The sequence below is a fragment of the Cannabis sativa genome, chromosome 8 (genome assembly GCF_029168945.1).
Source record: "Cannabis sativa cultivar Pink pepper isolate KNU-18-1 chromosome 8, ASM2916894v1, whole genome shotgun sequence".
In the NCBI taxonomy this organism is placed as follows: domain Eukaryota; kingdom Viridiplantae; phylum Streptophyta; class Magnoliopsida; order Rosales; family Cannabaceae; genus Cannabis; species Cannabis sativa.
The window spans coordinates 24290523-24362611 of NC_083608.1; the positions used below are offsets into that span (position 1 = coordinate 24290523).

The 72089-nt window shown below is 32.1% G+C and overlaps 1 protein-coding gene and 1 long non-coding RNA gene across 3 annotated transcripts; one reads left to right on the top strand and one right to left on the bottom strand.

The window, feature by feature from the left end:
• Positions 1-27841: 27841 nt before the first annotated feature.
• LOC133030211 (uncharacterized) lies at positions 27842-30877 on the top strand. 2 transcript variants are annotated; one of them, XR_009684079.1, is made up of 4 exons: positions 27842-28429; positions 28798-29176; positions 29276-29378; positions 29491-30877. It is a non-coding gene; the product is annotated as an uncharacterized LOC133030211 (long non-coding RNA). The 2 variants fall into 2 exon arrangements; XR_009684080.1 differs by having other exon boundaries at positions 27843-28429; positions 29276-30877.
• Positions 30878-67841: 36964 nt separating this feature from the next.
• LOC115723746 (uncharacterized) lies at positions 67842-68804 on the bottom strand. The gene has a single exon (XM_030653222.2). It carries the CDS (start codon positions 68802-68804, stop codon positions 67842-67844), a length of 963 nt encoding a protein of 320 aa, XP_030509082.2.
• Between the last annotated feature and the right edge of the window lie 3285 nt (positions 68805-72089).

Sequence of the window (72089 nt, forward strand, 5' to 3'; positions counted from 1 at the left end):
AAAATCAATAAATATTTAAGTATCATGATGAAAATCAACTTAGATATTTAGATTCTTCAAGTTAATTAAATGTATTAAATTCAAGAAATAAATAATTAAGTGTAGAGAAGGCTTAATTATTAATTTCTATTTAATACTAGGAAAAATATACTTAATAAAATTGTACCAAAATTAATTATTTAAATAATTAATTTCACAAAGTATAATTTTCCTATTTAAATATTAAAAATAATAAGTAGTCTAGAAATTACTATCTAGAAAATATCTTATTTGACTAAGTATCTTTTCAAAAAATTTGAAAAATATCTAATTTAAGTTATATAGAAAAAAATCTAAAACTTAAATAATTTCAAATTTAGATTTAATTAAATATCAAAATTAAGTTGTAACCACTTAATTTGAAGATATCTTTTTAAAGTTAATATTTGAAAAGATATTAACCAAAAAATATCTAAAATATTCCATTTTAAGTTAATATTTGAAAAGATATTAACCAAAAAATATCTAAAATATTCCATTTTAAGTTAATATTTGAAAAGATATTAACTTAAAAAATATCTTAAGAATCTTTAATAACTAATGCTTAGGATTCCTCAACTTGATTTAAAATTCAAATCAAATATTCAAATTTAAGTTAGATAAGAAAAATCAGTTGATACAACTAATTTATAACTTAAATAGGAATATTTAATTAAATAAGCTCCAGAAAGAATCTTAGTTAGTTAAAATTCTATATTTAATTAATTATAAGAAAAATACAAATAGTTTGTCTAGAAATAATATCTAAACTAAAAGTGTTTTTCTTAAAATTAACTTTAAAATATTAAAATGAAAAATAAATTTTCATATATTTTAAAAGTTAATTATGTTGCTAATTCAATTTTATTAGGTCAAACTAATATAATTAACCTAGTACAGTTATTCAAATCAGGCAAATGGGCCTTCACAATTGGGGTAGTTCATGTGAGGGGGTGCTGGGTTCAGTATGTCGTACCCACTTCTATGGCTCCCAACTCTCACACAAGGCCCAAAAGAGAGGAATTTAACCTTAAAATAAATAACTGTTATTAATTGAATAGGTCCAATAACTAAATGGACCTAAATAAAATCTATCATGGTGTGACATTTTATTTAGCAACAACCTATATGTATCTATATTAAAACAAAATAAACATATAGGCTCACACAGGCACACTTTGGATGGATCCTATCATGTTGCTAGGTCATACACAGATGAAAGAAGATTGTAAAATTTACCTGTTACAAATTATTAACTTGACCAAGGGAGCCATCAGATCATTAGATCTGGCAAAAAGTAACCATGGCTATTTGCAATCAAGTAATAATAGGTTTTGAAAAACTTACATACAAGCTAAAACCACATACTCCTGCAACAAGGTTAGCTGGATAGTTGGAAGTAGGATTTATTTAATTTTAAATAAATAATTTCGAAAAATAAATAATTAAATAAAAAAATATTTTAATTTTCGAAAAAATAAAATTTAAAAAAAAATATTTAATTAGTTTCGAAAATAAAATAAAAAATAAATTTAAATTTCGAAATTATTTAAAAAATAAATATTTAAAATTAAACCTACTATTTTGAAAAATTAGGTTTCAACCAACCTAAATATCATTTCAAAATTTGTTAACTACTTTTAAAAATTAAATGTTATTTTAAAAATAAAAATTAAATAAAAATTAGAAAAGATAAATAAAATATCTTTTCAGATTTTAAATTTAATTTAAATAAATAAAATAACAAAATTTAAAAGTTAGCAAAATATTTTATATCTATTTAAAATTACATGATTATAAATATCTTATTTTAAATTTAAATAAGGTCAAAATATCTAAAAAGATTTAATTTTTTTTAAAAAAATATATATAAAATCTGACCTTAAATTTAAAAATAAGATAAGATATAATCAAATTTAAAAATAAGATAGATTTTTAAGCAAGAATATAGATACTAATTCTATTCAAATTCAAATTACACTAATATCTTGAATTAAATTTAAAAAAAAATATTAAATTAATTCAAAATTATAATTAGAATTGAATTAGGAATAGTAATAGTATATATACAAAACTATACAAAAAATCGGAAGTTAATTCCATGAAAAAGCATGAAAAATCGAAGAAAAACGAAAAAATTGTGAACTGTACGGACAGTTCTGCGATCGCAGGAAAATTTCAGCACAGCCCCGATTTTTTCAAATCTTCAAAAATTTATAACTAATTCAAATAAAACCGAAATTGAGTTCTGTAAAAGGCTAACTTGCTTAATTTTTTCCATACTATCCAATAAAAATAATTCCAGAAACAAAATCACAATTATTTTTCACAAAAATTTACAAACATCAATCAATCATCAAATAACACTCAATACAACATGATACCATCCAAAAACAAACAAACAATCGTTTTAAAGTCCAAATTTCATGTAACTAAATCAATTACCATGGCTCTGAGGCCAGTTGTTAGAAATTATTTTACCAGGATCTTAGATCTACTTACAAGTATGTTGTTTAAACACCCTAAATATGAACTTTCTAAAACGATAAATTAAACACATATAAAGTTAAGAAAACCTTACATTGATGCAGCGGAATTAATGTCTCCTTCCACTCAAATCTCTAACCCTTGAATCCTTTCTGTAGCAGAGTATAATCAAGATCTGAGCCCGAATGTCATTCTTCTTCAAGTTTGATCCTTCACAGTCCTCCAATCTATGATTGAGTTACTGCTTGCTGTGTGTGGGCACTTACTCTTTCACTAGGGTCGAAATTGATCAAGGAGAAAAGAAGAGAGAGGGTTTCGGCCAGGTATAGAAAGTGGGAAGGCTCAGTTTTTCTGAAGAGAGAAATTTCTGTCAGATTACTAATGAAAAGCATTGTGTGAGACTGAGCCATCACTTTCTATTTATAGGCAACTACTAGGTTTAGGTTAGGATTTATTTGACATTAAAATAATGAAAATATTAATTTGAAAAAGCTATTTAAGTGGCCGACCATGGTGTGTTAATGGGCCTCACTTAATTTTGTAATTTTATCAAATTTTATCTCTATTTTCTCAAAAACGCCAATTTTCCAATTCTAACCTTTTAAATGCCAAAACTAATTATTTAATAACTAAAATAGTTTATTAAATAATATTGTCATTTAATTTAATTATTAATTAGACATATAAAGTCCATTAATAAATAAATAAACCTAGAAAACTCTTTTCTTTACAATTTCACCCCTGCTTAGTGAAAATTCATAAAATTAGACATAGTCTAACTTTAGAATTATAATTGATCAATCACGAATCCATTAATGAGTCTTACAAGCAGAATGTTCTCAACTAGAATGGGGACCATGGATCTATATGCTGAGCTTCCAATAAGTGAACCAAATTTACCAAGTAAATTTCTACTTATTAATTCTTCGTTGAATCCACTCTTAGAACTTAGAATTGCACTCTCAGACTTATATAGAGCATATTGTATGTTCCACGATATCAATATACTATCTCATTTAACCATTGTTATAATCTTATTGTGATTTAAAGATCCTTTATATAGATGATCTACATCGAGATGAGATTTCTTTACCGTTCTCACCCCTCAAAGTATTTTGCCCCTTAAAACACTTAGCTACCTGTAAATGGTGTTTAGTGATCTAATAATTAGTCAGTTAAACAAGAGCTCATCCATTTACTTCTATTTGCTAAGCTCGAAGGGAATCATCACTTGACTTCTATACACCAGTAGAAGCTATAGATTCCATATTTATGTTCAACACTCCCACTCAATCATACTATCATGTTCCAAAATATACGTATCACCCTGACCCAAAAGTAGGCTTAACTAATAAATCTAAGAACATGAATAGCACTCCTGAGTTGAGCCTAAGCATATCAGGATTTAGATTCTTTTAATCTTAAGATCAACTACTGATATTGACTTGGAAAAATATGTATAACGGTAAGTTTGTAATATCTTAACTTAGTTGCAATATTGGTCCAGTCCAATGTATACTCCATACATTTTAAACTAGTATACTTTACTAATGTCCTGAAAAGAACATAACACTTACTCCAAGTGTAAGTACACATCATCGCTGATTATCACATTAGTGTAAATCCAATAACACTGATGAAGGTACGTGTGAGTGTGGACATCAAAAAGCTATTGGCTTGTATGGACAAGCGACGGTTGGCCCCGAATAAACGACTAATCATTATGCCAATACGTTACCAATGACTCTTAGACTTTTGTAATTTTTGTAAGATTTTGGGACATCTGACCAAGGAATGTCTGTTGAAGCCTAAGCATATTGGGGGAAGAAAAAATTAAAATATGGGGATTGGATAAGGGTTCCCCTTGCTGATTGCATTACTAGTCCTGTTGAGAAGCGATCTCGAGGACATGATCATGGTGGCGGGGTGGCGATTCCTAGAGTTTTTTTAGTGCCAAGGTGGTCTCGGTGGTGAAGGGTGGTGTGATTTTAGGTGGTTTGGCTAAATCTGGTGGGGTAGTGGCGGTAATTGATCAAACGATGTGGGGGATGCTTCTCTTAAATGACATTCATTTTTTAGAGCTTTTAATGGTGATATATCTAATTCTTTTGAAGCTTTGGAAAGTACCGAGCAACACTTTCTTATAATGGGGTGAGTGATGGTTCCCTTTCTAAGGGAACTTCTTTGTCTCGTGATTTGAGTCATGAAATTCTCTTTTGGATTGGATCATGTGGAGCTGGCTGCTATATGGGGTTGCATGGGAGTCTTGTAATGGAGGTTGAGACGGGTCCTGTGGTCGCTGGTTGTTTGGGTGGTGATGCTGTGTCATTGACGTCTCATGTGAATCCCATGAAATCCATGCATGGGGGCATGTCTGGATCGACTCACAAACAAAAAAGAAAAATAAAATGAGATTAAATTTTCAAGATAAGATTGGGGCACTCAAGGTTAAATCCAAGAGTCCTAATTTTTTTTTTATAAAAAAGGTCTAAAAGATTTACGGGGTCCTCTCCTTTTGGATTCCAAAAACTTGCATGAGGTTTATATTGCTGAGGTGGATAGTGATTGTGTTTCAGTGATTGTGGTAATGTCATCTCTTTTACCTATTGTGGTTAGGAATGATGTTGTGGGTAGTCTTGTTACGGTGGCTCCTGATGATCAGGGCCATCAAGAATTATAAATTGCTTAGCTTGGAACGTCTAAGGTCTTAGGAATGATCGAAAGTTCTAAATCCTTAATTCCTACATTAAAGAGTTTTCTCCTGATATTATGTTCTTGTTTGAGACGCTAGTCTCTCATTCAGTCCTTGAGCTTATACGGGTTCGTTTGGGTTTTGTGGGGAAGCTTGTGGTGGAGAAGGTGGGGCATAGTGGGGGGTTATGTTTGTTTTGGACGAGAAATGCGGAAATGGTGTTTGAAAGGCTACTTGCATAGTCACATTGATGTTATGGTTCAGTTTCATGGGAACCTTTGGTGGTGGTATACGGGATTGTATGGGCAGCCTGATGCTAGTTTGCGGTCTTAGTTTTGGTATTTGTTGAAGCAGTTGGTTTTAGGAGTGTATCCTAAAAGTATGTAAAGAAATTTATTATTTTAATTTGAACAAATAAATACAATAGTTTATTATTATTATTAGTATCATTATTATTATTGAATTATTAAATTATTGATTGAATAATTTATGTAAAAATTGAAAAATTCCATATTCATTATTGAGAATGTGATCTTATAGTAGTTCGAGAGAATTAAGATCACATGAATGAATAAAATAGTTAACTACTAATTAAAGTTTTGAAAATCTTTAATTGGGGTTGTAAGTACGGTTTACTAAGTATCATGTGTTGGGTTTTGTGCTATAAATAAAATTCTATTTCCATGTGATCTTCTATATTCATTTATCAATAAAAAAACATATTTATTTTATTACTTGTTTAATGTGTTATTTGATTCACATATTTATTTCATGATTATTTATTTTATTTATAAATTCATCCAAATTCTTATCACATTGATATTCTTGTTTATTGTGATGTCAACACAGTGGAAGTAACCAATATTATCTGATTAAATGAATTCTTATGATTTATCTATACATAGGATTTAATTGATATGATAATCTACAATGTAGTTTGCTTGTACCTTGGATAAGTGCTATGTCCTTTCTAGGGTATTGGTTAAAGTAAGCTTAGATTGGATGTATGGAGTATGCATGGGAAGAGACCGATTTTAAACTTGGATAAGATATAATAAACTTATCGCAATATCTATCTAATTCAATATCACCTAGTTGATCTTAGATCAAATGATCTCAATCCTGAGATGGTTAGGTTCTAGTTTGGTTGTATTATTTATGTTCTTCAATTTGTTCGTTAAAGTCCACCAATAGATCTTCTCGTGACATATAAATTAAGGACATGGTAGTTTAATTGAGTGGGAGCGCTAATCATAGATATTAAATCTATAGCTTCTCTCTAGACATAGAAGTGAAATGATGATTTCCTTCGAGCTTGGCTTTGTAGAGATAAATAGATGATTACTTATTTTAGTAATTATATTAGTTTACTGAAATATTATTTATAGGTAGCTAAGTTTTTTAAGGATAAAATACATTGAAAGGTGTAACGGTTATTCCTACTTGATGTAGATCATCTATAGAGGATCATTGATTATTAGGATTATAACAATAGATAATTCATAGCGTATCTATATCGTAGAATATATAGAGCGTTTTATATAATTAAGAGTGCAATTCTAACTCTATAATGGCGAAGGAGGAATTAATAAGTTAGAGAATTTACTTGGTAAATTCTAGAGCTACTTATTAGAAGCTTCATTATATAGGTCCATGGTCCCCATACTAGTTGAGACAATACTGCTTGTAAGACTCAGTTAATTGGTTTTAATTAATCAATTATAATTCTAAAATTAGACTATGTCTTGTTTATGAATTTTCACTAAGCAATGACTTAATTGTGAAGAAAAAAAGTTTTAGGGTTTATTTGTTAATTAAGAGACTTTGTAAAGTCTAATTAATAAATAAGATAAATGACAATTTTATTTGATAATTAATTATAATTATTAAATAAATAGTTTTGACATTTATAGAATTGAAATTAGAAAATATGACATTTGTGAAATAAAAGATAAATAGTTAAAAATATGGCAAAATTATAACTAGTGGGGCCCATCTATATGGCCGGCCACTTATTGCTTATTTTTGCTATTATTTTATCATTTTTTATTCCATAAAATTTAAATCCTAACCCTAGGTGAAATAGTATAAAAGGAATAGGATGGTCTCATTCTCATCCAACTCTTATAACCTAGTTTACATTCTGTTAGACAACTAGTGTTTCTGAGAGCCCCTATTCCTTCTCCTATTCGAAATCCTCTCTCTCCCTCTTCATAAATTTCAAGCCTATAGTGAAAGAGTGCATGCCCACCCATAGCAAGTCAAGTACTCAATCATAGTGTGTAAGACTATGAAGAATCTAACACCTGAAGGAGAATTTGGCTCATATTTTGATAATACTCTGCGACAAAAATGAACAAGGGTTAGAGATCTGAGTGGGAGGACACATGTTATTCCACTGCAATCAATGTAATATTACTTAAACTTTGTATGTGTTTATTTACATTATTATAGAGAATTCATATTTAGGATGTTAATAAACATACTAGTTAGTAAATCTAGATCCTAGTAAAATATATTCCAACATCATGTTGGTATAAATATCTAGATTTAGATTATTGATGTAGTTAGATATCTCAGTAAAGACATTTTATATAATATGATTATATATAGCAAGGGTCGATACGAATAAAAGTCTTTATACAAAAGCAATTTAATAATAAAGACTAGTGTTCATATCATAACAGATGATTGTTTATAGATTAATCCAAATCTTGAGTGTTCGTGAACCCCAGTTCATGTTAAATGAAATTTTAATTCATTTATTAAGGTCTTTCCATAGAGTGAGACTAGTGACTTTTGTTTTGGAAATTTAATTACATGGATGACTAGGAACATGAATTAACAAAAAAGAATCCAATCCTTCTTAACAGATTGTATATTGGTTCCCTTAAGAGATAATTCTGGTATTGAATGATTTTGAGCTCAAATCTATAATCAGATTATAGATTAATTATACACTAGTGAATTAATGATACTTAAAGAATAAGAATTAAATTAAAAGGGTAAAATAATAATTATTCTATTCTAATTTAGGAACCAATTTATTGGAGGGTTGACTATTGTAAGATGATTATATTGATAGACAACTTAAGAAAATATTTCTATAAAAATATATCTATAACATAAAGAGTTCAATTTTGAATTCAAAGTGGAGAAATATCAGAAATAATAAATTAACCGATATAATGAAATAATTTAATTCTTTAGTTTTGATTTATTGAAGCTTAATGTTATAAGTCCATGGTTCCCGAGACAGCTCAATTAAAAACTGACAAATGTAAATACAAACAATGAACAAAAGGACTTATATGATATTATTTTACTATGTGATAAATATAATTATTAGATAATTATGAGTATCTAATTTAATTTAGAATTAATTGAAATACATAAATATAATTAATTATGCGTAATTTATTTTGAGATATTTCTTATTTAATTAATTAAAAAATTAGAGAATCTAAAGATACATAAGCCCTCCTTAGCATATAACATATGTGTGTAACACATCGCCCTGTCACTATGTGTTACACACATACAACATGTTCCCAAAAAAAGGAATTTTAATTATTAAATATCAAATTAAATAATTAATTATTTTTATATATCATTAAAATTATTATTATTTTATAAATAAATTAAAAAATCAGAATATTTTAGTTAGCTGATAAAAATGAGTGAATTAACCAACTAATTAGTTTTTAAATTATTTTTAAATTAATTATATTTAAGTATTGGTTAATTAAAATAATATTCATTTTTAAATTAAATAAATTTTCTCATTAATTAAAATACGTTGACCGAGATTTCGACAACAATTAATTCACAAAGTAATGCAAATTAAAGAAGAAAATTTTTAGGTGGTTGGGCCATTAATGAGTCTTAGTCCATGAACTATTTATATTTATGAATTGTGTTACAGAGAGTCAATGCTTCTATCCTTTTTTCCTACATCTTTGGGATATTTGTAGGTTCATAGTGGTGGGGAAAAGGTCACCATTGTCATGTTCGCATGAACCATGCTTTGTACAATTTTTCAAACTTGATTATAGGGCATGATTGCTTAATATATAGTATGTTCCTGGGCTTGATATAGGTATTTGGTGAAACTAGACTTGTCTCTTACTGATGACTTGACAGTTCATGATGTAGCCGTCAAATGAGGCATAGGATATCGTGAAGTCAAACAATTATGGGTTTGAACCCTCTAGCACGCCTTTTGTGGTAAGGGGTAAGTTGTTCTTCCCCATGCTGCATAAAATTTATGCACAGTAACTTAACCTTAGGCTACACGCCATATTTTGTACAATCCTAATATCTCTTCTCTAGGTGGAGCTCCCTTCTAGAGAGAAAAAGACAAACTAACTATCCTCCCAAAGGATCCTTCTGGAGATGACTACTCTTTTGTAGCTCTTCTTGATTATCAAGCTCTTAATGTGGTTTAACATAGCTTGTCCTATACCAAGGGTCCCATTGCCACATGGTTCTTTCCTGAAGTATCACGTATTTTGGGAAAAATCATAGGCAACATTTACCCCAAGTTCAAATTCTTAATTTTTGTGAAATGTTACTTTCCAACTCATCTCTCACTATTGATGTCATGCTTCCACGCGTGATAGGCTTTTTAATGTCATTCAATATTTTTCCCTTGCATCTGGTAGAACCGACTCATTTTTCCTACTTATTTGATTTTGATACTCCTATTAATTGTAGGGTGTCAGACTGAGGCTTGAGTAGTGTAATAGTTTGTTTATTCTCATGCTTCTGACAACTTGCCCTAGCTATCAAATCATGGGGGGTTTAAGTGAGTTCAATTTAGAATTGTTGGATGGGCAACGATGCAAATCGCTTTATGGGTGTATAAATGTCTTTCATCTCCCCTTTTTTCAAATCTTTACTTTCACGCCATCTCTTAGAATCCTAAACTAGCAAAAATTTTAGGCACCGTGTACTAGTTCCTTTGACCGTTTAAACTTCTCCCATTTGTAATTATTTTTCATTTTTATTTTTTCAATTGGTGATTTTTTTGTATAAATACAATATTTTTACTACATGACCTTCGTTTGAGAGTTTTTATCGACCATCTTCTGTTTATTTCTTGGGCTATGGCTACCATACCTAAGGTTTAGAGAACATGCCTTTTTTCCTTTTCTTTGCCTCTTGTACCATTTCTTCTTCTGTATGGTGCAATTAGCACCCGATGCTCGGCATATGAAATTTCTAATTTCATGAATATGCTATCATCTGGAGGGGGCCTCTTCTCAGTGGTTAGGGGACCCCCATTCCATTTCCTAACTTAGGGCTTGATGTGGGGGCTAACTATTGAGTATATTCTTATTTTTCAGATGAGAGAAGTTTTGAGAGATCTACATGCGCATGACTTCTACGCATTCGATCACAAAATCCTCAAACTTCACTCTGAGATAAAAATGTCAAATCTCGGAGCCCCTTCTAACTCTTCATCTCAGGAATTGGCATTGCTGTTGGAAATTATTTTATCAGGATCTTAGATCTACTCACAAGTATGTTGATTAACACCCTAAATATGAACTTTCTAAAACGATGAAATAAACACATATAAAGTTTAGGAAACCTTACATTGGGTGCAGCGGAATATAATGACTCTTTCCGTTCAGATATCTAGCCCTTGATTCCTTTCTGTAGCAGAGCATTATCAATATCTGAACCTGGATCTCTTTCTCTGATTCTTTGGTATTGAAACTCCTTCTTGCTGAAAGTCTTTCTTCATGATCTTCCTCACTATGATTGAGGTATCACTTGCTGTGTGTGGGCACTATTCTCACACTAAGAATTTCGAAATTTCAATGAAGAAGAAAGAGGAGAAGAGGTCGGCCAAAGATAGGGAGAGAGAGAGAGGCTCAGTTTTTTCTGAATCAGAAGTGTAATTTTCCTGAAGCCTTCACTATCTATTTATAGCATTCCACTAGGGTTAGGTTTGAATTATTTGGCATTAAAATAATAAAAATATCAGTTTAAATTCCTTACAAAAGTGGTCGACCATACATAGTGGATTTGGGCCTCACTTTTTGCAATTTTGCAGTTTTATCTTTTCTGCATTTGATTTTCTCAAAAATGCCAATGTTCAAATTCAACCATTTAAATGCCAATTCTAACTATTTAATAACTATAAATAATTATTAAATAATATTGTCATTTATCATATTTATTAATTGAACCATACAAAGTATCATAATTAACAAATATGTCCCTAAAACTCTTTCTTTACAATTTCGCCCTTACTTAGTGAAAAATTCACAAATAGACATAGTCTAATTTGAGAATTATAATTGATTAATCAAAACCAATTATATGAGTCTTACAAGCAATATTATCTCAACTAGTGCGGAGACCATGGGTCTATATAACCGAGCTTCCAATAAGTAGATCAAGAATTTATCACTAAAATTCACTAACTTATTAATTCTTCGTTGAATCCACACATAGAACTTAGAATTGCACTCTCAGTATATAGAATGCTCCATATGTTCCACCATATAGACACATCATTAGTTATCCATTGTTATAATCCTAATTTGATCAATGATCCTCTATATGAATGATCTACACTGTAAAGGGATTAGATTACCGTTACACCCTACAATGTATTTAATCCTTAAAACACTTAACCCCGTATAAATGATATTTCAGCTTATGTGAAATGAGATCTCCACCATTTATTTTCGTTTGGTCAAGCTCGAAGGAGATCATCCTTTACTTACTATTCGCCAGATAGAAGCTATAGATTCCATGTTTATGTTAGCGCTCCCACTCAATTGCACTACCGTGTTCCCAAAATGTATGTATCACCCTGACCTAAAAGTAGGTTTAACTAACAAATCAAAGAACATGAATAGCCTCTTGAGATTGAGCCTAATCATAATAGGATTAAGATCATTTGATCTAGGATCAACTAGGCGATATTGACTTGAATAGATATTACGGTAAGTTTAATAAATCTAAGTCAAAGTTCAATATCGGTCCCTTCCGATGCATACTCCATGCATCCAACCTGAGCTTTACTTTAACCAATGCTCTGGAAAGAACATAGCACTTCTCCAAATGCAAGTAAACTCTGTTGTAGATTATCATATCAGTAAAATCCTATGTCTGATAAATCTAGGAAACTTTATTCACATAGTCATGTTTACTTTCCAATGTGTTGACAATACAATAAACAGGATCAAGTATGTGAAAAAGGTTTCAGATGAATTTATACATTACGTACATATAATCATGAAATAAATCACGTGAACCATGCAACATTAAATGTTATTTCTGATCTATATTAATAAGTAAATCTGATTGTATTGAAATGAGTTTTATTTAGGGCATAAAACCCAACAATTACATCTCCCTATCATCCCTTTGTCGGTCATTATTCAGGGTCCGATCCCGATTCACAACTACGTTCACTGAGCTACCAAATGGGAGGCTAATGATCTGCATTCATCTTTGGGGTGTGCTCATCAGATGGAAAAAATTATTGAAGAGAAAGGGATCATATAATCAGATTTACTAGTTAATAAAGATCAGAAATAACATTTTATGTTGCATGGTTCACATGATTTATTTCATGATTATATATATATAATGTATAAATTCTATTTAAGTCCAGAACATATATTTTTGTTAATGATTATAGTGTTGTCAGCATAGTAGAATATAATCTTGATTATATGTTCAAAAGTTTATTCCCTGATTTGTCTGTCCACTGGATTTAGACTGGCATGATAATCAGCGATAGGTATTCTTACACCTTGGATAAGTGGTATGTCCTTTCCAGGGCATTGGCAAAGTTTACCAGTATCGGATGTATGGAGTATACATCGGAAGGGACCGATATTGAACTTTGATTAGATATGTTAAAATTTACCATAATGTCTATTCAATTCAATATCACCTGTTGATCCTAGATCAAATGATCTTAATCCTGATATGGTTAGGTTCGATCTTAAGAGTATTATACATGTTCTTTGTAACGCCCCAATATTTTGCCTTATTTTACAAAATACTAATTTTGATGCATCAATTAAAAAGATTCAAAGCTGTTTGGAAATACACAGTGGGTTTTATAATAAATATGCAAAAAAAGTGAATGATCATTCATATTAAAAAAAAAATAAGTAGTTGAGTGCAAAAAAATAAATTTGTAACATTCCACTGAGCTCAGATTACTTTACTATATAAAAAAACAAAACCAAGGCTCCACCGGCGTTCTAGACCGTTTGCTCGTCCATAGCCCCTCGCAGTATACATACCAGAACTGACCCAACTCATCAAACTTACATTCAATGTTCCCTGTCTATTGCCTGTAGGGGGAAAGTAAGGGGGTGAGCTAAAAGCCCAGTAAGGAAATGCTTAACATACAATAGCATTCAATACAATAAACATATCTTAAAATTCACAATAATACGATTCTTTATAATATTAATGTATCCAGTCTTAACAATATTATATACCTTAGCTCATAATTGTAACTTAAATAACTCCAGATATGGAAAGCTATATCATATACCATATATTTGTACTAAACGAAACCATTACATATATGTAGGGATCGCAACCCTGACATTATACTCATAGCACAATCATAGCCATACCATATAATAATTATTTCAATCATATCATGTCTTTACCATAATGTGGCGTGTCATAGCCACTCCATACACAACCTGGGCTTAACTGGCCCTACAATAACCTGGGCACATTTAGCCCTACCATTGCTATGGAATAAGGTATCTCTATATTCAACAACATTGTCGCTGTATCATACCTTACCATAATAATGTCATACACAAATCAGACAAATGTAGGGTAGGGTATCTCTACATTCAACGGCCTTATCCCGTATCATACCCCACCATAATAATTTCATACACGACTCAGAAAAATGCAGGGTAGGGTATCTCTACATTCAACGGTCTTACCCCGTATCATACCCCACCATAATAATTTCATACACGACTCAGAAAAATACAGGGTAGGGTATCTCTACATTCAACGGCCTTACCCCGTATCATACCCCACCATGGTCCCTCACTTTACCTGAGACGTTAGCATACAACTTGCAGCATACAACACACAATATATGAATATAACATACAACATATACAAGTCAAAATAACCCTAATCAATATATCAATTCATAAACTCATATTGTGTCCATATCACACATTGTCAATACCACATACATATTCATAATAACAAAGCATAAACCATATTCCAATACATAAAGAATTTAAATTTATGCAAATAAACACAAACAAAACTATCTAATTTCCTTACCTCAAATCCCGCTGCTTAAACTTGTTATCTTGCCACTACTACCTATAACAACACATGGGTCAAGACCCTAACATTAAAATTCGCACTCTTACAGTATATCCGAAAGAATACTATTTCTGACCAATAACTACACGAATTCAGTGGAAGTTTCCTTCATCAAAATTATAGGAAATTCAATTATCTTTCTAATGATATAAAGATCACTAAAAATGGATTAAAACTGAGGGAGTTATGATAGTTTTACTGAAACTATTTCTGAGAAGGAATATGGAGTAACGAATCACGGTAGGCATTGAAAAAGTTTTGATACCGAAATATTCCAAATCAGAGAATACTCTCTTCATAAAAGTTTTAGAAAATCGAATTCCCTTTCTAATGACACTAAAATCTTTAAAATCGGAGATATAACGTAAGAGATATAGATATTAAATCGAAACAGTTTTCTAGAAATCCTGAAACAAATGGATTTCGAACTACAGCAATAAAACAATAATTTTGACTTAGAATAATCAATAATTAGTGAATGGTTTCTTCATAAAACATTTATAAAATTGAATTATATTTTCAGCGGTACCAAGATCGCTAGAATTAGATCATTATTCAGAGAGATATTTGAATTTTACTGAGACAACTTATATAGAAAATATAAAAAAACGATTTACAACAAACAGCGTAGAATTACTAATTTTTGACATAGATAAATTTCGATTCAGTAAAACCTTTCTTCATAAGAATTATGGGAAATTCAATAAGCTTTCTATAGGCACCAAGATTGCAAGAACCAGATGAGTATTTAAAGAGAGATGATAGTTTTACTGAGACATATTTTATTCTGAAAAATAAGAAAAGGAGACCTACGAATATTCTCCTACTATGATCAATAAATAAGTAAATATAGAGTTTCTTACCTTAAATACATCGAGCTACTTGGATCGATAGACATAAGATAATGGTGATCAAAGATGAGAGTGAAGAGTGGTATAGATTTGGCTAAGGATGTAATGGAAAGATGATTTGAAAATTTTAGGGTTAGTCTTGCTCAGATAGGTGGGAAGAATAGAACGATATAATTTTAGGGTTAATGAAACCTATACTATTCTAACTCTTATTAGGTTTAGTTTTATGAATAATAATATTATTAACATAATAGCAATATAAATTATTAAATAAATAAATATCTTACTTTTAAATTTAAATTGTAACCTCTAAATCTCGTAACTTTAGGGCTTAGTTTTCACCTAAAAAATTACGAATTATGATATGGTTATTTCTACAAAATTTATAGATATTTGAATTATCTTTCCAACGCCACTGGAATCACCTCAACCGGAGCTATAAAACTCCAGATATGGTCATTTTTGTAAAACAGTTTCTAAACCTGCGAATTTCTCTAAACTTACGATTTTTCTAACATTAATCAAATAATAATATTATTTAATACCACTTATACAATTAATTAAATCTAATAAATATATTATAAAAACCTAATGGACTTTCATATCGGGCTTTAATTAAACGATTACCTACTTATGAAAATATCATAATATTTTACTTTCGTAGTTAATACAACTTTAACTTTCTTTAAAAAAAAAAGGTACAACTACTCTAAGCAATAATATCAACTCACTAACAACACAAATAAATGAATTAATTATACTCGCACAATTAATATCCAAACGAAAAATTAAATACTATTTTAAACTGGATATTACATTCTACCCTCCTTAAAAGAAATTTCGTCCTCGAAATTTAACTTACCAACACTCGGGGTGTTGAGTCTTCATGTCTTTCACCACTTACTGCATTACCTCCTTATCTACTATATGGAGCCAACAACAAATATGCATTTAACCTATATCTTGTCGATCAATCCATAACACATATAATACAAATAACTTATTAATTAAGCATTATTATTTCTCTATACATTACTTAAATATCAAAACGTACTCTATCATAATAAATTACATATAAATGCTTTAAATACATAAGTTTTGCAATAGCATGCTCGTAATATTATAAAAAAAATTCTTCTCTTATGACCATCCTTACATGACATTAAGAGTGAAACTATTTATTCTTCTATGAGCATCCTTACATGCCATTAAGAGTAAAACTATTTATTCTCTAAATGAACATCCTTACATGTCACTTGAGAACACATTATACAGTACAAAATAATAAACACAAGGAGTAGTGTAACACCCTAACTAACATAGGCGTATTACGTGATTTTTAAACATGCTGTGCAGCTCGTTGCTAATCAACGAGGTTTATGGAAAACGTGATTAATTAAAATTTTTGCTTTTTAATTAAACTTATAAAATAATATTACAAAAGACTCGGGATCCCGATTACAAAATCATTTACAAAAAGTTTCAACTGTTTATACAAAATAATGTCGCCTAGCGACCAGTTACAAAATCAGCCTCGCTGTCCCGATGATCGTACGCTCCAGGCCTAACCGCCCCGACATGTACAATCTTCACAAGCTCGCCCACGGTCCATCAGCTTTAGCCTTGCCTTTACCTACACATAAACGTAGAACTGTGAGTCGACAGACTCAGTAAGAAAAGCATAAAAATATTCATACATAATCCCGGTCATGATCAGACGCCCATACCCCTGATCATAACCCTAACTGCCGTGTCCAACACGATACTGAGTCCCACTACTGCCGTGTCCAACACGGTACTGAGCCACTACTGCCATGTCCAACATGGTACTGAGTTCTGAACGTTCATAGGGACGATACTATTGACACGTAACAACCTGATCGGTCGAACCGGTCATACTCCGGCTGCTGGTCATACTCCAGCCTGTACCGACGTGTTACTATATCCTCCTGATCGGTCGAACCGGTCATACTCCGGCTGCTGGTCATACTCCAGCCTGTACCGACGGGATACGTCAATAGTACGGAACCACCAACCAAGTGTCAGCCTGATCGGTCGAACTGTCATACTCCGCCTGCCGGTCATACTCCGGCTGTACCGACGTGACAGGGTTGGGTGGTTCGAAGCCAACATACATAACTAATGTAATCTAACAGGCTTCCTACATGCACGCTAAACATGTAATCTACATATGCATACTGTTATACTAATCTTACTTGGATTCCGAATTCAGGTGTGCCGGTCAACCTGACTGGAACTTTAGCTGAGCGGCGGATTACAGGCTCCTAAACCATAAAAATCACAACACTATAAGTGACACGCTAAATCACTTCCCGGGGACTTAATCTAGGAACTAAAAGTTTCCCTATCGATAAAAAGCATGGCAATACCCCCTAAAACATAAAAACGAGGAAAACTAGGGTCCCTGAATTTTCCCCAACCGATAGACTGGTTGCCCAACCGGAATTCCGGTTCTGGAAAATTCAGAACCCTCATCCGGAATTTTGGATGCACAACCGGAATTCCGGTTCCTCGCAGGCAGCAAAACCCAAATTTTCATAACTTGCACAAATCAACCCCAAATTGATTCAAACCTTCCAGACCTACTCCATATATCCCAAATAATATTTCTAAAGCATCAAACCTACCCAGAATGCACAGAAATGGAAAACACCATTGGAGCTCAAGCTTTGAGTTCTAAACTCAAACTTGAGCAAATCTAAACAACATGCATTCAAACCAGCTTAATTCTACTTAATCAAGCATAGAATAACCTCAAAAAACAATAACAAACATCAACAACATTCCAGCAACAAAACATAACCATTTCTTTCAAAAATCACCTATTTTACATAGAAAAATCAAAGCTTTACACAACCTAACTAACATGCTTCCAAAACAACTTAAATAACCCTAATCTAACAAGCTTTAAACCTTTGAAATAAAGGACAAATTCACAGCAGCAACAACAACTATCACTCATGCATGCATCAACTATATTCATCATTTTTTCCTAGAATTACAAAAAGAAAAGGTTAGAAACTTTACCAAAGATTTGAAGAACACTTAGATTGGATGAAACTAGCTTTAAAATCAAAAGTTCCAGCCCTTGGAACACCCTCCAGCCGAGAGAGAAAGAGAGAAAAAGAGAGAGAGCTTTTTGAATTTCTAACTTTGAGATTTTTTGTAAAAAGAAGAAATGAAATAAAATACCCATATAATATTCATTTCAGCTAATTAATAAGTAATTAAATAATTAATTTCAATTAATAAACTCACAAGAAGACAAAATACTAATGGGGCAAAAAGACCATTTTGCCCCTCCACACTAAAACCACATAAATCACACTAAAGGGGTATTTTTGGGAAATTCTAAATTCCCGGCCAATCCCGACATTCCCAATGTCTAAAACCCGTCCCAAACTACTAACATACTAAGTTGTGATTTCTACTGAGCCAAACGCCGGGTTCCAAAATACCGGGCACCGGAAATGCAAAATATGAAAACTACTGAATGACATAAAATGCATCACTGAATTCAATAAATAACAGTATAATAAATTATTTAAATAGCTATAAATAATTTTCATAATTAATCATAATTAACTGCTAATTTCCAAATTAAACTAAGCGGGCTTTACAAGTAGGGTAGAAGACCTTATGCAAACTTCTCTTTAATCATTCCCACTCTTTAGTTAAATGTTATTACGTATAAAAATCTTACTTCTCTACTTGATTTTCTACTGTAAGTCTACAGTGTCATTCTTTCAATTTCATAGATGTTACTCACTCATCGATAGACACTTGTTCCATGACACTTGGAAATAAACATGTAAGCTCTTAAAAAAAGTCTTCTATATATAAATATTTTAATGATCCATTTCGACCGCTTTTCTGTCTAACATTCACTTCTTGATATCCTTTATCCATGTATTCATTGCACTTGTCACGCCTTCCCATTTTCCTAGGTAACTGCTGTTGGTTTCTTTTGTAGTCACTTTCTTGTATCACTCTATTGTATTTTCTTCGCTAATCTCTCCTATGGTGCTTGGTCCTCCATTACTCCTTTCAATCAAGTTGACTTGATTATGAGATTATCTAGTTTTCCCCATTAACTTTTGTCTGCTAGGCAAACATGAGATAACAAATTCAGTCTTTCACTAAGATTTCAAATAGCTATACCGAACTTAAGTTGATTATGTTTCGCCTCTTCCTCGGAGAAAGACGATCAAAAAAATTCCCAATCATGGTCCTCACGGATCGGATCATCCATATAATATACAAAAAGAAACTCTAGATATTTGGTATCCTTCTCTTTGAATGAGATCTCAATTCCAGTGACAATTTCATTAGATATCGCCCATAAGCATCTATATTTCATATTATCATTTATTAACTAAATATTAACTAAGGGATGAACCTAATCTAGAATATGAACCATAAAAGAAAATACCAAGTAAACCGATCACCAGAACACCAGTTACAGTACCTATTATCCAAAGAGGAATCCTTCCAGTAGTATCAGCCATTTGTCTTACTTTCCTCCACATTTCATCAGGTGGTGTTACATTGCTATACTGATGAAGTCTAAATCTGCAATGCTGATAGATTTGTGTAATTGTGTTCAATGATTGTTTCTTCTATTACTAACCTTCTGGGTATCACATCACTTTCATATTTATAATACCATATATTTTTCTAACCATATTTATGTTTTACATATTGTAGACCTCTATAGTTCACAAAATAAATCCCAGCTTCTTAATTACACTGTTAAGACCTCCAAAATCTAAAACCAGCTTACATTCGAGTACAGACCATCTACTTTTAGTTAAGTAAGATCATATATGCTAAAATATCGTAAGTGCATTAGTAACCCTTTAAAACAAGTTCAACCTTAACATAGGTTAGGTAGCCCAATTATTTATTTATCATTTACTATTTAACCATAGGTTAATCATGTAATCTCATAATATATCAATCAACCAAGTTGTCGGGGTAAGGATACTATATACATAATTGGCAAATCATGCCGAACAGACCTTACTCTGTTCATCGTTACTATACCTCCTACACCCCACTTGTATCTGATTTGCTACTAGAGACTCACTTTTTATAATTATTTAGCCAGGGCTCTTTGACTCGTACTTCCTAAACTACCTTTAAAAATAAGTCCATACTTCACTTAAGCATCTTCATTCCATATCTGAATGCAATCATGTTATCAATATATACATCCTTTTCTCTTTCATTATAAGTTCCTCACTTCCAATTAGATAAACTTTAGTTATTTTCCAAACAATGGCTATTATCTTATTCCATCTTAGTATGTTCCTCTAGGATATTGCTCCATTACTAGCCCTCTGGGTCGAGAAAGTTTCAAATATTTGTCTGAATTCTTAGCTCTTGACAACTTTAACTTTTGGCAGATCTGATGTCATTCTTTCCTCTAACACTATATAACATTTAAATGACACCTCTCTTGACCAAAATTAACACTTTTGTAAGTTTTTTTTTTTATTTGCTTCTATTCATTTAAACATACTCATACTATTGTCCACAAAGCAAATCATGAGTGGATTGTAGTATCATTTGCATACTCTGTGCCTTTTATGTTGCTTGATCATTTTATAATCCCAACACTTCACAAAAACTCGTATGGTCCTTGTCGTTCCATGAAATTCTTCTAGATGTATCACTTTAGTCCTAGTTGTGTCTCACTTGTCTCTTGCCTTTGAGTGAGGCTTTCCTAACCTCTTCTCCTTGAGTTATGATCTACACCGTTGTTGTATCGATGGGTATTTAGAATCTAGGGATGTCACCCTTGAATATTAATTTCCCCTCTTCCTCAAGTCTTGAATTTATGATCTACTTTCTATAGTTGTTTATTTTTTTTTTCATCCTTTACGAAGCTATATCTATGATCTCCAAGTCGTCCAGTTTGAATTGTTCTGTATAGTTGTCCTCTGTGTTGCCTCTCATTCATGTTGTACCCAAATTGCTAGCCGTGTCTAAATCTTCTTTTTCTTCCTCCTTTAAAATTGTCTTTATCGAAACCATGCGCATTTTACTCTATTTTCTCCTCACAAAGTAGCTGACCTTGAGTTTGAAGCTCACAATTTTCCTTCGGTAATTTGATATTTGTTGATGCTCTACTAATCTCTTGGTGTTCAAGATACCTTCATAAGTCATTACCTCTATCAATTTTATCATGTCTCTTTTTAACTTTTTATTTTGGATTCTATTCAGCACGCTACACTCCTTTCTATATGATGGCATCATCCTCTCCTGACTCATTTCTATAACAGACTTCTCTCTAAAGTCTTTGCATACACTATTCATACTTCTTATCATCTAACTTAGGAGTGTGTAACTTATAGAATATCCAAGAAGATAGTACTTGCTCCTTAAAGATCTATTCTTTCATCTTTCTTAATAAGTGGGTTTCGTAAAATATACTGTCCCAGTCTGGTATAACGTCTACTATTCTAAGTCATCCCTACTTCCTATATGTTGGGCTTCCATTCATAGCTAGGTGTGGAGACTTCATCTTTAACATTTGTAGAGAGGTGCAATTCTATGCATCGGTACTTAGTTGGCAATTGGTACATTTCATTATGTGCTTCAAGTTCCACTACTAGTGTTGGTGATCTATTGTGCTGAGCCTGTGAAAACTCTTCAACAAATCGTCTTAGTCATGCTCACATTCCTTCCAATGCCTCTATTAGATCGTTAGCCTTAACTACTATTGGGTTCTCTGGAACATCAACCATTTGTGGGTCAGTGGAAAACACATCCTTAGCCCCCACCTCTACTAGTTGTTCCTTTCACATTGATTCTAACTGATCTTCTAGTTGCATGTGTGAGCTCTTACAAGAAATGTTGATTCAATAGAAACAAAAGAGTTCAATTATAAGGAGAGAAGATTCCATGAATATATCTAAACTTAATATTGTCAAGCCTAACTAGTAATATTCCATTTATCAAACAAAGTCTTATGAATTCCTAATATAATTTATTCTAAATTTTCAAGAAAGGAACACTGTCCTTCCTAGTTTTAATTCAAGACAATAAAGAAAAATAAAACCTATTCATATTCTTCATAAAAAAGTGTAATCAATCATAACAGGTAATATACTTTTAATTTCTCTAAGCACCCACTACAAATGAGGCACTAATTCTAGGAAACATATTTTAACAAAAATCTATGTATCACATATAAAACTATTAATGGCAATACTAAGCATATTAGAACTAACACTTACGTTATAGTGAGAGTGATCTTTTCAGTCTTCTGTATGTAAACAGTGAGTATCCCTTCGGGTTAAGGAATGATCGGCTCTGATACCAACTATAACGCCCCAATATTTTACCTTATTTTACAAAATACTAATTTTGATGCATTAATTAAAAAGATTCAAAGCTGTTTGGAAATACACAGTGGGTTTTATAATAAATATGCAAAAAAAGTGAATGATCATTCATATTAAAAAAAAAATAAGTAGTTGAGTGCAAAAAAATAAATTTGTAACATTCCACTGAGCACAGATTACTTTACTATATAAAAAAACAAAACCAAGGCTCCACCGGCGTTCTAGACCGTTTGCTCGTCCATAGCCCCTCGCAGTATACATACCAGAACTGACCCAACTCATCAAACTTACATTCAATGTTCCCTGTCTATTGCCTGTAGGGGGAAAGTAAGGGGGTGAGCTAAAAGCCCAGTAAGGAAATGCTTAACATACAGTAGCATTCAATACACTAAACATATCTTAAAATTCACAATAATACGATTCTTTATAATATTAACGTATCCAGTCTTAACAATATTATATACCTTAGCTCATAATTGTAACTTAAATAACTCCAGATATGGAAAGCTATATCATATACCATATATTTGTACTAAACGAAACCATTACATATATGTAGGGATCGCAACCCTGACATTATACTCATAGCACAATCATAGCCATACCATATAATAATTATTTCAATCATATCATGTCTTTACCATAATATGGCGTGTCATAGCCACTCCATACACAACCTGGGCTTAACTGGCCCTACAATAACCTGGGCACATTTAGCCCTACCATTGCTATGGAATAAGGTATCTCTATATTCAACAGCATTGTCGCTGTATCATACCTTACCATAATAATGTCATACACAAATCAGACAAATGTAGGGTAGGGTATCTCTACATTCAACGACCTTATCCCGTATCATACCCCACCATAATAATTTCATACACAACTCAGAAAAATGCAGGGTAGGGTATCTCTACATTCAACGGCCTTACCCCGTATCATACCCCACCATAATAATTTCATACACGACTCAGAAAAATGCAGGGTAGGGTATCTCTACATTCAACGGCCTTACCCCGTATCATACCCCACCATGGTCCCTCACTTTACCTGAGACGTTAGCATACAACTTGCAGCATACAACACACAATATATGAATGTAACATACAACATATACAAGTCAAAACAACCCTAATCAATATATCAATTCATAAACTCATATTGTGTCCATATCACACATTCTCAATACCACATACATATTCATAATAACAAAGCATAAACCATATTCCAATACATAAAGAATTTAAATTTATGCAAATAAACACAAACAAAACTATCTAATTTCCTTACCTCAAATCCCGCTGCTTAAACTTGTTATCTCGTCACTACTACCTATAACAACACATGGGTCAAGACCCTAACATTAAAATTCGCACTCTTACAGTATATCAGAAAGAATACTATTTCTGACCAATAACTACACGAATTCAGTGGAAGTTTCCTTCATCAAAATTATAGGAAATTCAATTATCTTTCTAATTATATAAAGATCACTAAAAATGGATTAAAACTGAGGGAGTTATGATAGTTTTACTGAAACTATTTCTGAGAAGGAATATGGAGTAACGAATCACGGTAGGCATCGGAAACGTTTTGATACTGAAATATTCCAAATCAGAGAATACTCTCTTCATAAAAGTTTTAGAAAATCGAATTCCCTTTCTAATGACACTAAAATCTTTAAAATCGGAGATATAACGTAAGAGATATAGATATTAAATCGAAACAGTTTTCTAGAAATCCTGAAACAAATGGATTTCGAACTACAGCAATAAAACAATAATTTTGACTTAGAATAATCAATAATTAGTGAATGGTTTCTTCATAAAACATTTAGAAAATTGAATTATCTTTTCAACGGTACCAAGATCGCTAGAATCAGATCATTATTCAGAGAGATATTTGAATTTTAGTGAGACAACTTATATAGAAAATATAAAAAAACGATTTACAACAAACAGCGTAGAATTACTAATTTTTGACATAGATAAATTTCGATTCAGTAAAACCTTTCTTCATAAGAATTATGGGAAATTCAATAAGCTTTCTATAGGCACCAAGATTGCGAGAATCAGATGAGTATTTAAAGAGATATGACAGTTTTACTGAGCCATATTTCATTCTGAAAAATAAGAAAAGGAGACCTACGAATATTCTCCTATTGTGATCAATAAAGAAGTAAATGTAGAGTTTCTTACCTCAAATACATCGAGCTACTTGGATCGATAGACATAAGATGATGGTGATCAAAGATGAGAGTGAAGAGTGGTATAGATTTGGCTAAGGATGTAATGGAAAGATGATTTGAAAATTTTAGGGTTAGTCTTGCTCAGATAGGTGGGAAGAATAGAACAATATAATTTTAGGGTTAATGAAACCTATACTATTCTGACTCTTATTAGGTTTAGTTTTATGAATAATAATATTATTAACATAATAGCAATATAAATTATTATATAAATAAATATCTTACTTTTAAATTTAAATTGTAACCTCTAAATCTCGTAACTTTAGGGTTTAGTTTTCACCTAAAAAATTACGAATTATGATATGGTTATTTCTACAAAATTTATAGATCTTTGAATTATCTTTCCAACGTCACTGGAATCACCTCAATCGGAGTTATAAAACTCCAGATATGGTCATTTTCGTAAAACAGTTTCTAAACCTGCGAATTTCTCTAAACTTACGATTTTTCTAACATTAATCAAATAATAATATTATTTAATACCACTTATACAATTAATTAAATCTAATAAATATATTATAAAAACCTAATGGACTTTCATATCGGGCTTTAATTAAACGATTACCTACTTATGAAAATATCATAATATTTTACTTTCGTAGTTAATACAACTTTAACTTTCTTTAAAAAAAATGGTACAACTACTCTAAGCAATAATATCAATTCACTAACAACACAAATAAATGAATTAATTATACTCGCACAATTAATATCCAAACGAAAAATTAAATACTATTTTAAACTGGATATTACATTCTTTGATTTGTTAGTTAAGCCTACTTTTGGGTGAGGGTGATACGTATATTTTGGAAACATGATAGTATAATTGAGTGGGAGCGCTAACATAAATATGGAGTCTATAACTTCTATAGGAATTTAGAAGTGAAATGATGATATCCTTCGAGCTTGGCTAAACAAAGATAAATGGTTGAGTTCTCATTTCACTTCGCTGAAATATAATTTATACGGAGCTAAGTGTTTTAAGGATAAAATACATTGAAGGTGTAACGGTAATTTAGTTCCTATTCAATGTAGATCATCTATTAGAGGGTCATTGATCAAATTAAGATTATAACAATGGATAATTAATAGCGTATCTATATCGTTGAACATATAGAGCGTTCTATATGGCTGAGAGTGCAATTCTAAGTTCTAAGTGTGGATTCAATAAGGAATTAATAAGTTAGGGAATTTACTTGGTAAATTCGGTTCGGCTTATTGGAAGCTCGGTTATATAGGCCCATGGTCCCCATACTTAGTTGAGACCATACTGCTTGTAAGACTGAGTTAATTTATTTTAATTAATCAATTATAATTCTAAAGTTGGACTATGTGTAGTTTATGAATTTTCACTAAGCAAGGGCAAAATTGTGAAGAAAAGAGATTCTAGGTTTTGTTTGTTAATTAAGAGACTTTATATGTCTAATTAATAAATATATTAAATGAAAATATTATTTAATAATTAATTTTTAGTTATTAAATAATTAGAATTGACATTTAAATGGTTAAATTAGAAAATTGGTATTTTTGAGAAAATGAGATGCAGAAATGATAAAACAGCAAAATTGCATAAGTGAGGCCCAATATCCAAAGCCCATGGCCGGCAACACTTAATGGCTTATATCATTTATTTTTTCATTATTTTAATGCCAAATAATTCTAACCTAAACCTAAGTGGTTACCTATAAATAGATAGTGATGGCTCACATTCACACTTAACTCTGTCAGATGAAAGTTGAGCCTCCTATTCTATTCCATAGCTGCCACGCTCTTCTTCTCTTTTCTTCTCTAAATTTTCAAACCTTGAGTGAATGAGTGAGTGCCCACATACATGGTAGTAAATCTAGATCCTGGTAAAATATTTCCAACATCATACCCCAGGAACATGGGGTTTTGCATTGCCTAGCTCAAGAATCTAAGACCCCTAATCATAATTATGAGGGGTTCGGGGCTTAGAGCCAGATGCATCTCATGTTCGGGTCTAGCCTACTACTCCAAAATTATTTTATCGATTTTTTTAGTTTTTGTAGGATTAGATCCTTACCAACTTATTCCCTAAGGCTACCACCTGCTATCGAGCCTTTTTTTTTTGTTTTTAGATGTTGACCTTGAAAAGTGATCAACCGACAACGAGGTTGTGCAGATCTGATGCTTGCCAAGTGTGTGCACAAATAAGAATATAAAGCAATAAACAACAAGATTTTTTTATACAAGTTCGGCCCCCTTGTGATAGCGGGTAATGACCTACTTCCCTTTCAGTTGTATTATACTGAGAGAATTACTATCCAAATCGCTATAGGTGGGATCTGCTATAGTACCCTTAGGATTATAATGTATGAATCGATGTCTGGCAGAACTCAAGTGTTGAACAGCCTAGGGTGTAGTACAGCCTAGGCTAGGCGTGTGAGAGAATGAAGAAGAGAGAAAGAGTCTAACACTTAGAGAGTTTGAGATTTTTAGCTTAGAGGCGGCTTAGGCAACTTAGCTTTTCAGCTAGAGGTTAAGGCCTTTGTATAAGAAGCCTTAGATCCTAGGTTTACAATTGAAATCCCTTGAAAATAGCATAGTTAGTTAGATATTTACAAAAGACCAAAATGCCCTTAGATTCTAGATATTATTAAACCATTTTATTGGGCTTTTGAGGCTCAATTTGTAGCCCACCTTTGATGTCCACGTGTAGGAGTGTCTTGTGGGGCCTACACTGCAATCCTTGGTCGGCCATGGCTTTGTGCTGGCCAGGCTGGCCAGCCATGATGTTGTCCCTGGGTTGGTCAGCTCCTAAAAGTGAGTTGATCTGTCACTTGATCCCCATTTGAGTGCCAGGGTCTTTATTTGCTCAGATGTCGGCTTGGCCTTTCTTTTATTGAGTTGTACTGCCACGTGGCACAAGTTTTGTCCACGTAAGCATGTCACGTCACGAGGATAAAAATTGGGATAACATTAGGGATTGGAGTCTTCCCAACCCCACAAAAATATTATACTTTTACAAACTCGTGTCCATTCCCAAAAAGGGGGACAAATTCAATGATGGCTTCTATTCACTACAACCTCATCCAACCAACGAAACCCCAGTCCTATTCAATTTCCAAAAGAATGTCAAAGACTATCATTATCAGTGTTATACCAAAGAGGCTTATTTCTGACAATGCAATGATTGAGTTTGAGTACATTAATCCTATCAAACAACACAAGAAAGGTTAGAAGGGGTTTCTTTCTTATAAGGCTGACATGGATAAGGTCAATGATTGGGTTGACTGGGGCTTCTATCGTGGGATGATGGAGCGACTGGGGTTTCATTCTAGTTAGGTTGGGTTGATCATGAGATGTGTTGCTACAATGTCGTATGTAATCAATGTTAATCATGACATCATTGGGAATATTGTTCCTACTCAATGGCTTCGTCGAGGTGATCCTCTTTCTACTTTCCTTTTTCTTATTTAAGTTAAAGGATTATCATATATTATTAAGCATGAGATTAGTATTGGTAATATTGTTGGTGTGGTGTGTGGCCGACGAGGACTAATGGTTTTTCATCTCATGTTCATGGGTGATAGTTTTTTATTTTTGGAAGCAATGACTGAAAGTTGTACTCAGTTTCCCAATATCCTTAATTACTATGTATGAAGATTCATTAAGGCAGTTAATGAATTTGAACAAGTCTGTAGTATGTTTTTCTCCTCGGTTGGCTTTGAATCTGTGTGTTTCTTTGGCTAGTCTACTATGTGACTCTTGTTTCGTGCTATGAAAAATATCTTAGTTTGCCTTGTTTTGCAGGGAAGAGTAAAAGTGGGTTGTTTCAATCCATTTTAGATTGTATGTGGAATAAGCTGTTTAGATGGAAGAGTAAGCTATTTTGTTCTAGCGTCCATGAAGTCCTCTTGAAGTCAGTGATTCAAGCAATACCAATTTATGCTATGAGGTTGTTTAAGATTCATGTGGGCATTGTGAATGAAATTCATTGGCTTTTTGCTCATTTCTGGTGGGGGTGGGTGACCCTGATAAACAAATTATGCACTCGTGTACATGGTCTCGTTTGTGTTGGTACAAGTCGGATAGTGGTATAGGATTTCGGGATACGTTCCTTTTTATTCAAGCTTTATTGGTCAAGGAAGCTGCACAATTATACATTTTTCCTGACTCTCTAGCGGCTAAGGTAACGAAAGGATTTTATTTTAGTAGGAGTAATTTGATTGAGGTGGAGGAGACTAAAAAGGGTTTGTTTTTTTTTTTTTGTTTTGTGTTTTTTGAAAAGTATTCTTTGAGGTCGTGATTTATGGAAGAAAGGGACTCGTTGGCTTGTGAATGATGGGACTCAGGTTTGTACCCATGAAGATGCTTGGGTTCCAAAAGATCATGTGGGTTGTACTTTTTTTCTTCAGAGTAGTTATACATTTCAATAAGTTTGTGATCACAAGACGGTTTCGGGTTAGTGGAATGTCTCTTTGATTAATGTTCTTTTTGATGCAGGTGAGGCTAAGACTGTTCTATCTATCCCTGTGTCTATTTTATGCTAGTCAGGATTGTTTGATTTGACACCACACTGAGAATGGCCAATATACTGCAAAAAGTGAGTATTGGAGCTCCGTGGCAAGGTTGGGGTGGGGCCATGTAGCAGCCTCGTTGGTGGAAATTTATGTGGTCTTTGTCCATCCCCCCACAAGTGAAGAATTTTATTTGGAAAGCAAAGTTGAATTTCTTGCCTTGTTATGCTAATTTATCTAGACATGGAATAGAAGCGCCTAAGGTTTATCCTATTTGCTTCCAGAATAATGAAATAAATGTGCATGCTCTTTGATTTTTCCCCTCCCTTAAAGGGATTATGCAAGAGAGGGAGTTGAAAGGTCTTGATGTACTTAAAGCAATTTCTAATTTTTATGAGCTTTTGTTTGGCTGTATGGATATTATCTCAAAGCATGAAATGGAGGAGTTCGTCGTTCTTCGTTGGCGAATATGGCATAGACAAAACACTTTCATCCATGATCATAAATTACTTCGGATTCTATGACTAGCTAGTGGTCTTTGATTTTCCTTTGGCAGTATCAAGATGCTCTGTCTCCTTTGGCTGCTATGGATATGGGGCCATGTGCTCCAAGTGTGGGTAGTCCTTCTCATGGGACAACTATTGTTGATTTAGTTTTGGGTGATGTTGATTTATTTATGGATATTGACATTAATGATCAAGATTGAAATTGACCTCGGGGCGGTGGTGAAGACTCAGAACGATGAGTTCTTTCGTTCGGTGGCTTCTCCAACGAGTGTTGGCTTTGCAGCTTGTGTGGCGGAGGCTACGACTTTGTTGCAAGGCCTTCTTTTTTGTTTGCGGCTTCGTTATAGGAGTCTTGCGGTGTTCTCTGATTACCTCTGTTTGTGGCAAGCTACTTTTAGTAATTATAGGCGGCCATATGAGTTTAGTACCATTGTGCATGACATTAAAAAAGACTTCTCTTTTTATCATAGATAATTTTTTTTTAATTGTAGTTGGGCTCATAATGTTATATCTCATTTTTTAGCTAATATCATTTTGTTTTTAAATTTGTCTAAAGTTTGGCGGCCTGACTTACCTCTCGGTCTCTAAGTTTAACTATTTTGCGATGTCTGTGACTTTATTAGTTTTGTGCCTTTTAATGGAATTTTTTCTTTCGCTAAAAAAAATAAAAAAAAATGGATCATTGGATCTTGATTTAATGTAAAATTCAAGACAAGAAACCATCGATAGATAATAATACTAGTAACCATTAAGAGGGCACCAAATTTATATGTGAAATGTTCTTGCCAAAAAAAAAAATGTAGAAGAAGATTTTTATATGAAATGAAAGTGAAATGAATTGTTAAATCAAAAAAAAAAAAAAAGAAAGTGAAATGAATTGAGTGGGGTGGGGACCTTTTTAATACATGTTTTTGCTTGTTTCGCATCTTTTTAGCAAAAAGCTACTTTTGTTGCTTATTTGGACATGCATATAGGTGGGGAACAACCCATAAACTATTACTCTCTCATGGGACTACATGCATTATATATAGACACATGACATCAATATATTAATTATATGTCACATTCTTGGTTATTGGTTAATGCGAAAACTTGTCATCTCATTAATATTGTTGTTATATATATTGTATGTGTTTTCATTCGTATATATACAATGTGAGTGAGTGGAAGTGAAACAAATATATGTATTGATTTGGTGAATCTATATTTCTAATATTTATCAAATACGCATCATATTTAGGAGATATTCTAAATTTTAAATAAGAGTTTTATTTTTTGTGTCATCATCCCAATAGTCCGGAAGAACCCTAGCTTTAACAATAATCCACTATATATGCAGTAGCTAAGCTTATTTTCTACTTAGTGCTTCAAGGATTCCAACCATTTTTATCACAAAGTTTGTTTACTTTTATTTAAACAATAATCCCACTTTGAGCATTATCTTTATGAAAACAATAGATTTAAAGAGTATTTATTTGTAATTAATCAAAATGGTGCACTTCAGTATTTTCTATTAGTATACTTGATAGTTGATATTGTTGAACCAAGAAGAAAAGTGAAGAACAAATCAAATACAGTATAATATGGAGTTCTAGTTATTTGCTTCCATTAAGGAGAATTAGAATTTTGCCATGTATTTTTTTTTTTTTGGAATAGCTAGATATATATAATAATAATAATAGCACAAAAAATTCAGGTGATATGAATATGATATCAAATAATTTATTTGAAAAAAGAAAAATGTAGAAAATGTATTCATTATGCCTATATACTCATATAATTTTTTTTTTTCATATGGATATACTGTTAGACATTTATATGTATAAACTGAAATATATGAATTTGTATATAAAATGTGAAATAAATAAATATATATACACTATATAACTTAAGGATCGAAATACCTCCAGCCATTGATTCTTGAGCTTCAAACCCACATAAGCTTTGATCTGCAAAGGAAACTGGTTGATGTGGGTAATCGGGCTTCCTCGCTCTCCCAACTCTCTTTAGATGGAATTTGTTGTTATGAACAGAATGAGTGAGAAACTCGGGGACCAAAACCCTATATTTATAGGTGAGATACTCCATCAGTATCTGCGCCACATTAATTGTCAGAATATTTTGACAATTAATTCAGGAAATCAAATCAGGTAATGAATATAGAAATCTGACCATATATAGAATATTACATAATTGATTTTGTCCAGATTCAATAAATATAAAATATTCATTTATCAGAAAATCATTTATTTATTTATTTCCTTAAATAAAAATTTATTTCTTTAAATAGAAATATATTTCCTTAAATAAAATATTCTTATATTCTCCCACTTGGTCAGCATTTAGACTAAAACATTCAAACCCAAACGTTCCTCATTATATAATAAACATACGAACCATAGCGACATGTCCTCATTATAAGTCGAGTATTATCTTCCATGTATTACGATATATTTATTATATAACAATGTACTTTATGTGGCAATGTACTTAAGTGAATAAACCCTAACCCTATGTTTATTCACGTCCTCTTACGATAATTTTCTCAGATGAAATTAAGGTGCACATAAATATGAGAAAATATCGAAATTAGAGTTTCATTGAATAATTTTTGGTTGTACAAATAAAAAACTGCATATGGGTTAACTAAATCCCACATTTACTTTATGATCCTTGAACTTGTGTTGCGGCATGCCTTTAGTCAAGGATATGCGATCACCCAATTCAATTTGCGTGATTCATGACCACTTATCACACATTTTTATGGCTAAATACTTAATGTCGATATGCTAGCTTCGACTATTACTCTTATTGTTATTAGCCATAAATATTGTAGCTGAATTTATCGCAAGTTTTTCTTAATGGCCTAATGAAACTGTAATTCTGAACTCTAGGCCTACTATGAAACTCTATAATACATCATACGAGATGTATCCTCAAAACAATAAATGAATGTGACTTCTATAGTGGAAATAACAATCAAGATTCTCCACAATATAATCTTACTGGTAATCTTAAGGATGTAATAAAATATTGATTTACGTGAATCAATACAACCAGTGAAGTACGTTAGAATCTAATTGGTTAACTATATTTCCAGATGGTCAATTCATCTTAACAAAATATGTATGAATATAATTTTAGTATCTTAAAGACACCTCATCTCTTTGTATGAAGAATAAAGTGGTCTTAACTTTAGTTATTCTGATACTACTTAACGATCCTGAAACAAATGTAATGCAAAGTCTTATTCAGACTCATAGGCATACATTACTTAAAGATAAAAGTTATATCAGATGAATAATACATAATTTTATTTAATCAGAGATGCTGTGACTACTATCTAATTAATTAAAATTATATATGTTATTTATATGCATTATCTCAAAATAATAATTTGAGATATGAATTATTTTAACTTATATAGAAAACTTTTATCATCATTTGCAAGTAACATATTGTCTATGTATAAAACAAATATTACTCCCACTAACCTTCTGGTATATAATTATTTCCATAATTCTCTTTTCAAACCTAAAGGAAAAGATGATTTAATACCAATTTGTGAGATGTTGGTTTTAATCTACAGGTAGACACCTTAAGCTTGCATATGTTCACCACTATTAGAGGAAAAATTTTATGGCAGTCTGTATACCTTCTCCTCTAGTTCACTGTTTGGAATTGATTAGTAAATTGAAACAAGCAACGAATGCCAAGGTCTATAATAGAATCATTTATAAAAATAAGTGAGAATATAAATCTCCTTTGTTATTGATTCTTATTTCAAAATGAACTTCTTAGCAATGAATATTCTTTTATATCTTTATGTTTCTCAATGTTGCCTAATGAATATTATTGGTGAAAAAACTTATGCTTAATTAATGTTCTCCACCCCATTAGGCAACTTTACTAAAGATAAACTTTATTGCTCTTTAAGATATTCATTTCTTCATTCATGGCATATTGTACTACAACTTCAATTCTTTATCATTCTATAATTTAATTTGTGTCTCAAATTAATATTGTAGTTGAACTCTTATTGTACAAAATGTAATCACTAGAAAACATTGATCTTATTGTTCTAATAAGTCATCTTAAGGATGGACCAACAAACTCTTAAAAGAGCAAATGGTTCAATATGCATGTTATTTTAGAAATTATAAGCAATTACTAAATAACATAACTTATTAGAATTTTATCAATGACTTGTAGACTATTAATGATTAGTTATGAATTCTTAATAACCATTAACCTTAAGGGTTGTTGTACTAAATCATAATTAATCTAATACTTGAGGTGGAAGTTTGAGAAAATATGAATGATCTTTCTCAGAAACTAGGTTCCTAGATTGATCACTCCCAGTGATCAAGTCAATTCTTAATTCCACAATTCTAGTATTGTGAGATGGATAATAAAATATGTAACCCTTAGACCTTATAACTTTTATGATGAAATGCTTATTTATGGTATTTGGGCCCAGATCTTTTCTTTGACAATTGTACTCTAACTGTATATGGGTATTTATAAAATGTGTACATGTCATCCAGTCGGCTTTCAACCTTATCACAACTCAAAATATGTTTGAGAAACAACTTTAGTTAGAACACGATTCGATATGTACACCCCATTGAAGAGTATCAATAGACAAAGATTTAGGAACATTTGGAGTTTTCTATGTAGGCTCCACCCCATGTCCAAAAAATGCTTAGCTTCTTAAATCTGTCACACACTATGATTTAGGTGTACCAGGCATATGTATTGGGTAATAAACCCATGCTTTTAAAGAAACTTTGCAAATGGACTGGAAATTTATCCATACTCATGAATTTTAATGTAGTGTTCTCCATTTTATAATTGATCTCACTATCTTAATATGCAAAATGCACTATTTCTCTACTTAAGATTTAAATGTCTTTGAAACATATAAATCTATACTTTTGTAGAAATATAATTTATGTGAGTAATCATTAAAAAAGAGATGCAAAATTTGAGTCCATGTCTTCAAAATTAATTGACTTGTATGATTTCTAATATGATAGAATTCTAATATGCACCGATTTTGACTTGTTGGAATACATATTTTTAATGAATTTTACACAAGTTCTAAATAAAGTTAGTAAAATCAGTGTAATGAATATCCCCACCATTTACTAACATTTATTCTATTTATGGATATATGTTCCATAATTTTTGGTGCTATAATGTAGAAGAATTCTTATTAATAACACATTTCTTATTGTCAGATTGAACTTGCATATCTGTATGAGTGACATCATTTTGTAGTAAAAGCCTCTAAATGTGTCTAAATCAAGTTTCAATAGAATCTTGGAACATAAAAGGTCTTTGCCAATTTTAAAACAAAGCCACTACTATATTGCTTGTTCCTTAAACTTCTAAATGTGAGAACTTATCTTATTTGTGGATAAGATTTGCTCACAGTTACTGACTTTCTTAGGTTTATTTGTAAACCTTGGAAGAAATTATGAATGTGGAATAACAATCTAAAATAATCCACTATGTGTTAATAATCACATTAACTATATTAAAATGAATTCATACACAATAAATAAAAATTTATTGGTGATAATAGAGTGTGATTTGTTTTTCTTAATTATACAGTGAAAACTGTATATTTTAGATGAAGTAATCAGAATAAATTTTGAAAATTTCTACTGGTATAGAAGAAATTTATGAATAGTGATGTAATAGAATTACATATATAGTTTTGAGGTTTAAATGAATCATGTTATTACCAATGAATAAACGTGCTTAAATATGAAATCTTATTAAACAAAAATTACATGTGGGCTAAATTTTTAATTTAATAAGATTAAATTTAGATGTAGATTATGATAGATTTACACAATTTATGAAAAAACTTAAAGTTTAATATTTTTATCTCAATGAAAGGTATGAAACACTTAATTATTTATAAATGTTTCAAAATTTTATACTTTTTGATAAAATTATTAAATTAAATCTACATAATTCCCTGTGGGATAAATTAAGAGAATTTAATTTAACATATTAATCATGTAAATATAATAAAATCCTTGTAGGGTAAGATTATTATGTTCACATAATTCATGTCCATTATGTGATCTTGATCCACTTAATGTATATAACTTTATATAATTAAGGATGCTGTGGCTACTCCCTAATTATTTAAAATTATGTGGTTCACTAGACACCAAAGTATAAACTGAAGATTAAAATTTTATTAAATCCAAAATTGCCTGTGGGCTAAATTTTAAATTTAATAAAATTAGATGAACCTTATGATAGATTTAATTAAACAATTAGTTTAGGAAAATGAAGGTTTATTATCTATCTTTAATTAAATTTGTTATAACACTATTAAATTAAATCCTCATAACTCCCTGTGGGGTAAATTAAGAGAATTTAATTTAACATATTATCCTAATTAATTATACAAATATAATAAAATCCCTGTGGGGTAAAATTATTATACCTATATAATTAATTACAAGGTATGTCCATTAAGGTGAATCTAAATTAATATATAATTTTATATAATTAAAGATGTTGTGGCTACTCCCTAATTATATAAAATTATATTTTCACTTTGACATTAGGTATTGGGATCTACCTAAAAGTAATTTCGTTATTAACATAATAGACAATCACTGAGATTAGTGCTCCTAGTGTGGTCGTCCGAAGATCATTAAAAACCGTTCTAGATATGAGCATTTGTCCCACGTTCATGTTTTCTTATGTCAAACCACAAAATTACTTACATTTTATTCATATGTTATTCATTTTAGGAAAGTTTTATGAATATTTTATGAATAATTTTATGAAACTTAATGTGCTAAATAAAATATTCAACCTATCTTAATGTTTGAATATTTCTAAATATATCTAGCACTATAAAAGGAATTTATGTATAGCATTTAAATCATACAAAATAAAATTAATTGTATTAAAAATAAATTTGCCAAATAAATACAAATTAAAACAATTATTGTATGATAATAAATTAAATGCTTAATTCCATAATATATAATTAATTATGCATTTATGACCACATAATATCTTAAATATTTATACTAATAATCAATTTGTATAAATAAGGTAAATATACAAATTAGTACAATTAATTATATGATATGAATTAAATGCAAAATTAAAGAATATACTTAATGGCAGATTTTTTCAACTTTTATTAATTTAAACAATAAATTACATAAATTTGGTAATAAATAATTAAATACACAATTATTACATGCCTAAATAAATCATGTAATTAATTACCAATTTAAAACAAATAAAAATTAACACAAAATAGGAAAATAATTAATATTCCAAATAAATAAAAATTTATAAAAAATTGGAATTTTCCCTTTTTTTTTTTTGAAAAAAAAACTGCCCCGACCCAAACCCGAATAGGCTAACGAATTCTGACGATAAAAATTCATGGAATCACTTCTATTTGAATCTTCATGCATAAATCAAGAGATTCATGTCGGTTTTAGGCAATTAAAACACGTAAAAATTGGACTTTAATTTTAATAAAAAATTTCTAGTCCGTATGAGTTCTTAAAAAATAAATTTTTAAATTTCAATGATTTTTTGCATGTTTAGATCGATCTATAATACTCTATGAAGATAGTGATGTATATAGAATTCAAAATAAACACTGAAAAAAGAAAAATGAAATAAAACAACCAACGGACCAAAAACTCTAATTTTTTATGTTTATATATACACGTATATAATGTATATACCGCATAAAAATATCATAAACATATCACATACAATTTTTATGCAATAAAATCATATATTAAACGTATAATATATATAAATATATATAAAAAAAATGTATATACGTATATATATACAACAATACTTACGTATATATATAATATATAAACAAAATTAAAATATGAAAATATATGTATATATATATGTATATACGTAGATTGAATTAAAATATATATATATAATCGGAATTATATGAATATGAATATATATATATATATCATATATATAAATTAAGAATCGATCGTATACGTATATATATATTATATATGAAGATGAATATAAATATATATATGTATATATATGAAGATGAATATGAATATGAATATATATATACGTATATATAAAAATTTGAGTATGAATATATATATAATCGGAATTATATAATATATAATATATATATATTATATTATAAATGAAGAACCCCGTAAATGTATGTATATATATGAAACTCAAAATAAATCAAGGCAGAGATATATAATCCGCTCTGATACCAACTGTTAGACATTTAAATGTATAAACTGAAACATATGAAGATGAATATGAATATAAATGTATATATATGTATATATAAAAATTTGAGTATGAATATATATATAATCGGGATTATATAATATATAATATATATATTATATTATAAATGAAGAACCCCGTAAATGTATGTATATATATGAAACTCAAAATAAATCAAAGCAGAGATATATAATCCGCTCTGATACCAACTGTTAGACATTTAAATGTATAAACTGAAACATATGTATGTGTATATAAAATGCGGAATTTACGAATATATATACACTATATAACTTAAGGATCGAAATACCTCCAGCCATTAATTCTTGAGCTTCAAACCCACATAAGCTTTGATCTGCAAAGGAAACTGGTTGATGTGGGTAATCGGGCTTCCTCGCTCTCCCAACTCTCTTTAGATGGAATTTGTTGTTATGAACAGAATGAGTGAGAAGCTCGGGGACCGAAACCCTATATTTATAGGTGAGATACTCCATCAGTATCTGCGCCACATTAATTGTCAGAATATTTTGACAATTAATTCAGGAAATCAAATCAGGTAATGAATATAGAAATCTGACCATATATAGAATATTACATAATTGATTTTGTCCAGATTCAATGAACTTAAAATATTCATTTATCAAAAAATCATTTATTTATTTATTTTCTTAAATAAAAATATATTTCTTTAAATAAAATATTCTTATATACAACTTTAGTATTGATTATTGATAAATTATAATAAATAACTCAAAAATATATTACTATGCAGGTAAATATTCTAATTTTTATATTTGTAGAAAAATGATTCATTTATATTATTATTATTAAATTATTTTTTGTAATATAAACTTTTATGGTTCTCACATTTTTAATTTTCAATCCATAGTTTTTTTTTTTTTAAGATTTAAAAGCATATCTATTAATATCATAGTATATTTATATTAATTTTGTTAAAATGTTCATTTTTATTTTAAATTTATGTCAATTGTTTTAATTTTTTTTTATAGATTGGGGTATATATTTTGTTATACAATATATTTTTTTTGTTGTATAATTATATATTTGGGTGCATTTTAATGAGTATTACCCATTCATGGGTAATTAATATTGTGAAATTCAAGTTTTTATGCTTAGTTTTTATATCTAATTACAAATAATCTTCCATTTTAACATTATATGAGTTGAGGTTGTTCCATCAGCTGAAGAAAAAAAATTAAAAAAAAAAGTTTTTCGGCAAAAAAAAAAATTGAGTTTGACTTAAGTATTTTGTATATAATTAAACATATTTTAATATAGTGTAAAAAGTGATATTTTTTTTTATATTTTCTTTAATTAAGTATCTAAATTAAACATAGAAATTCAAATTTCTTTTTTATTATTTATCATTGGATCAAAATATAATAATTTAATATTTTTTAAAATTAATATTTATAATTAAATTGTTTAGTAACCATCAAGGTAATACCCATTGAGAAGTATTCTTTATATATTTTTGTTTAGTACCCATTAATGAATAATATCTATTAAAAAGTATTCCAAATATATATATATTTATTACTAAAAATATATATTATTCAACATTACAAATTATAAAGAAAACACAACTCGTCAAAAGATAAAATAAATAAATAGTACAAAAATAATTAAAAATGTCACTTTATTTGAAACTTTATTAGAATAATTATATTATTAAATTTAATAATAATAAAATAATGGGGAATTATCCCATATACTGTTTTTTTTTTAACTTTTTTTTTTCTTCAAATTTACGGTTTGGGTTTCTAAAGTGGTTGCAGCGCTAGTTGCAATAGGGGTTTCTATACGATTTTTTTTGTTGCAATTTAGGTTGCAGCGCTAGTTGCAATAAAAGTTTCTATATAGAATTCCGTAAAAATGCAAAAAAAAAAAATTGTTTTTATGTGTAAAAGTGAATAAGCCCCTAAAATAATATGAAAAAGGACAAAAAAATGTAACTATAAAAAAATATAACTTAAAAATTGAAATGGAAAATAATTAAAAAAGTATATTTTTATTTGTTAAAACTTTTATTTGAGTAAAGTAAAAATTATAATTTAAAAACCAAAATTTAATAAATTATTTATCAAGAAATTTTTTTAAGTTTTGGCAAAAATTGAAAAAAATACAGGAATTTACATTCATCTAAAAATATAAAAATATATGTTGCATTCATTTAATTTTTTAACACCCATAGAAAAATAGAAAATAATGTAACACTAATTTTAAGACGAGCTAAAGTGAAATAAATAATAAATTATATATTGGATATAATATAATACTTATAATAGTTTCTATGTGAGATTTTTGTTTTAAAATAAATTTACTAATGATTAAACAATTCAAAAATTAGAAAAATAAAAGAAATAGAAACTATGAGAAAAAGCTCATGTGTGATACTACATCAACTCTCCATAATTCTCTTTTATATATAAATATAGATTATTTATCTTAATTATTATATTCATGTATATGAGTTGAAATAATATTATTATTCGTACATTAAAACTTTTAAAGTTCATATTTTAATTAACGTTTTTGATAATTTCAAAGTTATATACAATTTGATTTAGTTTAAACTCATTAAGTTCAATTTTAATCTTATTAAGTTCAACTTTAATCTCATTTAATTGTTAGTGTCTTCAAATGAAATTATTGATTTAATTTTGTTTAGGTGTTAATTAATTGGTGGTGATTCCATGTTGTAGGTTATATTTGAGAAAGTTCGTTACTTATCTTTATAGTATTTATTTAAAGATAATAATATTAAATTAAGTGGAATTTAGGGTTATAAATTAGTAGACCCTAAATTAGTGGAGATACTAATTTACAAGAGGAAATTTTGGTCGCCCGTCCTTGTCTTTGCGACACCCTTCATCTTTCTCAGAGAGCATGCCTTCCATCCAAGTCTCTTCCTCTTCCTCTTCGAACAACAAAGATCATCATGACCCTCTGCAACTTTTTAATCTTTCTAGGTATTTTTTCAACCCTTTTCTATGTTGTGGTGGCACCACATTTATGGCGATTGACACACAACTGCCTCCACCCAAGGTGATGAGGTCAGCCCAATATCGAGCACAAAGGATCTTAGAGAAAGTGTGGATTGACATTAATGAAAATTTCTTGTGTTTGAGTTGTTTATGAGTAAATCTAATTATTTTTTCTCCTTGTATTTAATATCTAGTGTCCTTTCAGATCCTAGTTTAGGGTTTAGCTTTTATTGTTGTGTCTACCAACCAGAATTGTAGATGGATTTAGATAATCCCCAGCTTGAACCGACCATTTATGGTTATTACCCCTATCATCTATGGCACTTGATTGTACCTAGGATTTGTACCCCTTCGATTGCCGATTTAGTTGTGTTTGGCTATTTATGATCTCAATCACAGAATTTGTTCATTATCGTTTTTGTTCATATTGCCCTACCTTACCTTTTAGCTAGCATTTTACTAGTTATGGAAGACTTAGCCGCTCTTTTTCTGTAGCTCTACATCTCATTAACACTAAGAACACTATCAACTCCCTCATTGATTATACCGAAACTCATAAAGGGCTCCCACCATCTCCACCCCCTTTCCACCTGATGGCAACTCTATACACCACCAAAAGCTTCAATCATAATTCACTTAAGAATTTTCTGAAAAAGTATTGGAAAGACAGATTCCCCATTAGTGTTAAGGAGAGATCCCTTATTCTAACTTGTACTTGGCAGCCTTCCACTGTGAAGGTGACAGGAAAAGAGCCATCATCAACCAGCCTTGGATATTTGATAAAAACCCTATCCTTCTGAAGATTCCTGATCCAGACTCCACACTTACCCTAGAATCCATGCGTAAGATACCCTTCTAGATACAAATATATAACATTCCCTTTTCCCACTATTCCATTTCCTTAGCCCGACTTGTTGGCCGAATTGTTGGAACCCTCCTAGAAATCCACCAACCTTCCTTGAAACCTGAGGTTCTTAATTAAAAGTTCGCATTATGCTCGATGTTACCAAACCCCTTCCCAGAGGTGTTCCAATTCTTTTTTCAGGAATGGCATCACCCACCTGGCTTGAGTTAAAATATGAAGACATACTTGACCATTGCTATTTCTGTGGTGGTTTGGGCCATACTTATAATGAATGCATTGAGTACATGCGTGCTTTTGATGCCCCACCCCTACCTTATGAAAATGTCATGAGTGGGACTGCCTGTCCTAACCATGGTCCCTTTGGTCTATTGCCTATTTACAACTAACTCTGTTTCCCTTACATGCAAACTCCCCCTACCCAACTCATACAAATCCCAAACCAAAATCAAGCGAACATCACTAGCTCCTCTACCCTTTAGGGACCGATCTACCAATCGAATTCCTCTTTTCTCCATGAGGAGGACCAATCTGGCACTGTTGGCCTTTATATTTTTGCCCGAACCCCCATAAAGCAATGCTGAGTTATTCACTCACCCCAATGTCACCATTCCTCTATAAGCCCACTTAAACAATTCATCTTTTACTGCTTTGATGATTGTGCCCTCGGGAGGGTCCATCTCATGCTCTGCATCCCTTAGACAACATTCCACTCCTAGCTCTAGAAGCTCAACATCCCCACAACCAGCACAATGAATGTTCCCTCGATGACTACCAGTCCTAACCTGACTCTCCCACCAACTACCAACTTCACTCTGGTTGATGTTTCAAACCCCTTGTCTTTGTTGTTGGCAGTGTTAAAGGCTTACCAAAAAGCTCGTAGACTAGACGAAGTTTGCAGACTACCACAATTAGGTTCAAGAGGCAGCTGGCAAATGCTGGCAATGAGCAGCAAGAGATGCTGAAGAGGTCGAAACCCCTACCACAGCAGGACATTGTGGAAGTGGCCACTACTACAAAATGTACAATTTGCGTCGGTCATGGCGTCACACCAAAATGGTTGACCGAGGTAAAAAATAGGCATAGATTTTATGCTTCAGTGGATAATCGAAGCTAAAAGAAAACAATTAGCGTTAGCAATTACAATGACGCTAAAAGAGGAACCGAAGAAAAAAGTGAAAAAAATCAAAAATTATCTTTTTACATTTTGCTTTGGTGGAAAAAAGATGCAATTTTTTTTAGCTTCAGTTGTAAACAGAGGTTAAAAAGTTTGCGACTATTTTCCACTGAAGCAAAAGGATTTAATGTTTGTGTATAGGCTTCGTGCCCAATTAAAAAATCCTAACTTAAAATATATATTTAACCTAAACACACACACACAGCCGCACAACCCCCCTCTCTCTCTTCCTCTCCCTCTCTCTCTCTCTCTCTATCTCTCTCTCTCCCTCTCACCCAGTCGCACAACCTAAATCTTCTTCCACAAGAGATTGCTCAAGGTTCACCTCAATGTTCACGTCGAGATAGCCATCGCCAGCCACCTAGATGAGAGCCACCGCACAGCCACGTAACCCTTCCCCCTACGACTCTCTCTCTCTCTACTGCACTATTTTGATGTAAAAATCATACAAAGTTTGGGTTTTTAATTTTTTTTCTTTAAGGTGTTTTTCTTTGTTTGGATTGGAATTAAAAGTATCATATTTGTTGTTCTTTTTATATTATATTGCCTTTTTTTAGGTTTGCAGTGGTGGTGGTGGTGGTGCCGTGGTGCGGTAGTGGTTTATGTTGGGTTTTATGCCCTAAATAAAACTCTTTACAATCTGGTTAGTTATCAACACAAGAAATTTGAAGTGATTGATGTTTGCATGAATTTTACATGCTAATGTTTTAATATGTTTATTTAATTCACACACACAAAATCAGTTAAATCCAGATCATATGTTTATTCACAATTACAGTATCGTCAACACAGTGGAATGTGATTGTGATCATATGAATCAAAAGTCTTGGTCCCTGTTTCATCAGTGTTATTGGATTTACACTAATGTGATAATCAGCGATGATGTGTACTTACACTTGGAGTAAGTGTTATGTTCTTTCCAGGACATTAGTAAAGTATACTAGTTTCGAATGTATGGAGTATACATTGGACTGGACCAATATTGCAACTAAGTTAAGGTATTACAAACTTACCGTTATATATATCTTTCCAAGTCAATATCAGTAGTTGATCTTAAGATTAAAAGAATCTAAATCCTGATATGCTTAGGCTCAACTCAGGAGTGCTATTCATGTTCTTTGATTTATTAGTTAAGCCTACTTTTAGGTCAGGGTGATACGTATATTTTGGGAACATGATAGTATGATTGAGTGGGAGTGCTGAACATAAATATGGAATCTATAGCTTCTACTGGTGTATAGAAGTCAAGTGATGATTCCCTTCGAGCTTAGCAAATAGAAATAAATGGATGAGCTCTTGTTTAACTGACTAATCATTAGATCACTAAACACCATTTACAGGTAGCTAAGTCTTTTAAGGGGCAAAATACATTGAGGGGTGAGAACGGTAAAGAAATCCCATCTCGATGTAGATCATCTATATAGAGGATCTTTAAATCACAATAAGATTATAACAATGGTTAAATGAGATAGCATATTGATATCGTGGAACATATAATATGCTCTATATAAGTCTGAGAGTGCAATTCTAAGTTCTAAGAGTGGATTCAACGAAGAAGTAATAAGTAGGAATTTACTTGGTAAATTTGGTTCACTTATTGGAAGCTCAGCATATAGATCCATAGTCCCCATTCTAGTTGAGAACATTTGGCTTGTAAGACTCATTAATTGATTCGTGATTGATCAATTATAATTCTAAAGTTAGACTATGTCTAATTTTATGAATTTTCACTAAGCAGGGGTGAAATTGTAAAGAAAATAGTTTCTAGGTTTATTTATTTATTTATTAATAGACTTTATATGTCTAGTTAATAATTAAATTAAATGAAAATATTATTTCATAATGTATTTTAGTTATTAAATAATTAGTTTTGGCATTTAAAAGGTTAGAATTAGAAAATTGGCGTTTTTGAGAAAATAGAAATAAAATTTGATAAAACTGCAAAATCAAGTGAGGCCCATAACTACACCTTGGCCGGCCACTTATTGTGGATTTTCAAATTGATTTTTTCATTATTTTAATGCCAAATAATTCCTAACCTAAACCTAGTAGTTGGCTATAAATAAAAAGTGATGGCTCAGTCAAATCACAAGTTTTCACATGCTTTCATTAGCCTTTCTGACAGAAATTTCTCTCTTCAGAAAAACTGAGCCTTCTCCACTTTCTATACCTGGCCGAAATCCCTCTTCTCTTTTCTTCTTCATAAATTTCGAACCCTAGTGAAAGAGTGAGTGCCCACACACAGCAAGGAGTAACTCAATCATAGATTGGAAGGCTGTGAAGGATCAAACTTGAAGAAGAAGGACATTCGGGCTCAGATCTTGATTATACTCTGCTACAGAAAGGATACAAGGGTTAGAGATCTGAGTGGAATGAGACATTAATTCCGCTGCATCAATGTAAGGTTTTCTTAAATTTATATGTGTTTAATTCATCGTTTTAGAAAGTTCATATTTAGGGTGCTTAAAGAACATACTTGTGAGTAGATCTAGGATCCTAGTAAAATAAATTCCAACAACTGGCCTCAGAGCCATGGTAATTGATTTACTTGCATGAAATTTGAACTTTAAAACGATTGTTTGTTATTTGGATGGTTTCATGTTGTATTGAGTGTTATATGATGATTGATTGATGTTTGTGAATTTTTGTAAAAAATAATTGAAATTTTATTTCTGGAATTATTTTTATTGGATAGTATGGAAAAATTAAGCAAGTTATTTTTTTACAGAACTCAATTTCGATTTAATTTGAATTAGTTATGATTTTTTGAAAATTCAAAAAAAGATAAGGTGGCTGTGCACACTCACGCGCGCGCGGATTCAGACAAGTTTGCTGTCTGAATTCCTCTTGCGCGCGCGGATCAGGTGTCTGAAGCCTCACCTACGCGCACGCAAATCCTGCCAGCTCCCCTGTTCCGCCGAGGTTTCTCGGCTGTCACTTAGGGCTGCGCGCGGGGACAGTATGCTTGGCATACTGTCCGTACAGCTCCCAAAATTTTCGTTTTTCTTCGTTTTTTCATGCTTTTTCATGGATTTAACTTCCAATTTTTTGTGTAGTTTTGTATTTATAGATTTACTATTCCTAATTCAACTCTAATTATCATAATGAATTAATTTAATATTTTTTAAATTTAATTCACGATATTAGTGTAATTTGAATTTGAAATTAGTAAATATCTATCTTTTTGCTTAATTATTATCTTATTTTTAAATTTGATTATATCTTATCTTATTTTTTAATTTAAGGTCAGATATTAAATTTTTAAAATAATTTTTTTTTAATATTTTGACCTTATTTAAATTTAAAATAAGATAACTATAATCATGTAATTTTAAATAGATGTAAGATATTTTGCTAACTTTTAATTTTTGTTATTTTATTTATTTAAATTAAATTTAAAATCTGAAAAAGATATTTAATTTATCTTTTCTAATTTTTTATTTAATTTTTATTTATAAAATAATATTTAATTTTTAAAAGTAGTTAGCAAATTTTGAAATGATATTTAGGTTAATTGAAACCTAATTTTTCAAAATTGTAGGTTTAATTAAATATTTTTTTTATATAATTTTGAAATTTAAAAAAATTAATTTTATTTCTTTTATTTTCGAAAAATAAATTAATATTATTATTTATTTTATTTTTCAAAATTAAATATTTTTTTTTAATTTCGAAAATTATTTATTTATTTAAAATTAAATAAATCCTACTTCCAACTATCCAGCTAACCTTGTTGCAGGAGTATATGGTTTTAGCTTGTTTGTAAGTTTTCAAAACCTATTATTACTTGATTGCAAATAGCCATGGTTACTTTTTTGCCAGATCTAATGATCTGATTTTAACTCATGGCTCCCTTGGTCAAGTTAATAATTTGTAACAGGTAAATTTCACAATCTTCTTTCATCTGTGTATGACCTAGCAACATGATAGGATCCATCCAAGTGTGTACCTGTGTGAGCCTATGTGTTTATTTTATTATATAGATGCATATAGGTTGTTGCTAAATAAAATGTCACATTATGATAGATTTTATTTAGGTCCATTTAGTTATTGGACCTATTCAATTAATAATAGTTATTTATTTTAAGGTTAAATTCCTCTCTTTTGGGCCTTGTGTGAGAGTTGGGAGCCATAGAAGTGTGTACGACATACTGAACCCAACACCCCCTCACATGAACTACCCCAATTGTGAAGGCCCATTTGCCTGATTTGAATAACTGTACCTGGTTAATTATATTAGTTTGACCTAATAAAATTGAATTAGCAACATAATTAACTTTTAAAATATATGAAATTTATTTCATTTTAATATTTTAAAGTTAATTTTAAGAAAAACACTTTTAGTTTTAGATATTATTTCTAGACAAACTATTTGTATTTTTCTTGTATTTAATTAAATATAGAATTTTAACTAACTAGATTCTTTCTGGAGCTTATTTAATTAAATATTCCTATTTAAGTTATAAATTAGTTGTATCAACTGATTTTTCTTATCTGACTTAAATTTGAATATTTTATTTAAATTTTAAATCAATTTGAGGAATCCTAGGCATTAGTTATTAAAGATTCTTAAGATATTTTTTTAAGTTAATATCTTTTCGAATATTAACTTAAAATAGAATATTTTAGATTTTTTTAGGTTAATATCTTTTCGAATATTAACTTAAAAAGATATCTTCAAATTAAGTGGTTACAACTTAATTTTTGATATTTAATTAAATCTAAATTTGAAATTATTTAAGTTTTAGATTTTTCTATACAACTTAAATTAGATATTTTTCAAATTTTTGTTAAAAAGATACTTAGTCAAATAAGATATTTTCTAGATAGTTATTTCTAGACTACTTATTATTTCTAATATTTAAATAGGAAAATATTATACATTGTGAAATTAATTATTTAAATAATTAATTTTGGTACAATTTTAAGTATATTTTTCCTAGTATTAAACTAAAAATTAATAATTAAGCATTCTCTACACTTAATTATTTATTTCTTGAATTTAATACATTTAATTAACTTGAAAAATTTAAATATCTAAGTTGATTTTCATCATGATACTTAAATATTTATTTTTCATGACACTTAATTAAATAGAAAATTATTTTTAGGTTGAAGTTTAATTTTTCAACTTAAATTTAAATAATTTTCAATATATATATATTTCTTTATTTTACTAATCAATTTCGAAAATTACATTTTATTTATGCAATATTTTCGAATTTTTTATTTTGAAAAATAGATTGAGTTGTAAATTAATTATTTATTTTAATTAATTCTTGGGCCAACTTAAATCAATGATTTTTTTCATCTATTGATTAATTTAAATAAATGAATTTAAAATATATATATTATTAGAAATTGAATTAACTAGTCAAAAGAAAATCTAGATATTTGATATTTTTGCTTGAAGTATTTCTTTTCTATTTTTATTATTTTTTCAAAAATTGTATAATTATACTTAATTTTTCGAAGACAGTAAATATATTCTCAAGGAAATTTTTAAGTTGCTAATTAATATAATTTAATTCAACTTCAATTAATTTCCTTAATATTTATATTTAAGATTATTAGTAAGATGGAAATAATTAATTTTATTTCAATCACCATCTAAGTATAATTTTATAAATATTATATTAAATTCTTATTTTTGAATTTCAATTCTAAATTTCGAATTTAATGAGAATTTATTTTTTAGAATAATAAAGAAAATACATTTTAAAGAATAAGCTTTATTATTATTAAGATATTCGATCTCCATTGTTGGTTTTACATCGCGTTTGTTTTAGTGTAATCCTCCCTAATGGAGGAACGTTCATTAGCAATTCGCACCGTTTAATCTCGAAAGATAAGTAGTTTGTAAGTGTTTTATATGGTATAGATCACCCTAATGGTGGCGACCATATTTGACTTGCAAATTGCGAAACAATGGTAGTAGCTCATAAGATAGAATAGCCTCGACTCTCGCCTAAACGGGACAACGCTGGATTCCAATCTTGATCGAATAAAAGGTTGCTAGAATGTTTAACATTTTAGATGAGCTGACAACTCTATTCAATAGATGATAGCTTTGACTTTCGCCTAAACGGGACACTGATATCAGTTTGTTGAAAAACCTTGGAAATTATTTAGGATTGATTTTTTTTTAAGTATTTTCTCATATCATTCCTACTTGCAATCTGCTTATAATTTCTGAATTGATTTTGTGTTAAACCATTATTAATTACTATTTTTTTATTTCGATTTTTTTGTAGTATCTATCAAAATGAATCCCATGTTATCACTGTTGACTGAAAACAAGCTGAATGGATCTAACTTTAATAAGTGGAATGAGAACATTAATATTGCTCTCATAGGAGAAAGTGCCTTGTTTGTTTTAACTGAGCCGTCACCTGAAGTGCCTGGGGACAATGCTTCCAAAGCTGTGAAAGAAAAGTATGAGCGTTGGCAGAAAGTAAATGACAAAGCTCTATACTTTATGCTTTCTAGCATGGTTGACACCCTCAAAACTCGGTTTTCTAAAACTGAGAAGGCTGCTGAAGTTATGACAAAGTTAAATGAGCTATTCGGTAAGGCATCACTTCAGTCACGCTTTGACGCGACTAAGAAGTACATTAATGCACAGATGGAACCTCATCAAAACGTGCGTGACCATCTTCTCCTAATGTCAAGTTATTTCTAAGAAGCCCAGGATCATGGTGCTAAAATGGACAATGCTACTCAAGTAAGTCTTATCTTGAATAGCCTGACTCCAGCATTTCTACCATACACATCAAATTATGTCATGAATAAGAAGGAAATTGACTTTCATGAATTAGTCAATGACCTTCAAGCTTATGAAAATTTGATTGGAGGACCCAAGAAGAAAGGGAGTAAACTTCACAATCCTAGAAATGGTAATGGGACGATGAAACCTGAAGCAAATGTTGCCTCTGCTTCGAAGCCCAAATCGAAGAAGAAGTGGAAGAACACCAAGAAGCGAACAAAAGCCATGAAGAATAAAAAGGCTGCTCCTTCTGGTGATGCTACACTTAAAGGAAAGTGTTTCTACTGCAATGAAAAAGGTCATTGGAAACCCCAATGTCCTAAACTTCTTGCAATGAAACAAGGTATTTCTATTTATAAACTTTAAGAGTTTTAGTGAATTATTATCCAATTGGATTTATGATTCTGGACTAACTTTGTTTATTTGTTTTCTTCTTCTTATAGGCCAAGCTACTTGAACTCAATTGAGTTGGAACGGAAAGCTGGACCAAGGGTGAAATCGTCCAGATGAAGATGAAGCTCTTCAATTTTTTTTTTTTTTTGAATTAATTGTTTTAGTTTAAAGACAATTTGGATTTCAAATTTTAGTTAGGGATATTTATCACTGTTTCTCTCATATTGTTGCAATACTTTTTTTTTTATTATTAATAAAGTTTCTTTATTTTTCGAAATTCAACATTGCAATTTATGAGATTGAGCTTCATTTAATTTATCTTCATCAACAATTACCACATTATATTTATATGTTTGTATGTGTGAGTGTTTTTATTATTGATGCAAATTCTATTATATTTACAACTCTTCATAGAGTTATATTAAATAAACACTAGAAACTATTTCTATGTTTATTAATAATTGTTAATTCGAATACAATTATTAAGAATTTGTTTAATAAAAGGATCTTTTGATCTGATAGGGGTGGAGAAAAGTTAAGAAAACTATGCAGTTCAACGATCTTTTATATCTAATGAACTCTGGATAGTATTCAACTCCACATAAACTCTATCACACTTAGAGTATAATGATCTTTACAACCTTTAGGGGTAGATCATAATCTCTATATACTTAGGGGTGGAGGTTATCCATAGTACCCTATATGTATATACTTAGGGGTGGAGTCTATTCCACAATTCCCTATGTAACACATATCTTCTTTAAACATGGAAGTAATATAATGAGTCAGCTATTATCAATTTAAATTCTTGATCTTGATTGTATGTTCCATTTCGATTTTACTGTTGTAAGTAAAGTTTTTTGATACCTTTGAAAGTTCTTTGATAAAGTTTCACACTACCTTAATTGAGTGGGAGAATTTTAAAATTCTATACCCATCTTCATTAGGTTGATACTTGTGATAGGTACTTAAGAACACTACTGAAAAGCAAATCTAACCATTCACATGGATAGGAATAGCTTATCAGAATTATGAGAATAAGATAAAGAACTCTAGTTCTAGTCCATTCGAATGACTTGAACCTAGAATTCCTAATCCTCATAAAATTTTATGGTATCCTAATTTTGATTACTTTATCTCTGTCATGTATTTTTCACTTCAAATACTAGTCTGCTATGTTGATGACTTAGTCTTAACTTAATGATTCAGACTATTACAAAAGTCACAACTAGGCAACTCTCCAAACAATCAGAGGTTAAAAGTATTATTTAACCAGACATCTGCTATTGAGTGGGAGCTATCTGAGATGTAATCAAATAGGAAACATTAGAAGATACCCAAGAAAGATTTATGAAAGTGATCTATATGTTAGATATTAAGGAACTGTGTATCAGTTGTCCTTGTATCTCACCATCTAATTTCGAGATCTTTGAGATGGTGCTTACTTTGGGGGTGGAGGAATTATTCTATAATAATTCAAGCTCTACCAGAGAAGAACTATAACTTTGTGTATTCGAAAATCAAAGAAAGTTATATCACTGAAGAAAAGTCTACACTGTATTATCCCAATTACATATTTTAAAATATGAGAGATATGTCTTTTGTTTATTCAGATGTACTCTTAAAACAGTAAAGATTTCAGTATCGCTTGATGAGTAAAGCATATAGTAAAGGATGTTTCATAAGTGTATTTATGAACTAGTTTCCAGAAGTTTGGGTGGATTCAATTATACTACACTTGATCTAAAGATCAAGGCATCAGATTGACCTATTTGCACAGTTTGTTTTATATTAGTGCAAGTGGGAGTTTGTTGGGTTTTATGCCCTAAATAAAACTCTTTACAATCTGGTTAGTTATCAACACAAGAAATTTGAAGTGATTGATGTTTGCATGAATTTTACATGCTAATGGTTTAATATGTTTATTACATTCACACACACAAAATCAGTTAAATCCAGATCATATGTTTATTCACAATTACAGTATCGTCAACACAGTGGAATGTGATTGTGATCATATGAATCAAAAGTCTTGGTCCCTGTTTCATTAGTGTTATTGGATTTACACTAATGTGATAATCAGCGATGATGTGTACTTACACTTGGAGTAAGTGTTATGTTCTTTCCAGGACATTAGTAAAGTATACTAGTTTCGAATGTATGGATTATACATTGGACTGGACCGATATTGCAACTAAGTTAAGGTATTACAAACTTACCGTTATATATATCTTTCCAAGTCAATATCAGTAGTTGATCTTAAGATTAAAAGAATCTAAATCCTGGTATGCTTAGGCTCAACTCAGGAGTGCTATTCATGTTCTTTGATTTATTAGTTAAGCCTACTTTTAGGTCAGGGTGATACGTATATTTTGGGAACATGATAGTATGATTGAGTGGGAGTGCTGAACATAAATATGGAATCTATAGCTTCTACTGGTGTATAGAAGTCAAGTGATGATTCCCTTCGAGCTTAGCAAATAGAAGTAAATGGATGAGCTCTTGTTTAACTGACTAATCATTAGATCACTAAACACCATTTACAGGTAGCTAAGTATTTTAAGGGGCAAAATACATTGAGGGGTGAGAACGGTAAAGAAATCCCATCTCGATGTAGATCATCTATATAAAGGATCTTTAAATCACAATAAGATTATAACAATGGTTAAATGAGATAGCATATTGATATCGTGGAACATATAATATGCTCTATATAAGTCTGAGAGTGCAATTCTAAGTTCTAAGAGTGGATTCAACGAAGAATTAATAAGTAGGAATTTACTTGGTAAATTTGGTTCACTTATTGGAAGCTCAGCATATAGATCCATGGTCCCCATTCTAGTTGAGAACATTTTGCTTCTAAGACTCATTAATTGATTGGTGATTGATCAATTATAATTCTAAAGTTAGACTATGTCTAATTTTATGAATTTTCACTAAGCAAGGGTGAAATGGCCTTTCCTTAAAAAATCATGTTGAAATTTGATTTTCCAGTCGAATTTACCTCTTAAATCATGAAGTGCCTCACCACTGCCACTTACAAATTTAACATCAATGGCCAAGCACTGGGCCAAGTTGTTCCTACTTAAGGTATTAGGCAAGGGGATCCTTTATCCCCTTACATCTTTCTCCTTTGCTCTGAAGGCCTTTCCACAAGAAGATTTTGAGGAAAGGGCAGTGGGAATAAAAATTTCCCAAACTGTCCCAAAAATATCCCACCTCCTCTTTGTTGATGACAATATCCTTTTCTATAGGTCCCACATTCAAGCTTATAATGCCATCAAAGACAATCTTGCAACTTATGAGTCAGTCTCGGGGAAACTCGTAAATTTCAACAAATCCTCTGTTTTCTTCTCCCCCAACACTATAATTAAACATACCTGCCACTAACAATTTGGATAAGTACCTCGGCTTGCTAAAAATGTGTATGAAACTGAAAAAAATTCGTGTGGCATCGATCAGGTTATAATTGCCAGATTTTTTTATTTTTTTCAAAAAATAATTAGCTTCGGTGCACTAATTTTTTGCTTCAGTTATGAACCGAAGCTATTTTTTTTTTTTGAACTAAAGCAAATAATTAATTAGCGTCGGTTCATAACTGAAGCAAAAAAGATAACTATTTGTGTCTACGGTTATAACGTCGGGTACACCAACCGAAGCACATTCTTTATATGTCACTTAAAAATGAAAGCAAAAAGTCTTTTTTGTAGTAGTGGGCGTCCAGTGAAGAGGTAGGACCTGTGGAGGAGCAGGCATGCCTTCAAAAATGAAAGTCTTAAGCTGGAATGCTCGAGGGCTCAGGAGTGATCGAGCATTCTTAAATCTCCCACTGTTAGTTAAATTATATAAGTCTTCTTTGCTTTCTGTGATGGAGTCCAGGTTATGTAAGGGTGCTATTGACAATATTACAGTTAAGTTGGGTTTTGCCCATGGTTTTGAGGTCCCCTGAGTTAGTTTTGGTGGGGGCCTTCTGTTCTTTTAGAATTCGGACATTGATGTATTTATAACTAACTTTGCAATCAATCATGTTCATTGCTATGTCTCTACAGTCAATTTTCTTAGTTTTAATTTTACTGGTTTTTATGGTGCACCTTGCCCCACAAATTGCCACCATACTTGGCAGATTCTTAATAGAATTAGGATTTCTTGTTTTCCCTTACCTTGGCTTCTTATGAGAGATTTTCATAGTTTTTTGACTTAGGACGATAAGAGTTACGGCAATATTAGAAACGGTCCTTCAGATGCTTTTAGAGACTTTATTAATAAGTTTCATGTCGAAGCCCTTAATTTTCAAGGGTCTCGTATGACTTGGAATAATAACCATGTTGGTCTTAGTAATGTTCAGGAAATATTAGATTGGGCCCTTGCCAATAATCACTAGTTTGTGATTTTTCCTAATGCCTCCTTTAGCCATCTTTATTTTTTGGCTCTCGCCATAGAGCCATCATGGTGAAGTTTGATGTCAAACTTCCAAATGGTAGCCAACCCCTAAAAAATAGGTGTTTTCTATTTGAGAATATTTGGCTTACCGAGCCAAATTGGAATTAGGTCATTTTTAAAGCTTGGGATCACTCAATTAGCAGTGACTCCCCCATCCAAAAACTTGCTTCTACTCAAGATTCTTGTGTTGAACAATTGTCCTAATGGAAGCATAAGTCTTTCTTGGAATTCCCTAAGAAAATTGCCCAAGCCCAACAAAATCCCGAGCAGGCTAGAACATCCCTTGACCATTCTGAGGTTTCCATCCTCAAGATTAGAAGGCTTCAATCTCATTTGGACAATCTTCTTGCCAAGGAGGAAATGTACTGGAAGCAACGTTCTAGAGTTAATTGGCTCTATGCTGGTGATAAGAACACACGTTTCTTCCATATATTTGCTTCCACTAGGAGAAATACTAATCACATTAATCACCAACTCCTTGATGATGGCTCAAAAGTTGTCAATATTGATGACATTCTGTCTGAGATTGAAAGGTACTTTACTGAGGTTTTCACATCACAAAATACCTACGATAGTGCTATGGATCAGGCCTAATCTGGCATAGCTAATTAGCTCTACCCTGATCAGTGTCAGCTCCTTAATTAAGATTTTTCCCCTGATGAAGTTAGGTAGGCCTTATTCCAAATGCCTCTTGATAAAGCCCCTGGAGTTGATGGTTTTAATAATCAGTTTTACCAAAAAAATTGGGCCACTGTGGGCAATTCTGTCACGAACACTGTTATGAGTATCCTCAACAGTGGTGCTGATTTTTCCTATTTCAACACAAATGTCATCACCCTTATCCCTAAAGTTAAATCCCCTTTAACCCCTTTGTTACTTCAGCCCTATTAGCCTTTCCACCACTGTTTCCAAAATTGTCTCAAAAATCCTAGCTAATCGAATGAAACAAGTTCTCAATCCCTTAATCTCCCCAAATCAAAGTACCTTTCTCAAAGGGAGACTTATCTCTGACAACATCCTTATGGCTTAAGAGGTTTTACACGCCATCAAAGGTCGAAAAACTAGTAAGAGTGGTTGGATGGCAGTTAAGCTTGACATAACCAAAGCGTTTGACAGGGTGGAATGGCCTTTCCTTAAAAAATCATGTTGAAATTTGATTTTCCAGTCGAATTTACCTCTTAAATCATGAAGTGCATCACCACTGCCACTTACAAATTTAACATCAATGGCCAAGCACTGGGCCAAGTTGTTCCTACTTAAGGTATTAGGCAAGGGGATCCTTTATCCCCTTACATCTTTCTCCTTTGCTCTGAAGGCCTTTCCACAAGAAGATTTTGAGGAAAGGGCAGTGGGAATAAAAATTTCCCAAACTGTCCCAAAAATATCCCACCTCCTCTTTGTTGATGACAATATCCTTTTCTATAGGTCCCACATTCAAGCTTATAATGCCATCAAAGACACTCTTGCAACTTATGAGTCAGTCTCGGGGCAACTCGTAAATTTCAACAAATCCTCTGTTTTCTTCTCCCCCAACACTATAATTAAACATACCTGCCACTAACAATTTGGATAAGTACCTCGGCTTGCTAAAAATGTGTTTGAAACTGAAAAAAATTCGTGTGGCATCGATCAGGTTATAATTGCCAGATTTTCTTATTTTTTTCAAAAAATAATTAGCTTCGGTGCACTAATTTTTTGCTTCAGTTATGAACCGAAGCTAATTTTTTTTTTGAACTAAAGCAAATAATTAATTAGCGTCGGTTCATAACTGAAGCAAAAAAGATAACTATTTGTGTCTACGGTTATAACGTCGGGTACACCAACCGAAGCACATTCTTTATATGTCACTTAAAAATGAAAGCAAAAAGTCTTTTTTGTAGTAGTGGGCGTCCAGTGAAGAGGTAGGACCTGTGGAGGAGCAGGCATGCCTTCAAAAATGAAAGTCTTAAGCTGGAATGCTCGAGGGCTCAGGAGTGATCGAGCATTCTTAAATCTCCCACTGTTAGTTAAATTATATAAGTCTTCTTTGCTTTCTGTGATGGAGTCCAGGTTATGTAAGGGTGCTATTGACAATATTACAGTTAAGTTGGGTTTTGCCCATGGTTTTGAGGTCCCCTGAGTTAGTTTTGGTGGGGGCCTTCTGTTCTTTTAGAATTCGGACATTGATGTATTTATAACTAACTTTGCAATCAATCATGTTCATTGCTATGTCTCTACAGTCAATTTTCTTAGTTTTAATTTTACTGGTTTTTATGGTGCACCTTGCCCCACAAATTGCCACCATACTTGGCAGATTCTTAATAGAATTAGGATTTCTTGTTTTCCCTTACCTTGGCTTCTTATGAGAGATTTTAATAGTTTTTTGACTTGGGACGATAAGAGTTACGGCAATATTAGAAACGGTCCTTCAGATGCTTTTAGAGACTTTATTAATAAGTTTCATGTCGAAGCCCTTAATTTTCAAGGGTCTCGTATGACTTGGAATAATAACCATGTTGGTCTTAGTAATGTTCAGGAAATATTAGATTGGGCCCTTGCCAATAATCACTAGTTTGTGATTTTTCTTAATGCCTCCTTTAGCCATCTTTATTTTTTGGCTCTCGCCATAGAGCCATCATGGTGAAGTTTGATGTCAAACTTCCAAATGGTAGCCAACCCCTAAAAAATAGGTGTTTTCTATTTGAGAATATTTGGCTTACCGAGCCAAATTAGAATTAGGTCATTTTTAAAGCTTGGGATCACTCAATTAGTAGTGACTCCCCCATCCAAAAACTTGCTTCTACTCAAGATTCTTGTGTTGAACAATTGTCCTAATGGAAGCATAAGTCTTTCTTGGAATTCCCTAAGAAAATTGCCCAAGCCCAACAAAATCCCGAGCAGGCTAGAACATCCCTTGACCATTCTGAGGTTTCCATCCTCAAGATTAGAAGGTTTCAATCTCATTTGGACAATCTTCTTGCCAAGGAGGAAATGTACTGGAAGCAACGTTCTAGAGTTAATTGGCTCTATGCTGGTGATAAGAACACACGTTTCTTCCATATATTTGCTTCCACTAGGAGAAATACTAATCACATTAATCACCAACTCCTTGATGATGGCTCAAAAGTTGTCAATATTGATGACATTCTGTCTGAGATTGAAAGGTACTTTACTGAGGTTTTCACATCACAAAATACCTACGATAGTGCTATGGATCAGGCCTAATCTGGCATAGCTAATTAGCTCTACCCTGATCAGTGTCAGCTCCTTAATTAAGATTTTTCCCCTGATGAAGTTAGGTAGGCCTTATTCCAAATGCCTCTTGATAAAGCCCCTGGAGTTGATGGTTTTAATAATCAGTTTTACCAAAAAAATTGGGCCACTGTGGGCAATTCTGTCACGAACACTGTTATGAGTATCCTCAACAGTGGTGCTGATTTTTCCTATTTCAACACAAATGTCATCACCCTTATCCCTAAAGTTAAATCCCCTTTAACCCCTTTGTTACTTCAGCCCTATTAGCCTTTCCACCACTGTTTCCAAAATTGTCTCAAAAATCCTAGCTAATCGAATGAAACAAGTTCTCAATCCCTTAATCTCCCCAAATCAAAGTACCTTTCTCAAAGGGAGACTTATCTCTGACAACATCCTTATGGCTTAAGAGGTTTTACACGCCATCAAAGGTCGAAAAACTAGTAAGAGTGGTTGGATGGCAGTTAAGCTTGACATAACCAAAGCGTTTGACAGGGTGGAATGGCCTTTCCTTAAAAAATCATGTTGAAATTTGATTTTCCAGTCGAATTTACCTCTTAAATCATGAAGTGCCTCACCACTGCCACTTACAAATTTAACATCAATGGCCAAGCACTGGGCCAAGTTGTTCCTACTTAAGGTATTAGGCAAGGGGATCCTTTATCCCCTTACATCTTTCTCCTTTGCTCTGAAGGCCTTTCCACAAGAAGATTTTGAGGAAAGGGCAGTGGGAATAAAAATTTCCCAAACTGTCCCAAAAATATCCTACCTCCTCTTTGTTGATGACAATATCCTTTTCTATAGGCCCCACATTCAAGCTTATAATGCCATCAAAGACACTCTTGCAACTTATGAGTCAGTCTCGGGGCAACTCGTAAATTTCAACAAATCCTCTGTTTTCTTCTCCCCCAACACTATAATTAAACATACCTGCCACTAACAATTTGGATAAGTACCTCGGCTTGCTAATATTCTTTGGTAGAAGTAAGAAACATTCTTTTGACTCGATTAAGGATAGAATTTGGGCCTATCTTGATAAACGGAAAGGCAAATTATTTTTAAGGGGGGTAAAGGAATTTTTCTTAAAGTTGTCATTCAATCCATACCATCCTATATGCTATGTCAGTTTTCAAGCTTCCCACTTCTTTCTACAATTTTGCTGAAAGACAGATGGCCAATTTCCGGTGGGGATCCAAAGAGGGGGGAAAGAAAAATCTATTAGAAAAATTAGCAATCTATATGTGGCTCTAAGTTTAATGGAGGTCTTGGCTTCCGATCTCTAAGTTCCTTCAATTAAGTTATGCTAGCCAAATAGGCATGGCACATCCAAATAAACCCCCCATCCATGTTGACCACCTTCCTTAAATTCAAATACTTCCCTCATCCAACCTTCCTCGAGGCCAAGATGGGTCATTCCGCATTTTATGTTTGGAGTAGTCTTCAGTGGGGAAAAGCCCTCCTCAAAAAAGGACTTAGATGGAGAATTGGGAATGGAAGCACAATTAGAATTTACCATGATAACTAGATCCCAAACTGCCACTTCCTATCCCCTGCCCTGGACTCTGACCTGTTAGCCCAAGATATGTTTCCAAGAGGGGGCGTGAATTGGAAATTTAAACTAATTTCGGAAAATTAAAACTTTTAACACAAAATTATGCAATTAGTCAATTAATCAAGTAAAAGCAAGTAGTATGGCAAGCAATATATTAAGACAAATAATTAAACTTGTAAAGTAAAGAGTTTAAGGATTAGAAAATGCAAACTCTCGATTTTTACAAGGTTCGGTAGAACTATGCCACCTACGTCCTTGGTCTTCAAAGCTATGGACCTAGCTTTGAGTTCCAATATCGAGCCAAGTTAACGGGCTTGACTAACCCTTACAACCGGGAAATTTTCACCAAGGTATTTCCAAACCTCTTACAATAGTTTCGCACCCCCGAGGACTATTAACCTCTTTCTCGGATTGTTAAAGTGCCAATCTCACTATTTCCGGGTTGTTTACAAAACCGGTGCCAACCTCACCTCAATCACAATATGGAAATGTGTTTGATATACAAGCTAAAATCACTCTAGAAATATGATGATACAATGGAAACCTAGAGTGAAAAGCAAGCACACTTAAGATGAATAAAATCAAATTTTGGCTCAAAGTGTGTGAAAAGTGTTGGTTTGGATTTCAAACTTAGAAGCTCCTTAATCTCACTTAGATAGGTTAGATATATGTAATAAATGCTCAACCAACATGTTTTTTGAAAGAAAAATCGAGTTTATATAGTGTTTGATAAAAAACTAGCCGTTTATAGCCGTTAGCACGTTTCCCGAGGTGGGGTCAGCCATGAACCGGAAGTCCGGATGGGAACCGGAATTCCGGATTGATTGCAACCGGAATTCCGGTTGCCATCCGGAATTCCGCATGACTGACCAGTGGCAAAAGTGCCATTTTTCGGGACTTAAACGCGCATAACTTCTTACTCGATTATCCGATTTCAGAAATTCCAACTTTGTTCGCTTAGTTAAACAAAATGTAATTTAGAAATTCAATCAAAAAAATTTTTGAACTATCGTGTGAGAAAACTTGTTGCACAAGTTAGTGAATGGGCCAAAATTCAAATTTATAAAAACTTAGTGTGCTATGCAAATCACTTTAACAAGACTAAAGTAGATTTATACCATTTAATTTTGAGTAGTCTTGATGTAGAAGAGCCTCCTAGCTTGATTTGCATGTTTTTGATCCCAAGTTGATTTTTCCCGAGAGTTGACCTTGACTTTGACTTTGACTTTGACTTTCGGGTTGACTTTTTGACTTTGGGATTTTGAAGACCTCTTTTGAATAGGGTCTTGAGTTGTTGATCCCTTGATGAATCTTTTGCTCTTGACATGCTTGTTGAGTCCATTTAGTGTTGCTTTTAAAAGTTTGGTAAAAATACCAAAATATTTATTTTCTCTTTTAAATTTGCTACAAAATCAATAAATCATTAGTAACAAATAATAATCAAATATTTGCTAATCATCAAAACAAGGAGATCGAAAAGTTTGAGTTAACATGACCAAGCATGTGTTTTTAGTCTTATCCTTAATTTTGGAGATTGGAATGTTAACAGAATTAACCACCTCTTTTCAAGGGACATCACTCATGATATTCTTTCCCTTACCACCCCTTAATACCCAGAAGCTTGAATCCCTATTTTGACAATATACTAGCTCAAGGCAATATACTGTTAATTATGGTTATCACTTAGCACAAAGAATTCATAGAGCTAGCAGACTAGCACCCTCCAACCCTGACTCAAATGCCGACTAGTGGAAGTTTTTCTGGAACCTTAATATTCCTTCCAAAATCAAGCACTTCACTCGCAGTCTTTGGCACAACACTCTCCCCACTACTATAAACCTGCACTTTAGGAAAAGTCATCCCTCTCCCTTATGTCCCCATTGCAACTTGGATAATGAAACTTCTCAGCATGCTCTGTTAGATTGTAAGGGTGTCAAGAAGGCTTGGACATGTACGTCTTTCTTATCTCTGATTAAAGCCTCAAAAGGAAAACATATCTTTGATACTCTTATTAATGCTAAATCCAAATTTACAAAAGACGAGTTTGAATTATTTCTCTGTATATTGTAGAAAATTTGGAGTAGGAGGAACTCTCTTGTGTTTAGACATTTGAAGGAACGACTCTCTACCATTCAACAAGAAGTTGCGGCCTACCTCCAATCCTATCAACATGCACAAGGAGTGCAGGCTGTTCCCGCACAGGTTGTCACACCAACCACCACTTGGACCCCCCGAGGCAAAACAATTCAAACTCAATGTGGATGGAGTGATTTCAAGAAAAGAAGAAAAAAAAAATATAGGTGTAGGAGCCCTACTCCATAACTCGACAGGCCAAATCATAGCTACATTCGCCAAGAGTACACACCGTATGATGCAGCCAAAAAGTCCAGAAGTATGGGCGTTATTGCAAGCACTACACTTGTGTCAAAGCAATCAAATTTTAATTCACACTGATTGTCTAAACCTTGTCCGCAATATCATTTCATCAAACAATATCTTATCTAATCATGGAGCTGTCATTGATGCTCTTAGAGAAGTGTTAACTTCCTTCCCAATTGTTTCCATTTTGCACATCAATCGGCAAAGGAAAAAAACTACCCATAATCTTGGCCAAATGTCTCTTAGGTTAGTTAGCGCTTGGTTTTGGTCTGGATGTGACCCCTACCTGTGTTCTTTGTAATTCATCAGGTCACTATCCCCTCAAAAAAAAAATTATTAGAGATAAGTTCTGGGACTTTGTACTGAGTAGACATAAGGGTGGACAATGCTTATATTTTTCATAATCTTGGTACAATATCTAATACATTCAGACATTATGAAGCATGTGCTGAAAGCCTTTATAACCGGTTGCATCAAATATATAAAAATTATCTAAACTTTCGGGAAGGACACATGTTACCACATAATTTGTCCATGGATGATAGTTTAGAATCCTCTACGTTTGGTTGGTAATAATCATCTAGAATAGAGAGGAATCTGACGTTCACTCAGTGTTCCTTCTAACCTACGAATGGAGATACGACTCTGAGATCTAGATGATCATCCAGGTCCAAGATAGGCATTGTGAAACATAGCCAAGTGCACTCTCGTACCACCTTGATCCAGGAAGCGAAATGCCACAAAGGAAAATAACTCTATATCAAAGTACTTCCGGACGACTTGTTCTAAATTGGAAACACTTTCAAGTTTAATAAAACTAATTCCTAACAGTAAATAAATGTGTCATATTAATCTACAGTAGTTACAAATTTCATCCATATTCACTTTATAAACATTTTTAATTCTTTAAAAAGAAGAAAAATCATGAGAGAGAAAAATAATTGGAAAATTTCTAAGCATATTCTTTAGAATTAAACCATGATCCACTACCCACACACATATACCTTTAAGTTATTTTAATATATATATATATATATATTTATATATATATATATATATATATATATATAAACCCTTCACCTCATTATACATATAATTACATTTGTATATCCAAATCAAAGTGACCACAACTTTTTTAACAAAAAGTTTAAGAAAAAAAATCATTTAATTGCTCATGAACAAACAAACATTTTGTATGTACTAAATTATAGTTAATCAAAACCCTTTTTGATTCAATAATTAAAGTAGCACTTCACTATTTCCTCAATATATAAGAAATTGATTCTTTAAATATTATTTAGGGCCCTCTTTTTACCTTTTCAAGTTTTCTTTATCTTATTTTGTGGATTCCATGTAGTTACGTTGACATCAGAGCAGAAACAAATAATTCAATAAGATAATGTCTTGACATACATAAATATATGTATATATATGTATAGTGGGTCGATTATAGTTTTGTTCTTAAATTTTCAAAATCCCAGTTAGCAGTGAATCTAAGATTTGGAGCATCATAATCTAGAATATAATTTTCTTCTTTGACCAAGATTCTCATGTAAACTAGCCCCACCTCAACCACTTCCTCCCATGCTTCATCATATAGCATTATATATTTTTGTTGGCTAATTAGCAATTTTTCCCCTCGAACTTTAACATGTACTAAATCATGCCCCTAAACTTTTTTGGCTGTTATAAATTCCCCCTGAATTATTAAGATTGTTAAATTTAAGGACTTTTATCTAATTTCATTCAATTTTACTGTTTCAGTGATTGTTTATGTGCTAAACCATGCTCCCCAAACTTTGATATCTACCAAATCATGCCCCTCAAATTTTGATATATACTAAATCATACCCCTTGAACTTTCATCCATGTTAGAATTTTTTTACTAAAATTAGATAAAAGTCCTTAAATTTAAAACTCTTAATAGTTCAAGGACAATTTTTAACGGCCAAAAAAGTTCAAGGGGCATAATTTAGTACATGTTAAAGTTCGGGGGGAAAAATTGCTAATTAACCATTTTTGTTTACATAATGTATTTGATGGATATGAGTATCCAAAATATTATAACTGCTGTAACAAATAAAGACATCACAAGTTTTGTTTTTCTTGAAAAGTTAGACAGTAGGCATATATTGAAAAAAGTTATTTACGATTTTTGCTCAAAAATTATGAATTATGTATTATTAATATATAAATATAGGGCAAGACTATGGTAGGACCTAACAAAAGTTCCCTACCGGTAGGAAACTTTTTTTAACCATTGATTTTAAATTGTGTGGTTATTAAGATATAAGGTGTATACTCTTACAATAGGACTGCTTGTATACAATTAAAATTTTATACATATTATAATAATATTTAATTATATATTTAATTTAAAAAATAAAATAATATTAATAATTAAAAAAATTATTAATTTTTAATTTGAATTATTATTTTTTTTAAGTTAACTCTCATGTAAATCTTGACAGTTTCCGCACTAATATTATTGTTATTCTAATTTTTCTTCTCACTCAATATATTAAACTAGTGTGTTTTTCTTTTTTTTTTTTTCCTTTTATTTATTTTTCTTTTTTTTTTTGGTTAGAAAATTTCTTTTTCTTTTATTCATCAATAAATTTTAGGAGTTTTTTTATCAAGTCATTTTTTTTTATCAATTTTGACTATAATATTACGTTGTATTATTATTATTATGACAAATTGATTTGGATCACTTAAGAATTTACAGTAAAAACATCAACAATTGAAGTGGGAACCTCTATTTTTTTTTTTTTCATTTTATTGATTAATAAATTTTATGGGTTTCTAGATTAGCATCTTTTTTCTTATCGTCGGAGTAATTGCCGATGTCGAAAAAGTCGTTAGAGCTGCTGCATGTAGGGGTGTTCATCAAACCTCTCAAACTGTTCAAATCGCCCACACTGCACCATACCGCAAAAAAATGTGGTTCGAAATTCTTTGCGGCGATTTGAATTTTCCTAAACTACGCAGTGCAGTGCGATTTACAGTTTTGAATTGTTAATATGTGGTTCAAACCGCACCGCATCGCATATTATAAAAATTTCAATTTTTATATTTATTTAATATGTGAAGGCCCAACCTAAGCCCACTATTTTTTTTTTTTTTTGCTGAAAAAAATATTATTGTATCGTTGAAACTTAAATTTTTTTTTCATATTTTTTTTCAAGTCTTATGATATTTTTGACAAGTGTTGCTCAAACTTTGTTGTATTTGTAATAATTTAATTATTTAGTGATAGTCCAAATTGCAAAATCTGCATACACCGTACCACACCATTTTTTGCAGTGTGATTTTGGCGGCTTTTTAGTTTCGCGCTGCAGTTTGGGAAATTAGAAAAATACATGTGCGGGTTGGTTTGAAAAATAGTCAAAAACTGCACCACCCGCATCGCGAGCACCCCTAGCTGCCGACACTGAAAAAGTCATCGAAATTGGTATTGTCGCCAGAAAAATTACTGAAAAAATTACCAGGAAACCGATTTCTTGATGAAGGAACCAGTTTCTTGGTGATATATTTTTTTATGACACATTAATATTTTTTTCATTTTTAAAATTATATACATATTTTTTTAAAACATATTTTTTTTAATGATAAAGAAAATATATTATTTTAAAGTGAACGTACAAAATAAAATGAATTCTAGCTAATATTTTTATAAAGTTAAAAAAAAAAAAAATTGCATATATTCTAATCTTTAGTTAATTTAATAGAGAAAACATGTATATTTGGAAAGAAGAAAAAAAAGAAAAAAGAGCAAATACAATGCCCAAAACAAACAAAATCGTTCGTATATGCAATCTAAACGAAGGCAGAAAGCTCACAAAGTTTTCAATCGACACGTGGCGAGTCCTCTGCCCCTCTGCCAGCAGCACTATACCCACCAGCTGCAAATATAAAAAATCTGCTAAATATGTCTTAACAAAAATTATCAACACTTACATTTATTTAACTTCTGATTGGCTCAATTTCTTTCCCCATAGCATGCGGAAAAAATAAGGAGCCCCACAATAAATTTACCCTATATATATATATATATGAGTTGCATATTATTGTGTTAAATTTTCTTAAATATTCACAAAATTATTATATATCACACTAACGAAATGTTCTTATAGGTTATTCATATATGTGGCATTGTCATACTAATGCTAATGTTAACGTATATTTTCGTTAATTAAATTTGAGCCTCACGATGATAATTCAAAACAGAAAAAATAAAAGTTATAGAAAAATAATATATGAACACGGGGATTTTTTACGTGGTTTTGCAGTTAAAATTCTGCATAGTCCACGAGTCAATCTTATTCAGAATTATAGGTATTTTTTTAGGGCCTCTTTCGTAAGAGTGTTTTCGTCCCTTTTTTGAGATTATTTGCCACTATTTATAATTTCATAGTGGCAGTTAATTACAAAGCTGACCAAAATATGATTACAGTCATTATCCTTAAAATTATGGAATCTGATTACATATCACAAAATATAAATGCGGTGTATGATTTTGAAAATCATATAGCTGTGATTTTCCGCTTTTACTGGGTCAAGAATATCGTGTATTAAACACGTCTTTAATTGTTAACCTGGAGATGTCTCGACAGAAACTTGATTGGAGTGATCCCAATGGCGAGCTGGAACTATTCTTCTTTCCGAGGTCGACAAGATATGTCTTACGTCGATCGCGGGTATACAGAAATTTTCTGACTTGCCAGGGTTATGAGCCTCGCTCTTGTTAGCTACGAGGAAACCATAGGAAGTTTTCTCATAGCGAGATGGTCATCTTGCATTCTTGTTCTTCGAGCCAATCCAATTTTTACACTTAGTTTGCTTATTATAAGCTAAGGTATGTGTTTCTTTTCTTTGGTGCCTCGTTATTCTCCTTTGGCGACATATGGTTTCTCGTTAATACTCTAAGTACAAGTTCGTACATTGATTTCTCGCCTAAGACTTTACAGTCAGCAAGTTACAAATATACTCTGATACTTACGCAATTAATGAGTTAACCGAATTTTGAGTATAACATTATGACTTATGTATTCTTAATATATATATATATGAGTTAATATTGTGTTAAATTTTTTTAAATATTCACAAAATTATTATATATCACACTAATGAAATGTTGTTATAAGTTATTCATATATGTGCCATTGTCACACTAATGCTACATATGTAATTTAGAATTGTCAAGTACTCTGATATTCCACAAGAAATAATATTGGTATTATCTTAGGTGAGATTATTTTAAAAAATTACTAATACCGAGCCAGAATCAAGATATAATGTATACATTAAATCATAAAATAAAAAAAAATAGAAAAATACCTCTTTAAGTCTATCAAAATTCCTTATTATGTTTTCATATAATGAAAACCTTCACCATAGTCTTCTAAGTCAAATTCTTAACACACAAAAATTAGTGTGGTACTAATAATGATCACAGTGTCTAATTTAGTATACGTTCTTGATGTTCTCAACATATTGAAGAAGAGAATGAAGAACTCATTTTAGGCTTAACTTTAAACTACGGTAATATAGAATATGGTATAAAAAATCTTACTCAATTAATTATAATTTTGGTTTAACTATTTTAAGATATTTATTTTTTAAAACAATAATTAATATTATTTAAATAAATATCCTAACATATTTTGATATAGATATTTGTTCAATTTTTTTTTTTTTTTTTTTTTTGAAAGTAAAGACCCAAAAGTTAGAGGAGAAAAGGGTAGGGGTCTTGGCTATTCCAACTCCATGTGTTATCTAACCCTATGGACATTTGTGCCAAATTATGAGCTTCTGTATTCCCTTGCCGCCTAGTGTGGTGAAGGGTTACAGTGGGAAGCGAAGATAACATCCGTCGAATAGCATTGATGATGGTTCCATAGCTTGAAAGATTTTCATTGGTTGATTGTAGATCCGTGAGGAGGTTTTTACAATCCACTTCGATATGTTGAATGTTAAGTCCATTGTCACGACACCATTTAAGACCTTCCAACAAAACCCAGCCTTCTGCTACTTGAGGTTGCATCTGTCCCATTCGATTGAAGGTTGTTGCTGCAAGTACTTTTCCAGAGTGATCACGAACTAGAGCCCCACCTCCTGTTCTGTTCTGGTGAGTAAATACAGCAGCATCCGTATTGAGTTTGAGGGTGCCCACTGGTGGCGGTTCCCAAGCCAAAAGGTTAAGGTCTGTGGTAGATTGGGTCTGTGTCCTCCGCTTATCCTGAGCTGCTTGATAAAAGTCCAAATAGTCTTGAGCTTCTTGTTCAATGCGCATTGGCTTCGACTCTTGGTTCCTGAAAACAGCTGCATTTCTTGCATTCCAACACTTCCATAACATGCAAAGAAAAAGGTTAAAGGCATCTTTGGAAAAATTAAGCTGTATGTATAAAATGATATCTAACATGTTCAAGTGTTTGATGCCCTTAATGGCAGAGTTGAAAAACGTACCTGACCAAGCCTTCTTCATAAACTTACACTCAAACAAAGCATGCTGCACTGACTCATAACAAAGATTACATCTAGGACAAACAGGAGAGCTAAGGCAGTGCCTATGATAAAGATTTTCAGCAGTAGGAATGGAGTTTTGAGCAAGCCTAAAAATAAAGTGTCTAATCTTAGGAGGTATTGAGAGAATCCAGAGGGACTTCCACCAACGGGTGAGGGTTTCCATGTTTGAGGATGAAGGTTATGTCAAGTTGGTGGCTTGTTTTGCAACATGGTAGCAAGTCTTAACAGAATAGTGTCCTGAGGGGGATTGCTGCCAGAAGTAGGAATCTGGTTGGGAAAGATCAGGCGGAGGAAGGGACAGTACGTCATTAATGGTGTCCTGCTGGAAGTGAGTTTGTAGTAAGGGAATATTCCAATCCCCATTGGGAAGAAGAAGATCGGAAACATGAACCAGAGAAGTTGGGATTTGAGAAGGAATGAAACGGTGGTTAGGAATCCAAGGATCTAGGATACTGGTGTTAGCCCCATTCCCTATTCTTTTGCATAGGCCAGTTTTGAGAAGAGATTTACCCCAATGGATACTGTGCCAGACATAAGAGGGAGAGTGCCCCAGGGATGAGTCTAAGAAGGGTGTTCTGGGGAAGTACTTGGCTTTAAAGAGCTGAGTGAGAAGAGGTGACTGGTTTGTTTGAATTCTCCAAGCCTGCTTGGCAAGCATCGCTTGATTAAAAGGTTTAAGAGATCTAAAGCCTAATCCCCCAACACTTTTGGAATTACACAAGGATTTCCAATTCTTCCATTGAAGTTTGTGTTTACCGTCAGCAGCTCCCCACCAAAAGTTTGCCATTTCTTTTTCCACAAAGTTGCAAAAAGAGTCAGGAAGTTTGAAAACCGACATAGCATAACTTGGAATAGCGTGGACCACTGCCTTAAGAAGAACTTCCTTTCCTCCCTTAGAGAGAAGTTTGCCTTGCCATTTTGACAAGTATGACCAGATGCGATCTTTAAGGGAGTTGAAAGAAGAACTCTTAGATCTACCAAAATAGTGAGGCAAGCCAAGGTATTTGTCAAGTTGGTTTGTCATAAGGATCTGCATATAGTATTGAATAAGGTTTTGATAAGTGAGACTTGTGTTTGGGGAGAAAAACAGAGAAGATTTTTGGAAATTTACTTGTTGGCCAGAGATGTTTTGGTACTGACAAGGGCTTCTTTAATGGCATTACACGCTTGGATGTTTGACCTACAGAATAAAATGCTATCATCCGCAAATAGGAGATGAGAGATTTTTGGGGCTGATCGTGCAATTTTGATTCCAAAAGCCTCTTCCTGACTCTCAGCACGCTTAAGTATGGATGAGAGGCCCTCAGGACACATGAGAAAGAGATATGGGGAGAGGGGATCTCCTTGCCTGATCCCCCGAGAAGGAGTAACAAGCCCCACAGCTTGACCATTAATGTTGAATTTGAAAGTGGCTGTGGTGATGCAAGCCATGATCAGCTTGATAAACTGAGTGGGAAACTGAAATTTTTCCATAATTTTATGTAGAAATCTCCACTCCACTCGATCAAAAGCCTTTGCCATGTCAAGCTTGACAGCCATCCAGCTTACTCTACCTTGCTTTTTATTTTTGATGGAATGCAATATTTCCTGAGCCATGAGAATGTTGTCAGATATGAGGCGGCCTTTAAGGAAAGCACTTTGATTTAGGGAAATCAAAGGTCTGAGGACAAGCTTAAGCCTATTAGCAAGAACTTTGGAAATGATTTTGTAAATAGTTGTACAGAGGCTAATAGGGCGATAGTCTTTCAGGGTAACAGGTTTTTAACCTTGGGAATCAAGGTGATCAGAGTGGTATTAAATGAGGAGATGTCAGAAAGATTATTAAGAACATTGAGGATAGCTTCAGTGACATCTTTACCAACAACATTCCAGTTTTTTTGGTAGAATTGGTTATTAAAACCATCTATACCAGGAGCTTTATCGGGGCCCATTTGGAAAAGAGCTTTTTCCACCTCAGAGGGGGAAAAAGCTTCTTCAAGCAGATGACAATGTGACGGCTCAATCCGAGGAAAAGGGTCAGAAAGCCCAGCCTCAATATCCAAATCCTGGGGATGTTGAGAAGTAAACAGGTTTGAGTAATACGATTGGATAAGAGAGAGGATGGACTCAGAATCTTGAGAAACAGTTCCATCCTCAGAAGTGAGTGAGTCAATCCTGTTACTTCGCTTCCTGTTAGAAGCAAACTTATGAAAAAAAATGAGTGTTCCTATCACCCAGGTTGAGCCATTGTATTCGAGATCGTTGCCTCCAATAAGTTTCCTCTTTTGACAAGAGAGAATCAAGGTTCGCTTGAAGAGCCTTTTGTCGAGAATAGGAGTCTGAAGAAGTGTCTTCAGCCTTCCTAGCTTGTTCAAGGGCTTGTTGAGCTTGCTTAATTCTTTCCTGAAACCCAAAAAAGGCTTTGTGCTTCCAATTGGAAAGAAAGGTAGAACAAGTGGAGTGCTTTAGCAAAAGATTTGTGGAAGGGTCATCACTAGGGATGTTTGAAGACCAAGCTTCCAAAAGGACATCATTCCAACGTGGCTCAGAAAGCCAAACATTTTCAAAAAGAAACTGTTTGTCCTTCTTCCTAGCAAATTGGGAATGAGGTTTTGGATTGATGGAGAGTTGGATGGCTCTATGATCAGAGCCAAAAAAATCAAGGTGATGTAAAGTGCTATTTGGATGCTGGCAGTGCCAGATGCTGTTCCCAACAACCCAATCAAGGCGCTCCAGAGTTTTTCGATTGCCATGGCTGTTGTTGGTCCAGGTTAGACGAGGGCCATTTGGGTGCAGAGCTTGAAAATCAAATTTGTTCAAAAAAGTGCGGAAGAGAGGGGAGGGGCCATTGCCTAAATTACTACTAGATTTATCCTCCCAAGTTAAAAAATCATTAAAATCGCCTAACACACACCAAGGAACAGAAATGCAAGATAGGCCAATCCTGGATAATAATTCCCAAGTATGAGATCTATTAGCAGGATTAGGAGCACCATAAAAAGCAGTAAAATTAAAACTAGAAAACACAGCAGACGAAATAAAACAGTGAATGTGATTAACAGAGTAGTTAATTATAGTTACATCCAAATTCGAGTTCCAGAAAAGAAAGAGTCCCCCACTAAGACCAACACGGGGACTTCAAAACCAAAATCAAAACCTAACTTAACCTTAAAACGATCAACAGAGTTCTTACGCATTTTAGTTTCAATAACAAAAAGTAAGGAAGGCTTATACATTCTAACTAAGAGGGAGAGATTTCGGAGTGCTCGGTCACTCCCAAGCCCACGAGCATTCCAGCTGATGAGACTCATTCCTCCTGGCAGGCCTGTGAATCCACAGGGCCTGCCTCTTCAATTGAAGCATCCTCCACCACATCCTGGCCTGAATGAGGTCTGTGTCGCTTCAGCATTTCCCTCTGTTCATTCCCCACCGTGGCCAACTGCCTTTTGAAGCAACTTGAGGGAGTGGA

Bases quoted from the DNA above. Each gene is read 5' to 3' on its own strand.
- LOC115723746 (XM_030653222.2), bottom strand. From the start codon at position 68,804: ATGGAAACCCTCACCCGTTGGTGGAAGTCCCTCTGGATTCTCTCAATA.